The 67,982-nt window shown below is 40.3% G+C and overlaps 3 protein-coding genes and 1 long non-coding RNA gene across 4 annotated transcripts; 2 read left to right on the top strand and 2 right to left on the bottom strand.

The window, feature by feature from the left end:
• Positions 1–692: 692 nt before the first annotated feature.
• Positions 693–3,933, bottom strand: LOC124268266. The gene is made up of 3 exons (XR_006896251.1): positions 3,836–3,933; positions 1,208–1,282; positions 693–797 (listed from the first exon to the last, which is right to left on the bottom strand). It is a non-coding gene; the product is annotated as an uncharacterized LOC124268266 (long non-coding RNA).
• A 9,883-nt stretch (positions 3,934–13,816) lies between these two features.
• On the top strand, positions 13,817–18,755 carry LOC124268265. The gene is made up of 3 exons (XM_046703298.1): positions 13,817–13,984; positions 16,793–17,174; positions 17,738–18,755. Exons 1-3 carry the CDS (start codon positions 13,829–13,831, stop codon positions 18,682–18,684), a joined length of 1,485 nt encoding a protein of 494 aa, XP_046559254.1. The 5' UTR covers positions 13,817–13,828; the 3' UTR covers positions 18,685–18,755.
• Positions 18,756–33,601: 14,846 nt separating this feature from the next.
• On the top strand, positions 33,602–38,582 carry LOC124268263. Its single transcript, XM_046703297.1, has 4 exons — positions 33,602–33,830; positions 34,435–34,623; positions 36,028–36,131; positions 38,397–38,582. The coding sequence occupies exons 1-4, from the start codon at positions 33,632–33,634 to the stop codon at positions 38,430–38,432; spliced, it is 528 nt and encodes a 175-aa protein (XP_046559253.1). The 5' UTR covers positions 33,602–33,631; the 3' UTR covers positions 38,433–38,582.
• An 11,448-nt stretch (positions 38,583–50,030) lies between these two features.
• On the bottom strand, positions 50,031–67,406 carry LOC124268219 (sialin-like). Its single transcript, XM_046703254.1, has 11 exons — positions 67,356–67,406; positions 64,506–64,738; positions 61,079–61,312; positions 60,213–60,300; positions 59,850–59,945; positions 56,798–56,928; positions 55,244–55,393; positions 52,457–52,589; positions 52,044–52,194; positions 51,377–51,467; positions 50,031–50,270 (listed from the first exon to the last, which is right to left on the bottom strand). The coding sequence occupies exons 2-11, from the start codon at positions 64,635–64,637 to the stop codon at positions 50,061–50,063; spliced, it is 1,416 nt and encodes a 471-aa protein (XP_046559210.1). The 5' UTR covers positions 64,638–64,738; positions 67,356–67,406; the 3' UTR covers positions 50,031–50,060.
• Between the last annotated feature and the right edge of the window lie 576 nt (positions 67,407–67,982).

Here is a 67,982-nt window from a genome sequence, read left to right as displayed (position 1 = left end):
ATCGAGATACTCTGTACAATCGGCTCGGCTGTCGCTCTGAATCTATCGAGAAGTGTATACTTTCGGCGTTTTAAAATTTTCACAATAATAATCTCATTACATTCTTTTGTGTAATGTCATTATGGCTAGACTTCGAAAAGGTATACCTCAAACAAAGTGAGGCTTACAGATAAATGCAATGCAGAATGTACATGATCAGTGGTTATGTCCTTGATAAATGCCGATGTCAATTCAAATATTATATTTTGTGCAAATGCAGTGCTTCATATAACGTCTAACTGATTCTACTGGACTAATCCATTGTAAGAAATAGGTATCAGCTTGAGGATTAGTTGTGCATTGCTGTTTTGGGAGGTCACTATTTGAAAGATTCACGGTGATGTTGCTGAATGTAGCGTGAAACTCGCATGGTCAATTGTACAATCGGGTGTTTCTATTCACCATGCCCCGCCGTGATGTTCCTGGAATAATGCTAAAAGCGGCGTAAAACCAAACTCAGTCAGTCAGTATTCACCATGCTCCAAATTAGTATAGATGCTGTAAGGAAAATAAATACGTTTTTCACTAGATTAATTACTATCGTTCCAGGTTTCTTCGAAGCTGGGGCAACGGCAGGCTTGCTCAACTTGACTTTCCTGTTTTGGGAACCGATGACTAGGCAAATGTCGACACGGAATTAAAAAGCACGTAAATAGTTGAGGCAAGAATTTATTGTATGTGGTTTCAGCGGGGATGAGAATTGGACAGATTTTTCTCAAGACTCGTCTGACAGTAGTGCCAAAGGATCTGCGAAACATCTGGAATGAAAAATATTCTTTGGATCAAATCGAAACAGTACATCTATAAATGTGCTTTTCAGATGTAATAAAGCGAACTCTCCATATGTATCTTTTCTGTAATATATGCAAGTCTCAATGTGCAGAATTTATTTGGAACAGACAACTCAACTTCTATTCCCGACATTGTAATATGGAGCTCCCATATGTTCGACTTGTGAAATAAACAATGTTTATTCAGCTAAAAAGTAAGTTACACGGTTTTTAGACTAGGAAGTAAAACACAAGCAGAAATAGGCTCTTCAATACAAAGGAAACCCGAATTACATCAACTGCTCTTAAAAAACACAATATAAAATGTATCCCCCCAAAAAAAATTGTTTTAATGTTTCTATTTTAACATCTACCGATTCAGTGTGATCTTTACTCACTTTCTAGTTATTGTCCGGACGAACACTACTCACTCCTGAAGCCACCTTCTGTGGCGGAAAGACAAACGGGAATTCCTGCAAAATAGACATGAAAGAATCAATCCCTTAGATGTCTGAATAAAACAAAAGAGTTATATTAATTTCTAACTGAAAGAAATTTATCTTTATTTTTAATGGTCTCTCTAACAGATTTAATACAAGCTATTTTTATGATAGAAACTTAACCAAACCTGAAGAGGTTTTCAATTCTTTGAAGAGAGTCGTCCTTGGGGTACATATATGCATTTTCTCCGCTGAAAATGTCCTGTGACAGTTGTATCAATGTTTTTTAATAAAAATATTGTACAATAAATAAAAATCTTTTTATTTATTATACGGCCCCCACCTCGTGGAGTTACCTCCCGTTGCGCATGCGCAGCCAACTGGGTAAGCACCTAGGCCCGTATCATCATTCCTTCTGCTGAATAAATCAGTGAACAGAATTGCGGGGAGGCGGGAGGCCCTACCCCAAGGACGACTCTCTTCAAAGAATTGAAAACCTCTTCAGGTTTGGTTAATTCTTTTTCATAGAGATCGTCCTTGGGGTACATATATGCATAAACACAGACTCCCAAAGACCGGAGGCCAGGGAGGAGGGAATTCTGTCAAAGTACACACAAATAGCGATCGTTAAGAATAATGTAACATACGCCATAATCACTCACCTGTCACATGTCCCGGTTTGAGCTTCCGCGAGAGGCATGATGGGAGGGTAACCGACAGGGAGGAAAGGTACTGAGAGTCGACCTCGCAGGTTAGCATAATGAGAACGCACGTCGTGCGAACGTAAACAAACCCCACCCACCTTATGGTCTATAGAGAGCACCGTAGGGGGGAAAAAACACTCACTACCGACCATAATCTCCGTAGAGAATCGAAAGGAGGTTATACACCCAGCAGCGGACATGTCAGTAAAACACAATATTGAACAGCAGCGTCAACTAAACCAGATAACCAAGACTCACTCGGTCAGGGTGGCAGGACACTGTCCACTGGAGAGAACAGAACGGCCAAAGCTCGCACGATTACGTGAATGTGTATCGAGCTAATAGTGCAGGATAAAAGTGCTAGGCCGGCTCCAAATAGCGGCAGAGCATATCTCTTCAATGGGGAGTGCCGATGCAAAAGTGCCCTTAGCCTGATACGCAGCACAAATGACAGAGACAAGCCAGCGAGACAGGGTCTGTTTGCTCACCGGCACCCCAGCCTTCCCGCCATCGTAACAGCAGAACAGCTGGGTACCCGTACGGATCCCTTGTGTTCGTTTGATATAGACCTTGAGAGTCTTTCGGACATCCATCGGGTGAGTGCTCGTAGGAGAGGTCCCCGATGTGGAAGGCTGGGTAAGAGTAGGAAGTTCGATAGGAGCTGTCACATGGAAAGCGTGATCGACCTTCGGGTGGTAAGTATCCGGGAGGCGAATACTGACACGATCAGTGTGGAACACAGTCAGCGCCTGTCGTCAGGGTCTGACGACATAGCATGTAAGTCGCCAACCCTACGCCCAGATGTTACCGCCACCAGAAATACAGCCTTCCATGTTAACAACTGAATGGAAATAGCCGATAGACGTGAGAACGTAGGACCGGACAGCCAATCTAGCACGATTAACAAATCCCAAGGTGGCCTGGTTCGCCTGACAGCAGGTCGAACCTGATCCGCGGCAGCTAAAAAAGCGCTGTACGAGAGGGTGCTGCCCCAGAAGAGCACCATCGACAGGGGTGTGAAAGGTGGAAATAGCAGTGGAGTAGCCACGAATGGTCGAAGCCACCAGGCCTTCTTCCAAACGAGCTTGCAAAAACTCCAATACTCGGACTAAATCCGCAGAAAAGGGATCTGCAATCCCCCTATCTGAACACCAGCGCGCATAGCGGGACCACCTATCCTCATACTGAACGTTTGTCGAATCCCGCCTCGAAGCCAGAATTGTGTCTGCAACTGCTGCAGTAATTCCGCGTGCTTCGAGGCTAGACCTGACAGAGGCCAAGCCACCCACTGAATCCTTGGATTGGGGTATAGCGCGCCGTTCTGAGTGCGCCGGTCGCAAAGGTAATAGAACAGGAGGCTGAGCCAGAAACCTGAGAATTACCGGGAACCAGCTCTGTGACGGCCAAAGCGGTGCCAGTAGCACAAGCAGCCGAGCTGGCTGGGTGGACAGCTGGGAGAGGACCCGGGGAATGAGTGGTAACGGCGGGAACGCCCAGAGCACTTTGCCCGTCCAATCCAGCAGGAAGGCGTCGGCACTTGTCATGCCTGTCTGCTCGTGGTATACTCTGTCCGCAGACAGTACAACCGGAAAACGCCTGAAAGCAAACACGCAAGCATGTAGCTAACGGCGGAGCCAGCAGCATAAATATACACGTACAAAACATTGAAAATTACGTGAATGCGACCACGGGAAGAAATACTTGGTTAAAACGCAATATTACAACCACGTGGCACGCTAAACTTCCCGCCATGGAATAGCAACACGTGCGTAAACCATGGGAAAGTTAGTGTAAAATAATTTAATACAAAGTCACAATTATGAGACAACCGACCGCAAAGCTTTACTGTTCCATTCAAGGACAAAATAAATACCATACATACAGGTGGGGGAGTCCCAGACATTATTCTCTCTAATTTCTTATAACAGAAAGAGTTCAGCTCTACTCGACACATCCGTTCAGTGGAGTGACAGCAGAAGGAATGATGATACGGGCCTAGGTGCTTACCCAGTTGGCTGCGCATGCGCAACGGGAGGTAACTCCACGAGGTGGGGGCCGTATAATAAATAAAAAGATTTTATTTATTGTACAATATTTTTATTAAAAAACATTGATACAACTGTCACAGGACATTTTCAGCGCAGAAAATGCATATATGTACCCCAAGGACGATCTCTATGAAAAAGAACTCACAATTGATGATTGCTTCATTACCAACGAACAATCATCGAAAACAATTGGTTAGCATCATTTTTCAGATTTTCCTATCCAGGTTGTTATTGCAGATATGTATAAGATGATGCAACTTGCTACTTTAAAGTAATGACTAATATATCATGAACATAAACTTCCTTGAGTCTTCAAGAAATATTCAGTCATGACTTTTCAGTTAGTGAAGTGAGTTTTCTAAGAATTAAACCAGTTTGCAGGCCCCGACAACTTCGAAGATATGTTCCATCGTCAAGTGTTTCAAAGACTAAAACAGCAGTTCCAAAATCGTTTGTGTTCGATTATGAGAAAATGTGATCGATTGCTTGGTCGTTCAGTCACTGCGACCAATCTTCGATTATTTCAATTAATCGAAACACCACTATAAGCTATGGCATGTTTTCGTATATAATGCACATAATAATTAATGAAACAGTAGTAGACCAGCATTTGTGTATGTATTGCTTACTATATTTAAGATTCTTTTTTTTGTCAGATACCCTACAAGGCTAAATATGTTTTGGTATGACATGAAGCAGCATAGTGGCACATGTTACTGATATTGAAATTAGGACAAAACAATGTATAAATATCTTAAGATATTCGGTAAAAGTGTAGGACCTGGATGTGATTTTAATTGTTTCTCTTACACCAAGAACTCTATAAATTGTGAAAGAATAGAAATAATGAGTAGTTTGGACTGTTTGGTATTCTTCAATAAAATATTTGTTATGCAGATCAGGAGCAGGTATGTGGAAGTATATGGGATATTCTTTCTTGGGTTATCGCGCTAACAATCTTTATATTGGCAAAACCCTCAGATTAATGCTGTGACCTTGAAAATTATCTCAAGGTCACTCCATTTCACTTGTGTCGGTGAATCTCGCCAATATACCTTGGTACCAAATCAAGCTTATTTGATGTATGAAATGCAACGAAAAACAAACACCCGAGTATTTACGAGTGATTAAAACTGTTATTACAATTTACGTAAATATTTATTACATTTTACCGCAACGAAAATTATTACAATTTACGTCAATTTTTATTACAATTTGCGTATTACAATTCACGTCAATTTTTATTACAATTTACGTTTTTATTACAATTTACGTCAAGTTTATTACAAGTTGCTGCAAGTATTACAATTTGCGTTTTTATTCCAATTTACGTCGTATCAGGCCTTCTTAATTGGTGAGGGGCTGTGGGGTAGCCTAGTGGTTAAAGCGTTAACTCGTCACGCCAAAGACCGGGAATCGATTCCCCACATGGGTACAATGTGTGAAGCCCATTTCTGGTGTCCCCCGCCGTGATATTGCTGAAATATTGCTAAAAGCGGCATAAAACCAGCCTCACGTGCACTCACTGTTTATTGGTGAATCTTAACTGACTTGACTCCGTCATCAATTACCAAGGGATTAGGTCTTGGGACGTACAAAGAACAATCATTTACCACCACCCAGCAGTTATCTTGGAAATTTTTGTAAATCTCATATTTGTAAATGTCTTGTAAATGTGGACTGTTTTTGCAGTGGGGATTCCAAGCTTTTCAAATCCGGTCATACGTCAGATCTTTGCTGAAGCAGTAATCGGTGTCTATAGACGGTTCGCCAACAACTACCTCTTTCAGAAATTCGACAAGACACTGGTAAATGGATATATTAAATGCACCTATGAAAGTCTTTCAAAACTTTGATGACATTATCTCGTTGTAGCATTATTATAGCATTATTCATGTATGGATGTACTGTGCACCACTGTGAGTGGCTTTGGTGAATAAAACGAAAAACAGAACTTTATTTAAGTGGAGTGAGAAGGTATATTTAATTAGAAAAAACACAAGAGCATCTGTTTAAGTTGCAAATTGTCACCGAACGCTCATACACTAAACCTGAAGTACATTGACAGTAGTCTGTTATTTACTTAACACTCGAGGACTTCTACCAACACTTCAAACTTATCCATTCTGACCATAACGTTAGCAATCTAACAGTGGAGGAATTAAGTGAATATTTACCCAGTGACTGTTACGAAACTCTAAATACACCAATAACACTCGACGGAGTAAAGGCAGCTATAAACAATATAAAGAAAAAGAAATCACCAGGAAAAGATAAATTCTTACTGGAATTTGACCATTTGCTCGAAATAATGGATAATGATAGAGTAAGACTTTTCAACAAAATATTAGATTATATTAGACAATATTAGATGTTTCCCGAACATGTGGTCAGTTGGACTAATAGTACCAATTTACAAGAAAAACTCTATTGATGACGCAAATAACTCTTTTAAGCAGTTATGGTAGATTATTTACTCAAGTTCTAAATGCGAGATTAAGTAATGTTACAGATATGTTTAATATGATTTCTGATGCTCAGTTCGGAATTAACGCAGGTTTTAGTACGATAGATGCTATATTTATTTTAGATAGATTGATAGATCATGTGTTTAAGACAAAGGAGAAACTATTTTGTGCTTTTATTGATTACCAGAAGGCGTTTGATAGTGTCTATCGTAACGGACTGTGGCCTAAATTCATTAAGTTAGGTATAGGGGGAAGTTTCTCAACATATGCAGGGCCATGTATAAGGATGTTAAATCATGTGTTAGATATAATAATGAGCTTAGTGATGTTTTCACATAAGATACTGGTCTACGTCAAGGCGAATTTCTCTCTCCATTATTGTTTTCCTAATTCATAGTAGATCTTGAATAAAAGTTACAGGAAAATGTTACTTCCGGTATCGATATACACGATATAATGCTGTTTATACTTCTTTTCGCAGATGGTATGCTTCTCATAAGTAAATCTGCAACTGGTTTACAATCTAAACTTTATAGTTTAATACAATATTGCAATATTTGGGGCTTTTCTGTAAATATCGACAAGACTAAAGTAGTTACTTTCCAAAAGTAATATATTTTATCAAAGCAGGTTTTCTATTATGGTAATGTACTCCTTGAAAGTGTTGCTGAATTCAATTATTCAGGTTTATTATTTAAATCTAATGGAAAATTGTCACCAGCTATTAACATATTATCGGATAGGGGCCTGAAGGCGTGAAATGCTTTACTCAGAGAAGTTAGGACCAATAAGATAAATGTGAAAGTAGCGTTAGAATTATTTGATGGAAACAGGCAGTATATATTGAAAGAGTTCATCGTAGATTTTGTGAAAATATTCTCGTTGTTAAAAGTAGTACAAGTAATTTATTAGTGTACGGTGAACTCGGAAGATTCCCACTTGGCATACAGCGTGAATTACAGATGGTACAGATTTGGTTTAAGGTTGTACAATCAGAGAATTGCATTATGAGGGAAGTGTATTCTAATTTAGATGAAAGATCTGGCTGATACTGTAAAGAAAAAGATATCTTAATGAGCAACGGTTTTTATTATGCATGGCTGTCCCCCTTAGAGGTAAATGTTCCAGTTTTCATGTCTTTATTAAAACAACGACTACAAGATAAATGTATTACTTATTGGTAACAGGAGATGACTGACTGACTGACTGAGTTTGGTTTTACGCCGCTTTTAGCAATATTCCAGCAATATCACGGCGGGGGAAACCAGAAATGAACTTAACACATTGTGCCCATGTGGGGAATCGAACCCGGGTCTTCGGCGTGACGAGCCAACGCTTTAACCACTAGGATACCCCACCGCCCCTACCAGGAGATGAGGAATTCCACTACTTATATGTTATTTACTCACTGACTGAGTTTGGTTTTACGCCTCTTTTAGCAATATTCCAGCAATATCACGGCGGGGACACCAGAAATGGACTTCACTCATTGTACCCATGTGGGGATTCGAACCCGGGTCTTCGGCGTGACGAGCCAACGCTTTAACCACTAGACTACCCCACCGCCCCTATATGTTATTTAAACAACTTAAGGGCTTTGAAATGTATTTAGTTAATCTTTTAAATTGTAACCACAGGTCTGCATTATGAAAATTAAGATTGTCATCTCATACATCATTAATTGAAACTGGTAGACATGGTAGCAATAAAATCCCAAGAGATGAAAGAATTTGTACTAACTGTAATCTTAATGACATAGAAGACGAAATTCACTTTTTACTCAAGTGTCCATCGTATACTCCTAAGATCTATCTATTTAAAGAAATATTACTGTAAAGATTATTCAGTTTATAAATGTGTACAGTTATTATCATCAGAAAATATTACTACTCAACGCTCAACGTAGATATGTGTATGAAGCATTCCGTGTAAGAAAAACTTTTTACTTATTAATAATGTCATCCTCACCATCCAACATAATTATTATCTACATTGTATTGAGGCCCATATGACTTGCCGCAATAAAATCTGTCTGTCTGTCTATTTAATGTTGAATTATAATGAAGCCACATGTGCCCAAATTATAGAGTGTTCACGCTTATCCTGTTTTCCTTGTAATTTTTGTGAGTCGTGCTATGTTCTTTCAGCCAAAATTGCAAGTAAAGTGAACGCTACGCTCATTCAACCGAGAAGCGTCCCGGCCATGGACCTTCCACCTAAGAGTAACGTTACTTCCCTCTTTAACGGGTTGAATAAGCGGAATTATGGAAAATTAAACTGAGAGTATTTTAATGGCATGGTTATGTTGTTGATCAGCAATGTGTAATGATACCAGTTGTCGAACCAGAGACGAGACGAGGAAACAACTACACAGAAGCCCACGACAACGGAGGAAGCAGCAACAACGGAGGAAGCAACGACAACGGAGGAAGCAACGACAACGGAGGAAGCACCAACAACGGAGGAGCCAAACTAACCTCCAAGAAGACTCTAGATGCTTGTTATGTGCGAAAATAGGACAAACCAATCAGAACGCGCGTAATGATTGTGGTGCTTTGATAAAAATAATCCCGAAGACTTAAATCGCATTATGTCATTGTTTACAAATCTTGAAAAATATGTATCGTCATATTAAAAGTACAAGGAACGTAGCTAACACAATTGTTTTGGCTTGTGTGTAGTTTATAGTTAGGATAATGCCAAATAAGGTGAGAGATTCAAATTCACGCACGTGCGTTTAATTACATAACGGCTCTCATGGGTCCATTTGAGTGTATTTCTGACGATCTTGCGAGCATGTTTTAGGAAATATGATTATTAATCGATAAGAGTTGCAAAACAATATTGTACCTAAATAAAACTAAACAGCTTAAATCTTTTACATTGGGCTTATATTTCTCATTTCTAGGAATATTTTAGTATGACGTTTTTGCGGTCATTCATATTTTGTTCAGCGTATTCAGTGACACGAATGTACAGTTTGAGAAATATTTTTAAGGTAATCTTTGAGTATTTGCTTTGGGATTTGATGTAGTTGAATTTTTAAATTTTTATTTACATATTCAATAAAACAAATCCCATTTGTGATTTTTAAACCCTACATAGACATGTAAATTGGAAATATAAGGTGAACAGCTGGTAAATTAATGTTTGATTGTGTCTTTAACAAATAGTTTTCTCTCCTCCTTTTAGTTGTTTCAAGGGGGTTTAATTCTTTGACATAAAAAATTCCCCAGAAAACAAAAATATTAATACAATGCACGACTGCCACGGTGATATAAAGTACCATTGGAAGCAAACAGGAATAGAGTTATCGTTCTTGTTTAAAGTAGTTCCTATGTTCCATTGGTGACCAACTCGTGTTATTCCGGGACAAGCAAATAGCGACTCGTGCCCATCTGGAAGGATTTCATATTGGCGTAGGAACATCAGAACTACTTCAAACAGGAACGATAACTCTATTCCTGTTTGATTCCAATGGTACTTAAAAAACCCGAAGTGCTCATATATTGTATTGCTGTTTTTGTTTTTGCTTATTCATTTTAAAGAATTAAAGCTCCTTGATACAACTAGTTCAAGGAGAAAAAACATATTTGCTAAAGACATATTCTGACGTAATTATTACTAGATGTTACTATTATTACCTTATATTTCCAATTATATTTCTCAAAAGGGTTTAATAATCACAAATGGGATTTGCATTATTGAATATACAAATAAAATGTATTTTAAAAACCCAGCTACATTAAATCCTTAAGTAGAAACTCAAAAATAACTTCAAAATATTTCTCAAACTGAACATTTGTGTAACCAAGGTGTCATACCTCAAGTAGAATTTTAAATGAATTCGCTGAAAAATATATGAGTGCCCAAAAAGAGTCAGACTAAAATATTCCCAGAGATATGAAATATATGCCCAATGTTAAAGATTAACGTTGATTAGTTACATACAGATTATTGTTCTGAAACACGTAGCGATTTATAATTACATTTCTAATACTGTTGGAAGCGTACATACAATCACAAGCACAAGCCCACAAGATCTTTAGAAATACACTCAGTTGGACCAGTTTAGAGCCGTTATGTCAACAAACGCACGTTCGTGTATTTGAATCTCTCACTGTCAATCGCATGATTCTTATCAAAAACTTCACATTAGACAGCACAATCCTGTTATCTACGTTCTTTGTACTTTCAATATGACGATATATATTTTTCATGATTTTTTAAACAATGCCATAATGCCATAAACGATTTAAGTAGTCGGGATTATTTTTACCAAAGCACCGCCATTTACGCGCGTTCTGATTGGTTTGTCGTATTTTCACACACAACAAGCATCGAGAAGGGGACGAGTCTTCTTGCAGGTTACGGAAAGGGGCGAGTCGTGACGAATGGGCTCTCATGGGTCCAAATGAGTGTATTCCTGACAATCTTGCGGACTTGTTTTTGAGATTGTACGTGCGCTCCCCAACATTTTTAGGAAATATGATTTATATATTTAATAATCGCACACGGGTGTGTGTGTGTGGAAGGTGGAGGTGTTTTCACGTGAGTTTCAATGGTCATTTAATAAACGTTCAGGACAAAGGGAGTAGGGGTAGGGGTCTGGATCCGCCTAAGTGTTGGTTGTTTGGTGTGATTTGACAGGGAATGTGACGAACTTAAACAGGATAAATACAGAAAGTTGAACTTATTTCGCAGATATAATTGTAAGGAAAATCTGCAAACATATGTGGAAGCTAGAAATAAATTTAAATCAACATGTGCTAAGAAAAAGGGAATTCTAGGAAAACAGTTGTCAGATGACTTGTGCCAGGCTGCTAGATCTGGTGACTGCAAGAAATTTTGGAACATTTTAAAACGCTCTCTTCGAAGAAAAAACGAACATTCTCCACTATCAGCTGATGTGTTTATTGACTATTTTAAATCACTTTTAAATCCTAATAAGCCTAAAGAAGATGAAGCATTTGATTCTAACGTTAATAATTTCATAGCTGAACATTCATGTGATGATTGTGTATCCTAAAGTGGCATAGATCAGTTACTGTCTGATCCTATCTCTGATTTAGAAATTACTGAGGTTATTAAGAAGTTGAAAATTGGAAAATCCCCCGGAGATGATGGAATTCCTCCTGAATTCTTCAAGTTAGGACACTCATCATTGTTGCGTTTTCTAAATCCATTGTTTAACTCAATATTGAATACTGGCATATTTCCTGAATCCTGGAACTCTGCATTAATTATGCCATTATTTAAATCAGGACTTACAGCTGATCCCAACAATTATAGGGGTATATCGCTTTTAAATGTATCAGGAAAAATATTCACATCCATCCTAGATAAACGTCTTCGTGCATGGACTGATCTGAATGATATATTAACAGAAGCTCAAGCTGGCTTCAGACCCGGCTATTCCACAGTGGACAATATATTTACTCTGCAAACTCTCTGTTCTAAATATCTCTCAAGACCAAAGGGACGATTTTTGTGTGCCTTTGTTGATTTTAGAAAGGCTTTCGATTATGTAGATCGTTCAAAACTTTTATATATGTTGTTAAAATCAGGTTGCCATGGAAAAATGTACAATCTTCTGCATAATATGTATTCATCTGTTAGATCTTGTGTAAAAATTGGAAATTGCAAAACTGATATGTTTTTCACTAGTTCAGGTGTACGGCAAGGATGCATTTTAAGTCCGCTTCTATTTATTCTTTTCATTAACGAACTTGCCGCAGAAATTCATAATAAATGTAAACATGGTGTTTTATATCTCCAGATATTGAGGATATTATGATGTTATTATTTGCAGATGATGTTAATATGTTCTCTTATACTATCATTGGTCTCCAGCAACAGTTAAATGTTCTTCATGAATTTTGCACGAGATGGGGTTTAAGTGTGAATTTAGAAAAAACAAATGTTATTGTCTTTAGAAATGGCGGTGTTTTAAAAAAGGAAGAAAAATGGTACTATGGAAATGTAAAACTTAATTGTGTTTCATATTATAAAATATCTTGGATTGATATTTTCCTCAAGGTTGAATTGGGCAACAGCGTGTAAAAGTTTGGCAACACAAGCATCTAAGGCAGCCTACTCTGTTTATAATTTATTCAAAACTAACTCTTTTATCTCTTTCCAAAATGCTTGTACCATCTTTGATTGTAAAATAATGCCTATTCTTTTATATGGATCAGAAATTTGGGGTATGGCGTATTTTCACTGTATAGAAAAGGTACAAACTACATTTTTAAAACAATTTCTAAATCTAGGTAAATTTGCTTCTAATAAGGCTATATATGGAGAAACTGGTAGATGTAATATGTTTGTGTTCAGCAGAATAAGAGCAGTTAAATATTGGTTAAAGTTGGTAAAATGCATTATTTAAGGTATCCTAAACAGTGTTATCTTTTTTGGTTGAAAACGTGATCAAATGGTATTTAATTCCTGGAAATTCTCTGCGTATTAATACATACAAAATTACAAGATGATATTGACGTCATTAAAGTTAATTGGGTGTCTAACGTTAGATTATGGGAGACAGCCGAAACTCTTTTCTACTGGATTTTCCTATGTATGGCTTGCCCAATGGGTTGGCAATGATAGACCTGTTTTATATCTCTTTTCAAACAGCGCCTATGTGACTATATTTTCATTCAAGAGTGGTCTATGTCCATTAGTACTTCTAGATATTTAGAATATTATGCCTCTCATAAGTCATAAGTAGTTGCTAGAACAGAATTGTATATTTTAAATTTTCATGATAAATCTTTGATAAGAGCTTTATGTAAGTTAAGAATTGGTTTTCATGATTTCTGTGTAAATAGGGCACGTAAACATGGTATTTCTACAGAATGTAAAAGTGATTTGATCTGTTCTAATTGTAATACAGGCGCTATAGAGGATGAGTTCCATGTCATGTTTGTATGCACCCAGTATCTAAGTTTGCGAAAAAAGTATATGCCATTTCTTTCACACACTGTTATAGATAAACATTCACTGTCAAATTTGTTAAATTCTAAGAATATTATGACCATTAAGTCTGTAGCAATGTATCTCAAACATGTTTTACTGTGCGTAGCCATAAATGTAACCATGTATGAAACCATATGTTCACGTGACTTGCAAAGTATTCTGTAACAACATTAATATTGCTTATCAATGAAAGATTCCTGCGTCGAGTTGACATCATGAAAATCAGTCGGCATTTGGTTATTGAAAGCTTTCAATATACACATACATTTCTGGTAGTTCAGGGTAGGGTCACGATCGCCGATAAACGACCTCGCCAATGGGTTAGATAAGGGGCGTAAAGGACAGGTTTTCAACAGTCTCCCTCGGGACTGACAAGGCTTTACAATGCTGGCAGCTGCTCTCGTGATTCTAGGCGTGGTCGGAGGGGCGTGGGGCCATGGGTATATGTATGACCCCCCGGGACGATCAACGATGTGGAGATGGGGGTTCAAGGTGCCAATCAACTACAACGATAACGCGCTCAACTGTGGTGGATACTCTGTAAGTATTAGTGTGAATGAGTGAAATTGTGTTATTGCCGCTTTTAGCAAAAAAAATCATGGCGGAGGACGTCTAGATTCAGCTGCAAATGTTGTTCTTATGGCAGGATCTAACCGGGGGTTATGGGTTTGAAGCGAGTGCATGCTTTAACCAGTTAGCTAGTCACCGCCACTGTAAATCTCAGTATTTTATGGGGGCGGTGGGGTAGCCTAGTGGTTAAAGCGTCCGCTCGTGATGCCGAAGACCCGGGTTGGATTCCCCGACATGTGTACAATGAGTAAAGCCCATTTCTGGTGTCCCCCACCATATTGCTGGAATATTGCTAAATGCGGCGTAAAACCAAACTCACTCACTCAGTATATATGAGAAGACAATGAGCACTGTACCCCGCTAAAGTTGACATTAGGAACTTCACTCTGACCGTGTGGTTATATATTCAAATTAGCGAGGTTAAAATATCTGCTGATAACCAAGATCTCTACTGAAAACATGGCTTATCTCCTCTATTAATTTGGTGAACCCCCTTGACCGGTTTCGGTCAAGGAACACCAAATATTTATCGCGAGGTATTGAAACAAGGACGAAAAAGTACCGCCCTGTATAACGCACTCGCTTGGTTCGAATAAAAATGTGTTGTAAAATTATATCCCAGACACATTCAAAGGAACCTTTAGTTTTGTTAAGGTTATTAAAGTTTCGAGTGAGTGAGTGAGTGAGTGAGTGAGTGAGTGAGTGAGTTTAGTTATTAACACATTACACAGACAAAAAAAAAGATTTGTGGGGTTATTAAGAAGTTCCAACAGGCAAAATTTGATGGATGGGGCTTTTAAAAGGTTTCACAGGCAAAATGTGATGGACGGAGCTATTAAGAGTGAGAGTTTAGTTTTACGCATCTTTCAGCAATATTCCCGCAATATCACTGCCGGGGACACCAAACATGGGCTTCACACATTGTACCCATTGGGGAAATCGAACCCGGGTCTTCGGCGTGACGAGCGAACGCTTTACCCACTAGGCTACCCCACCGCCCCAGGTATTAAGAGGTTCCACTGGCAAAACGTAATGGATGGGGCTATTAAGAGGCTCCAGAGGCAAAATTTGCTGGGTGGGGCAGTTAAGAAGTTCCACAGGCAAAATTTGATAGGTGGGGGCTATAAAGAAGTTCCACAGGCAAGATTTGATGGGTGGGATTATTAAGAGTTTCAACAGTTTCAAATGTTTGGTTACAAGTATGAAGCTCTGAAGATCTTTAATTAATCACGATTTACATTCGTTTGCGTGTTGTTCAGGAAGTTTCTGTGTTCTGTTACTGATCGAGTCAATCTGACAACCCAGTAAATGACGCCTTGAACATTCATCTTTGCAGATAAATCTACAGACGTATATTTCATTCACGTTTCACCCCAGTAACATCATGCAGCAACAACAACTACTACTACACGCATGCAGACGAACGAGCGCGCGCGCGTACGCACGCACATACGCACACACGCACACACACTAATTACTTTGTACAAAGCCGATAAAGATAGTAACTCGAAGTAAAAATGAAGGTTTATGGCAGCGTCTTGCCTATTACTGTTCATATGTAGTGGGGGAGGCTTTTTTACAATTGTTCTCAAATTGAAACCTGTACAGAGTTGGTTTCATTTCAGCAATAGAATCATGTCTTTTTTATATAACCCGGCAGATGAGTATTGCATAACCTTCGTCCACAAATCGGGTGCAGTGACAATGCCATTCATCAAGCCCCCATCAATCGATGCTGACTACCCGATCAATTTAGCCACCTCTTACGACAAGTGTCATGTACAGTGAAGGTTGTGTGGGACTATTCCTTACACGTCTTTCATGCGATGCATTGAATACCGTTTTCTCCACATCGGACCTATGATGTTTCAGCGTAGCACAAATGAATCAATTCAATTCAAATGAATCACACAACAAACTATTGTTAAGACCGAGCGACCAAATACAACACTGTTCAATGTAAAAAGAGTTGAATGTGGCTTTTTGCCCTTATATTTCAAAATGTCATAAAGTGTTTCGAACTGAAACTAGGTGTTGACATATCTGAGATGTCATGTTATCTGTTTGGCTGAGTGTCCGCCTCTGGGAGGTGTGATAAAAACTGGTTTGTGAGGACTGTTGTTCCTCTCAACCACAGAATGCAGATAGTGCTTAATCCTAAACATAACGGGATCAGTCACACGGAATAATACTCAGATGGAAAAGAAAGATAACTATGTTTGGTTTGGTTTAACTCGGCACTCATGAATCTAACGCGAATGACGCTGTTGCTTTTTATCAACTACAGGCGCAAACAATGAAACAATGAATTTCAATTATCATTTTATTTGCAAGCATTTTATGGGACAATTATTGATATATTTCTATCCGTTAAAACCCGTAAAGACCCGTGATTGTTAACCCGAAGCTGCAACTAACGGGATGGGATGGTCAGACTCTCTGACTTGCATAAAACATATTATCGTATCCCAGTTGCGTAGAACGATGCTTATGCTGTTGATCACTGGATTGTCTGGTCCAGATTCGATTATTTACAGACCGCAACCATATAGCTGGAATATTGCTGAGTGCGGCGTTAAATAACAAACAAACACACCTATCTATCGGTCAAGTCATTTTGTGCAGCAGAGGTTGATGAGACCTAATATCTGTCCTGAACTTCGAAATACCATGGGAATAAAACATCTTAAGTGTAAATACTTCGGGAGATAACTAGGTATCGCCATCATTACTTTGACCTCTATGAAATGTATATGCTAATTCATGAATTACCTCCAGAACCTCTGGTTTGCCGAGCACGGACAATGTGGAGTCTGCGGAGATCCCTATGAACAAGCCCCTCCTCGCGACAACGAAGCTGGCGGAAGATACGGGCTTGGGGTTATAGCCAGAGGGTACAAGACCGGGCAGGATCTCCCTATCACTATTGAGATCACTGCCAACCACGAGGGATACTTCGAGTTCCGGCTTTGCAAGAATGACGACGTCAAGAAGGTTGTCACTCAGGCATGTTTAGACCAGAACCTCCTTCAGCTGAAGAACGCCAACGGCACGAGGTATTATCTCCAAAGATCTCAGTACGGGAAACTTTACCTCACTGCGTCACTTCCGGTCGGATTAACGTGCTCCCAGTGTGTTCTTCAATGGAAATGGGTTGCAGGTAATATATATATGCGACAAAGGAGTGTAGTTTTAAGCTGCTGTCATGATAAGATTTTACTTCACTTGTGCCCATATGTCGAACCAAGCCTTGGCGTTATGTGCCAATGCATAAACCAGAAGAAAATGGTGATTTTGAATTTCAGTCACTGACTGAAAACACGATAGAAGCCTCCTTAAGATATCATTTGGTACTCCATAGGGAGGGTTATTTGAATGTGACACGTGAACATATCTGATTAACTGCTTCAATCCAAATATTATCAAACAATGTTCCCAGGCAACACGAGCATGTTCAACTTCATTTAAAGCTACTATAAATAAGCACACAATTCAACTACGCCAACTGCCATGTAACACCCTTGAAGATCCGGGTTAGAATCCGGGTCTTCAGCAGCCTATGTTTGTCGTTAGAGGCGACTAACGGGATCACAATGCGTGAAGCCCATTTCTGGTGTCCCCTGTCGTGATATTGCTGAAATATTGCTAAAAGCGGCGTAAAACTAAACTCACTCACTCACTCATTATCGTTGTAGGAACGTTGACGGTATCGCTATGTTGTAGGCAACAACGAGGGTCGTGATGGCAGCGGCCACGAGTGCCGGGGATGCGGACCACAGGAAGAGTTCTTCAGCTGCTCCGACATTTGCATCGGCAACTGTGGTGGGTCCGGGACACCCGTCCCCGTGACCATTCGGCCCCAGACACCCGCCAACACCCTCCCTCCACAGACTGTGAGACCCACCCAGTCCCATGTCGACACTTCCAGACCTACCTTCAGGCCCACTGTCGTGACACAGCCACCGACGGTTAATACCCCTAACTATGGCGTCTTCAGGACGTGTCACGGAGTCAACAACTTGGCAGGCCTTGACCAGCTTGACCAATGGTGCAAGTCCAATTGTCAGAAAGGAAACTGCCCAGCAGCCGTATGCGATTGTCCGGACGCATTTGGTCCAAGATCAACAGAGGGTAGGAAGACAACTGCACGCCCCGTCACCACACCGGTACACACGCCACAGGTCACGGTTCCTTCCGTGGGACATATTCCAGCGATATTCCATTCCTGCCACGGTGTCAATCTTTGGGCAGGATTTCCAGCCCTGGATACATGGTGTATGGAGAACTGCGCTAAGGGTAACTGTCCATCTGTCCAGTGCGACTGCCCCGATGCATGGGGACCTCGAACCTTACCTCCTGCAACGGCACGACCACCGGTTAGACCAAACCCGACGTTGTTCACCATGCCCTCAACTCAAAGAACGCCAGCCCCTACCCCCGCCCCGACCCTTAAACCGCTGCTGACTCCAGGGCAACACCCCTTCCTCACTAACAGTCCTTGGGTACCAATCCAGGCTACCCCGTCCCGCCCTCCCGCCACGGCTGGAAACGTCGACTCCAGCAGATGCCACGCCATCAACAACTGGCGGGGGATTCCCCAGCTGAACGACTGGTGCAGGCTCAGCTGCAGGCAGAGTTATTGCCCGGATGTGTATTGTCGATGTTATTAATATAGTCTGTTTCATTGTATGAATCATAGACATCTTACGCCGAGGCCTTTTCAAAGCAAACTGAAATAAAACCTAAGAATAACGGACTTTGAATCGAGCTGTGGTTTTCTATTATTGTACGGTGAAGCGCTTTTCATTTGGACCTCGTTAGCCCAGAAATACCTTTTCCCCTCCAACGCGATTCAACTCTATCTTCAGACATGTTTATCCCTGAAGATAAAATGGAAACGCGAAGGAAGGAAATTCGTGTTTTATTATATTGACATCCGGATTTCTTTATATACTACTGTACACTGCTGAACTTCACTTCTTTATCAATTTATATACATACATAAATATTGTGCATATTCTCACTCACACACATGCTAACATATTACAAAACACACATGGGTCCATTATGTAATTAAGCTTTCTAGCACTATTTCTTTGCCCTTTTTTAACACATTGCTCACACACGCGTCATAGTGAAGCATTATGGTAGCCTTTAAGCTTTGCACTCTCTACAAAGCCGAGCAGGTATTCAGTGTCATACATACATGTTGATCAGCTCAGTTGAGTGCAAATCATGTAAACGTTCCCCCATGACTGAATGAAGCGATCGGGATATAGTTGTGTGACATTTCACCAATAAACAGGAGAATTTACAAGACAACAGACCTCCCATCTTCGTTTTACTCAATAAAATATTTACTCACTTTTTAAAGTTTTAACTCGGAATCACAAAAGGTCAAGGTACAAACTTTGCAAGGAGTATAATCTAGATTGGTCACAATCATAATTTAATCTGTTATGGATCAAATTTGATGTTGATCAAGAATCTAATCCAGACAATAATCATTCTGACAAGGTTGGGAAATTTTAGCGAGAGATGAAAACTTGGGAACCAAGACTGCTAACACCTTTGGGAAGAAATGTTGTGTTGAAATCATTATTACTGTCCAAATTAAATTATCTCTACTCATCTATACCAAGCGCATCTAATGACATGATTACATCTTTTCAGAAGAAATGCTTTCATTTTATTTGTAAGGGCAAGAAGGATAAACTTAAAATAAAGGTTGCTACCACCACTGCTGAATATGTATGTTTCAATATTCCAATAGTAATAAAATATTATAAAATTCCCAAAACCTGCATGGATTAAAAGACTGCTGTGTGACAATTCTACATGGATGGAAAATGCTTCACGGTGTATTCCAAATATTCATAGATTATGGCTTGCTGATGGTGTTTAAATACTCATGCCAATAATGGTTGTCACCCCCTTCAATTTTTTATTGGAGAGGGTGTGTGGGGGTGGGGTGTGGTTTTGGTTGGGGTGGGGAGGGGTGTGACAACCATTATTGGCATGAGTATATTAGATGTATGTTACCCAATGTTTCAAATAGATTCTGGAGGGATGTTGTGGAGGCATTGTCTGACTATCTAAAAAAATTTGCTATCAGAATGAAGCTCATAGTACAGATGTCCTAAATCAATCACTCTGTGGCACAACAACAATATTTTGATTGGCGGCAGAACAGTCTATCACAGAAACCTTGGAGAAAAGGGAATAACACACTTGAGAAATACAGTAAACGATAACGGTAATATATTATCTTTGAAAAAAACTGAATTATAAATATGATATAGATGTTGATTTTCTTTCATGCTTAAAAGAGTAATAATTGAATATATAAAAAGAGAAATTTCACTTTTAAACATGTGCAAAACATACTTACCTGCCCTATTTTACCCTTTAATATTTCCAAAATAGCTAGTAGTAAACATTTTTATAAAACACTATGTCAATTTTGATTTAATAAAACAAATGGCCAATTTCTTTAAATTGGAAGAAATATTTGATAGAGACTTCCAACAGAACGAATGGGAATTATTGATTTGATGGCAAATCGATGTACTCAAAGCGTTAATCTAAAATGGTTTCAGTACAAGTTAATTCAGGATATTTTGACAACGAATAATCACTTGCACAAGATTGGATACATTAATGCATTGTGTGTTCGTTTTGTAAACATGTGCCCGAGACTGTTATACATTTATTATGTGATTGTACTCATCCCAAAAAGTGTGGAAAGAGTTAGCTAAATGATTAGGAAAGTTGGCTGAAGGATACATTGATTTAACACCAGAAGATATTATTTTGGTTTCACGGGGAGAAGTAATAACCCACTTAATGCCATCTGTCTAATGGTGAAACAAAATATCTACAATATGATCAGAAAAGAGAAAAAACAATTTTAAAAGCATCCAAAAAGAAATATGAAGTTACTTTCAGTCATGCAAATGCATTTCTTGTACAAACAATAACCAGTCCAAATTCTTCGCATTTCCACACACTATTTTTAGGTTTGTGAGCTCAATATTCACTTGTAAACTTCAAAGAGTATAATGTAATGTAAGAAATGACTTATGCCTTGCAGGTTATTAGATACAGTCGATACAACATGAACAGTACTTTGTATCTACGTATACCTATGTATATGTAAACATCTGCTGGAAAATAGTGGGTAATGTAAAAATGACTTATGCCCTATGGCTATCAGATATAGTCAAACTGACTGACTGAGTTTTGTTTTACGCCGCTTTTAGCAATATTCCAGCAATATCACGGCGGGGGACACCAGAAATGGGCTTCACTCATTGTACCCATGTGGGGATTCGAACCCGGGGCTTCGGCGCGACGAGCCAACGCTTTAACCACTAGACTACCCCACCGCCCAGATATAGTCAAACCTATATTAGCTGCACTTCATATATAATATGAACAATATTATCAACCTATGCATACTTATGCCCATGTTAACATATGAAAAAAAATAAACATATAATTAAAATACGCACGCACGCACGCACGCACGCACGCACGCACGCACGCACGCACGCACGCACGCACGCACGCACGCACGCACGCACGCACGCACGCACACACACACAAAGAGCCGCAACTAGATGGAACGTCAGCAAGGCTCATCACCTGGTAGGATATCCTCACCAGACAGGGTGGCGGTACAAATGTGGAGTTTCTAATTTTACAACGAAACCCAGCTTTCCGTGCGGTGGACAAAGCTCTTCAAGCGTTCGTAAAAGGACTTAGAATCGTTCGTGTTGATTCTGATTTCATATTTTTGAAAGCAACTAGAAAAATGGATGCATTAGGCAATCTTTCCTAAGGTATGGACCGAACCAGGAACGGGTTATATCCCCGACTACGTCATAGTTGCACCATAGTTCCAAACGACAATCATCAAAGTGAGTGAGTGAGTTTAGTTTTACGCCGCTTTTAGCAATATTCCAGCCATATCACGGCGGGGGACACTAGATATGGGCTTCACACATTGTACCCATGTGAGGAATTGAACCCGTGCGTGACGAGTGAACGATTTAACCACAAGGCTACTCCACCGCCCCTCAATCATCATAGAATAAACATGTGGACATCAGTGTGTTATATACGCTAAACACTCAAATAATGATTCTCCACAATTACCAGTGATTTGTATGAGTACATCATTAAATGCAATCGCCTTATTATTTGAAGTGCATTTATTTGGATACGATGAAATATTAACTTGAAGTTTTAAAGAGAGTGTGCACCTGATATTTCGATTGTATAGACGACACTGTGAATGTTTAGATATATATTTTTTCTCACACACCCTGAACCATATCGTTTCCCTTTCTACCTAGCCTTACTGTAATGCTAAATCCCAAACGAAGCAAGTCCAAAATATTAAACCTCACTGGAACGCCTTTTCAATTTAAATGTGTTTCTTTGTTTTTATCAAAATTATGAATGAATAAATATCCTTTCAGAAAGTATGCGCCAGTCAAGGCTGCAATAATAATGTTTTACATCAACATTTCAACACGAATAGGCTATCATAAACGCCTTAATTATATCAATATACCCCGTGGAATATATACAATGTCATCAATACGTGTTTAATCTTTACTATACGTCACTTGAGATTTACCGCTCAACGCATGAGTAGTTTACAAACCTGCTTCATCACGTTTGAACTCAACGCCGCATGGGGCCAAACACAACGTCATTTGCTCTCAGCGGCGCCACGGCTGACCGATTGAACACCTTTCCAGCACAATATGTTCCCGATTTCATTTGACGTCGATTGTCATACTTCTATCTGTGTTCTCTTAGTGTACAGGTCGTCACGGCTACCGAGTAAATGTTATTCCCGGCACTCTATATGTTGGGTGTGTGTGGAATGTTAAGTGCCCAAATGCGCAGTGACGCATTTTAGTACATAACACAAATGACGAATGCTTGGGTCACGTACAGACAAACGAGATTGACTTCTTTGCGTGACATTCAGAAGTTGATATGATGAACAAGGGAGAGGGTTCTATGGATATGCGGCTTCTGCATGGCAACGTTTCATTGTAGATGTAAACAGCTGTGCTCGTTTGATAACAGTCTTAGCATCTACACCGAAACGTCGCATATATTGTAACAAATCTCCCTTATCGAGTTTGAACATGTCACGCACTCAGTAAATAATTTGTTTTGATTATTTTGAATTATCATACGTTTATTCAGGTTCTATATGGTCTCCGGGGGGAAAAACGCATAGTTCGAATTAACGGTAATCGAATGTCGAATTATCAGTAGTTTGACATTAACGAACAATGAGTGAATTTAGTTATACGCCGCTTTTAGTAATATTCCAGCAAAATCACGGCGGGGCACATCACAAGTTGGTTTCACTATGTGGGGAATCGAACCTGGGTCTTCGGCGTGACGAGCGAAAGCTACGGCTCCTTAACGAAGAGTAGAAATTACGACTTACGACTGTTTCCAGACCGACAGTGAAATCCTTATAAACGATACATCGATACATCGGAATTCGACTTTCGAGATTAAATTTTCTCCTAACACAAAACTGATTTTTATAATTAGAACCATACTAGCCACCCACTTCCAGAAAATAGTTTAGAATTAGTTCATCCACAATAAACAAAGTTGAATTTCAAACAAAACATAGCCAGCAATCAAAAAAAAACATATCTGAATTTCTGGTATTTCCTTTCCTGCGAAATTACAGTTACAATTTCTCTTAACTCGATTTTATTTACATATCGACATAAAGCGTCTAAGTTTTGTGGTCACTCCACTTTTCTTGAAACATTTTTCAACACGCATTTTCGAAAGATTTCGAGTTAACGAAGTTTCCGATGGACGAAGTCTATCACACAGATCCTGAAACAAGTTCGGAAACAGTTCCTGAAACAAGTTCGGGAACAGTTCCTGTAACAAGTTCGGAAACAGATCCTGAAACAAGTTCGGAAACAGATCCTAAAACAGGTTTTTCTAATAATACATAAACACATGTTGATGATGTCCTTTTACTGTACTGTGAGTGAGTGAGTTGAGTTTTACGCCGCTTTTAGAAATAATCCAGCAATGTAATGACGGGGGACACAATAAACGGGCTTCGCAGATTGTACTCATGTGGGGAATTGAACCCGGACCTACGCCACGACGAGCAAACGCTTCTACCACCCCGACTCCCCTATATGTGTTGTTAGTATGGAGATGGCTTTAGTCGTATGTATGTGCATAAAACACTTAGACATACGCCGCGTGTAGCTTTAACATACAGATAACATCGCCTTGCTTTCTATTTCATGCCGGAAATCAAATATCTAACTGACATCCCTTGTCTTGCTCCTTTGAGATGATACTGAGCGTTTGAATGGTTATGTTACAGCATACTGAATACGTGATAAAACCTTTGTGATAAAACCTTTTAATGCCGCACTTAGAATATTCAACCCCGCGAGCTATATGGTGGCGGTCTGTAAATAATCGAGTCTGGGCCACACCAACGCACACACACACATATATATTTTAATTCTTTATACTACCTGGGCAGGTTTTGTATGAATACTACAAACGACCACAGTTACTGTACTAAGACGATTATTACGTTTCTCGTTAGCATAAAACCTAATGTCCGTATATACTTTGACGATTTAACATAATGAACAGAAGGACAAGTCCAGACAGATGACTGTTTGTAGAGAACACCTCCAAGGATTACGTTTATATAATATGACATATATTTACAGTCCAGATTAATGTGGTAGCTCAGGGTATTATCTTTGATGGCAACATTCAAGGACAGACAATGGATTTTAATTGTGCAGTGTAAGATCGAATACTTCAGGTAGAAGGTTAAATTGTGAGTGAGTGAGTGAGTGAGTGAGTATGGTTTTACGCCACCTTTAGCAATATTCCAGCAATATCACGGCGGGGAACATCAATATAACTAGGGGGCACTATACTCATATTTGACGGAATTTGGCGTAATGGCTCCAGGGGTAGTGGCCGCCATATTGCTCATTCCAAATAAAACACCCGCATATCTGGAAACATTCAGAGCAGGATACTAACCGTGAGTGAGTTTGGTTTTACGCCGCTTTTAGCAATATTCCAGTAATATCATGGCGGGGGACACCAGAAATGGGCTTCACACATTGTAACCATGTGGGGAATTGAACCCGGGTCTTTGGCGTGACGAGCGAACGCTTTAACCATCGTGACGTGAGAGTTAAATATCTTTCCTTGATACAACCCATAATTAGATTGACAGTATGTATGTATGGATGTGTTTGTGTGTGTGTGTGTGTGTGCGTGTGTGTGCTTGCGTGCGTTTTCGTGTGTAACATGTTGTTTATCGAGCGTAGTGTGTATATATATAGTGTGCTGGCGAAGTGTTTGGTCGTGAAATGTTGGGTTGGTTTGCTGTTTAACGCCGCATTCAGCAATATTCCAGCTATATGGCGGCTCTGTCTAAATTACACGTATTTAAAAAAATCGGAGAGAAGAGGTTCTTTTAACCAGACTTCGTCATGGGCAGTATAGTCTTGGTGCATATCTAAGTATTATTAATGAAGATATTTTTGAGAATGGTTCCGTGTGCAAACAGCTAGATAATGTGCCGCATTATTTACTCCTTTGCCAAGAATATGTAAATCATCGTAAGAGGATGGTGGAATGTCTTAAGCTCTGTATTGCCATTTCTTTGGCTGGACTACTGTGCTCAAGGATATCGTTCGCGATGTTCAGAATGTCATTCTTGATTGTATTAAAGCGTGTGGCAGCTTTACTACTTTATATAAGTTTAGAAACCTAGCAAACCTTTATGATGGGCAAGGTGTAAATGAGCCTAGTTGTCCGAACACCTATTAAACTATTAATGATCAATCAATCAATCTATATGGCGGCGGTCTGTAAATAATCGAGTCTGGACCAGACAATCCACTGATCAACAGCATGAGCATCGATCTACGCGATTGGGATACGATGACATGTGTTAACCAAGTCAGCAAGCCTGACCACCTGAATCCGTTAGTCGCCTCTTACGACAAGGATGGGTTACAGAAGACCAATTCTAACCCGGATCTTCACTGGTCTGTGACGCCTGGGGGATACGGTACATAGTAGCATACTGGACCATAGTTTATAAGTGTGTATAGTTGGGCTTTGTGGTACTGTGTGGGAGGGTTGATTATTGAGTTATGGGTTGTTATGGGTTGTTGGGCGTAATGTGTAGTGTATAATCAATTTTATTTTGATGAGTGGTTCATTTTACACTCAAGTATCAAAGATCACTACTTAACTACTGTATATGATTACATTACTCCATCACACGACTGGTGTAATCAGGGACTTGCCGGGCGACCCGTGATGCCTTCACATAATGCAAGCCATTAAGACACTTAGTCATAATACACAATAGATCTACACGTGTTGACGTGTTCATATCCATGAGATCGATAATAGTATTACTGTACCGTAAACTGCCTAATGAGGCCCACTCCCCGGCCCCCACTCCCCTCTCCTTTGTTCTGTTCACCTGAACTTTATCACAGAACATCATCATTTTGAATTCCGACTACTACTAACACTACAACCACTACCACTACCACCACAACCACTATTACTACTGCTGCTGCTGCCACTACTACCACCACTACTACTACTACTACTACTACTACTACTACTACTACTACTACTACTAACACTACAACCACTACCACCACCACCACTACTACTACTACTGCTGCTGCTGCTGCTACTACTACTACTACTACTACTACTACTACTACTACTACTACTACTACTACTACTACTACTACTAGGCCATATAGATGGAATATGGCTATGTTATGGAATACTGCGGCGTTAAACAACAAACAAAACCAACTACTACTACTACTACTACTACTACTACTACTACTACTACTACTTCTACCACTCTGCCATATGGCTTGAATATTGCTGCGTGCGGCGTTAAACCAACTATTACTACTAATTGACAAGTTTTATTTGGGCTGGGACCACGGTCTCTGATAAGGGAAGGTACGGTATAAATAATGTTACGGCTCAGTGAATACATCCAAATCCTCCTGTCGGTAAATATCTCCAACGGACAGCTACACGGTCTATTGGCTGTGGTAATACCACATTGTACTGCTCGAACCTGGAGTATAAAACCATGCCCAATCTACCCGGGGACACACAGAGTACAGTTGTCATCGGTTTGAAAGGTAGGTCAGCTCAAACTTTCTGATATATAGATATTGATCCATATAACCTCCACAACTTACACGTATGTTTTTATGTTGACTGGGTTTCTGTTCCTCTCTCAAATGCCCCAGCCCTTTCATATGCAAATAATTGTTCAGCTGGGATTTTAGGTAGTAATAAATCATACTTTTATGGTGTATTTTTGCACATATTTATTTATTGGATAATCCTCTGGTGATGCATGTCAAGAATCATGGTGAAAGCAACTATTTCCACAGCTATTGTAAGCGTGCCAAGGTTGTTCGACAGCATCTGAAATTTGAGGTTGATTTTAGTGATGGCGATGTACTGCTGGACGGTACAGCGATGGGAGTCAACCAGGTGAAGTCCTTCGCCAAGTCTGCCCAGAGTCGGTCATTTGTTGAGAAGCTTTCAGAAGAACCACTGCATCGTGTGTACATGCAGTGTGTGGAACATAATAGCAATCTCACCGACTCCTTTGCCTATATCAGTATGAAATGTCGACTTTGCAATGAATTTACAAAGACCGTATTAAAAGACATGATGGCATGGCTCGTTGTTTCTACTACCGTCTTCGCCCTGCCTGTGGCTTTGACTCCGAGGTCCATCCATGTTTCGACCCTGACCCAGGGCGTCATGGAAAATGATGCTTTTAAACTTCTTTGGAGTAGGCACATACACAGCCTCATATGAATTCCAGTCAACAAATCTGATCTTGTCCTTTTTGAAAAAGCCAATGAATTTATTTATACCATTGAATTTTCGGTCCCTTTTGACAGCAATGTGATTGGCAAGATTTAGGAAAAGCATGCTAAATATGCAGACCTCGCCTTTGAAATGTCTCGCTTGCATCCCAAGTACACTGTCGTCACACTCCCCATTGTTTTCGGTGCCCTTGGTTTGGTACCTCTGATCTCTTGGCGCAGATCTGGAGAGTGTCTGGGTACTCCACCGGGAGCACAGCCCTTCTGACACTCTGGGTAATACAGAAGGCTGCAGTGTTGGGGAGTCTTCATATTCTCCGAAAAGTTCTTGGTGGGTTCGACAAAGCAGTGTTTCCTGGGAGAAGTCCGATTCGCTGTCTGAACTGCGTGTAGAGGGCGCAAGAGCCCTGAGCTGATGATGAGCCTTACCAGCCTGACTGTGCCAGGATCACTCGAACCCTCTCTGCTGCATGTCATCTGTAAAATGATAAGTTGTAATAAAAGTAGGGTAAATTCTTCAAAGGCATTTAGAAGTCGGTGTAGTAATACAAGACAAATCTTATGGATAGCAACTTCTTTGTTTGTACGACGTTTCTGGGCTAGTTCTTGCCCCTTCTCCTGGTGGATAATCCTTGCAACCCAAAGTAGGGTAATAAAAACGTCAAACTGTAAATGGTTTTCGAAACCGGTATTGGAAAATGTTCCCAAAGACCATTACTTCACTGTTCTCTCGTGGATACAGAGTGGGTTCTTCTTTGTTTATACAAAGGTCGGAAAATACAAAATATTCCCCAAAATAGGCACTGACTGACCTCCCTCCCAAGACGCCCTACTATCTGTCACTACAAAATATTCACTGAGTGTCTTACGGATCCTGTGACGTCATACTGCACCTCCAATGATAACATCAACATGGAGCAGAAAGGGATGCTCGGGTTGCAAGGATCAATTGTTGGTTAAAGCCATGCACCATCTTCTTCTCTCAATGTGTTGGACAGACTACAGGAAAGTTTGTGATTCTGAACCTCGCGAAGGGACTTTGAGGTCACTAGAATGCAGTGACCGCCTAAGGTTATTACTTGTTTTACTCAACTTGAGGGTAAGTGCTGGCATCCTTTTCCAGAAACTATTTCCATTAGAAGAGGTCATTAGGAACGATTCATTTTGTCCTTTACGTTTCCGCCTGTCACTAAATCCATTAAGCCTTTTACTTAAAAGAGAAGATCATTATCTTCTCCTCAGCATAGATCCCTTTTATTCACTTCCCTTTACATGGATGACGTCTTACTAAGGGAGACACAGAAAAGACAGGTTCTCCTCTTTGTAACACATATTTGATGCCCTTGGGACTCAACAAATGCAACGTTATTACACGTGGCAAGACAGAAGAGAGAGGTTTAGCCAATTCACATAGGATTGCTGAACTCTCGTAATAAAGTCCAAACCAACAATTCGTATGCTGTGCCCGCCTTTTCATATTCTTTTGGTGTTGTTGATAATGCGAACCAAGATATCTGACATAATCGTCAGACAATATATGTCACCATCCTCGCTCTTAACACAGTCGTTTATACTTATTTGTTATAAAAAGAGTGTGTGGCTTTATTATCGTCGAGGCTATTCATGACACTATTTGCATTTTTGAAACTGGGTTTGTGTTGTTAACAGGATTGTATCCAATCCAAACCATGTCACGGTAGGGGACTGACTCCCAGAGGGAATAATGAGAAATCTGGTAATTGGTGTGACCGAAAAAAACAACATATTTCGACAATAACACTCATGGTCCAAACTTGTTTCGTGTACCGGTCGTGATTGACGGAAGGTTTGAGTTGAATAGCAGTATTACCTTAATGGGGCGGTAGCGCAGCCTAGTGGTTAATACGTTCTCCAGTCACGCCAAAGACATGGGTTCATTTCTCCACGTGGGTACATTGTGTGAAGCCGTTTGCTGGTGTTCCCCGCCGTGATATTGCTGGAATTTTATGAACCCTACCCACTTACTTATTCCTTAGGTCTAGAGCACTCTAACATTTTGCACTGCATGAAGTAACACACAGTTACCCCCTGTCGAAAACGTTACTTGTTTTCTAGTTAAGAGCCTTAATTAAAATATAAGTATGTTCATGTTATACCGATCGAAATGGCTCTGGTCGATTCTCGACTATGTAACGCACAATTACGAATTTCTAACTTCATTTAAAACTGCTTTTAATGTTTTCTCATTTCATAAGCTTTAAAAAGAATTTGTTGTTGTCAGCGCTAAATGTAATTCTCCCACGGAGAGAGGGTTTCCGGGTGTATAACGGGTGTTTCACGAGAACATAAAACGTGCATTCTTCACGGGAAATTACATTAAGGTGTTTAGCAGAGCAGAAGATTTGTGCAGATGTGCAGGAATATAAGTGGTTAGGTATTTCTACTCGACAGCAGTGACTCAATTAGGATACCGTGCTCAACTGGAAAGGGATCGTGAATAGCTGCACGGAGTTGTGTCCGTTATATCCGTACCATTCGTCATTACTCGCCCCTTTCCGTAACCTCCAAGAACATTCGTAACCACTCGTCCCATTCCGTAACCAGAGGTGAGGTGAGGTGAAATTGGGTTTTACGTCGTACTTGAGAATATTTCGCTCATATGACGACGTGCATGCGTGTGTATGTGTATGTGCGGCTGCTTGTACTAGCCCAGACTTAAGCTGGTTTTATAGTGCTAGCTCACTGAGATACCATGCCGCAGTTAAGCATGAATACCCCACTCAGACACATTATACTGACTCCGAGCCGACCAGTCCTTGTTGTACCCATAAATGCCGAGCGCCAGACAGAGACCAACAAGCACCATATTTTAACGTCTTTTGGTATGACGCGATCGGGGATCGAACCCGCGACCTTCCGCTCTCCGGGCGGACGCTCTAACCACTACACCACGGAGGCGGTCCCGTAACCAGAAAGAAGACTCGTACCCCTCTCGTAGCCATGTCCGGGAAAAATATTCCCCCAGCCAATCAGAATTCGCGTATGTAGAGAAGAAATTGGGTCAAAATAGTTTGTTGGAATAATTTTCATTTCGGTTTGCATAATTTTTCCCCAGAAACTTCCAGTATATTTAATTATTGCATAGTCCTCCTGGGTTTCCTGAATTTTCATAACCGGGATGTATTAACATTATGGCGTAGGAAAGTATTCACCGTTCACTCGGAAGAATTTCCTTGGCATGGATGCCATCTTTGTTTTCTATGGAATCCGAGAAGGGACATTGTTGCGTTGTCGCATTGTCGCCCTCTCAAAAACAAGTAAAATGAGGCAAAATAAACCAAATAGCGACAAGTAAAATGAGGCAAAATAAACCAAATAGCGACACGCGACATCGCGACATTTCGCCCATTTGTCGCATTGTCGCGATGTCGCTTGTCGCGTTTTGACAATTTTCAAGGTCAAAATATGTCGCATTGTCGCCCTATCTAAGATGTGGAAAAAGAAGCCTAAAAATTGATTAAAACGCGACAATGCGACATATTCAATATGTCGCATTGTCGCGTGTCGCGTTGTCGCCCTTTTCGATTACCGGTGCGCATGCGTAGAAAGTCAATTAGTCTACGCATGCGCAGGAAAAGTTATACTCTATTTCACACTTCAGTGGTCTTTTGTTACCTCCAATGGTTTTTACAATGAAGTAGTACACGTAATGATAATGGGGCTGCTTTTCGTGAACTTAATGCAAATCTTTCATTGTTGCTTTGAATATTATTGCATCTATTGTAAATGTATTTGTCCAATCAAGTGTGTTTTAGCAGCAACACAAATCATTGGCGCTACTATTCATTGTAATGACGGCACACGGTGGCCCTGTCATTCAAGGCGAGGCAATTTGCTATGCAGGGTTGTGTCTCTTAGTCACACTAGATAACTATGATCATAGGTTCTAATCCCAGCACCATACACACTCATCACTTTGAACATTTCACCCATGACAACGCGACATATTTTGACCTTGAAAATTGTCGCTATGTCGCGTGTCGCCCTTTGGAGGAATAAAAAAAAACATTATTCAAAACGCGACACGCGACATCGCGACAATGCGACAAATGGGCGAAATGTCGCGTTGTCGCGATGTTGCGTGTCGCGTTTTGGTTAATTTTGCCTCATTTTGCTTGTATTTGAGAGAGCGACAACGCGACAATGCGACAACGCGACAATGTCCCTTCCAGGATTCCATAGTTTTCCAAGTAAACTAGAATTACAAGCCCCTGAAAATGCTTCGGCGACTAGACTATTGTTTTCTCTCTGCGCTTTTGCACTCAGACAGAGCCACGTTCAATAAAATGGCTACGAGAGGGGTACGAGTTTTCTTTCTGGTTACGGAAAGGGACGAGTTGTTTTGAATGCTCCAAGAAGACACGAGTCGCAAGTCGGTTTGTCCCGGAATAACACGAGTTGGTCACGAACGATATCCGTACAAGGAGTGACGTATTTCAACTATCGGTTTTACCATGCATTCATCCCACTGACACACCAGATGTAACATGGATTCCCGCAAAATATTTGGGGTCATTTACAACCCATGTATATAAATTATATTTTGGCACCGAGTTTTACAAATACTCACGGTGTCTCATTTTCAGCAGACTAGACCGTGTGTTATCCATATTGTGCCGAACACCAGGCAGTTTAAAAACAAGTACCATCTTTTGAGTGAGTGAGTGAGTGAATGAGTGAGTTTAGGTTTACGCCGCACTAAGCAATATTCCAGCTATATGGCGGCGGTCTGTAAAAAATCGAGTCTGGACCAGACAATCCAGTGATCAACAGCATGAGCATCGATCTGCGCAATTGGAAACCGATGACTACCATCTTTTGATGTCTGTTGGTTTGATGCATCCGGGGATCGAACCACCTGTCTGTTACGCTCCGTCCACTAGATCACATACGCGGTGTGTAACATATGGAATACAGTTGGAAGAGGCGTTCACCCAACCCACTGTAAATAACGATACGGACATGTTACTGTTGCAATGACTAAGTCGTGGCCACAATGCAAAACATCTTTTTTTTTAGAGTAAAATGTGAAATATATCTTGATTTGTTTGGGATGAAATAACGATTAATGGGTTAGAAAACCACATTAAATGTTCGTTAGACTTGCATAAGTATCTAATGTAATAATTATTAGTTTAAAGGATAGTTTCTAGGGTAATAATTATCAGTTTAAAGGATAATTTCTAAGAAATGTAAATAACAGACTAGTTTAAATGATAATTTCTAAAAATTATAAATAACTGACTGGCGCCATGTCTCGCTCATCTAGACTTGTCTCTTCAAAGGACCGCCGCCATATAGCTGGGATATTGCGGAGTGCGGCGTAAAACTAAACTCACTCACTCACACTCTTCAAAGGATAGAATTGCTATATCCATGGGCTTAGCATTCAGTACAGTCTTGGATCAAGGCTACATGTTTGTGTAGATATCTCTGTATTGGACAGTCGTAACTATTCATCAACTGTTGGCATCGTTGATTCAGTGACATCAGCCTTACTTCATTTGCCCCTTGTTTTTCAGAAGTATGCGGACATTGCTGTGTTTAAGTTTATCGATTGCACCAAATCATAGATGAATTATTTTTCTTCAGATTAAGGGTGAATCGCAGTAGATCTGAGGACAGTATGCGGGTATTGCTGTGTTTCTGTTTATTGATGGCGTGCTTTGGGACGCCAGGAGCACGGCCTAGGACGGTTCGTCGAAATATAGACCTGCAGGACGATGAAAAGAAATTCATCAAGGAATTTGATACGTTCTTGGACGAATCTGAAGGAATAGCTTCAAAAGATCATTGGACGTCAAGCGATGTCAAACCATTGGAAAGTAAGTAGCTCACAGAACAAGTACGATGTTTTGAATCATCTGCAATAGCCATACCCTCTTTAACGGGTTGAATAAGCGAAATTATGGGAAATTATATTATTGAGAGATGGTTCATAAATCCTGCACATTACTGGAGACACAATATCCATTGGGCCCTACATTGGCAATACAGTGAATTGATCACTAAAAAGGAGAGGAACAGTCGGGTAGCCTGATAGTTAAAGCGTTCGCTTGTCACGCTGAAGAACTGGGTTCAATTCCCTGCATACGTACAAGGTGTGAAGGTCAATTCTGATATCCCCCTTTGAAATTTTGCTTAAACCTTACGTAAAAACATACTCACTCACTGGAAATGAGTATTGACACCAGGGCCCACATGCACAAAGCGATCTTAGCGCTACGACTATTTTAAGCCTAGGTTAGACTATGGGAGTTACAATCATTGTACAATGCATTGTGCAAGTGAACCCAGGTTTTAGCGAAAAGGACGCCATGCCCTGCTCTAACAGCAGGTCCCGCAACTAAAGAGAAAGTAAGTATATATTTGTTTAAATATTGTTATTGGTTATGAGAAGTATAAAGGTTTAATCGAATTTCTTTCCAGCATTCGGTTTGATGCAGAAGGCGTTCATCTCCGACATGGTTCTCCAAACCTGTATTGTGTCTGGGGTGTACCTTCGCCAAGAGAAAGGACACACACCAACAACCACGCGAACGGAGAAGCTGGTAAGCCGGCTGTTGAATCTGTTGAGGACCAAGAGGTCAACAGATGCCCCTATGACGACTGGAATGGGTCAGTACATATTAAGTGTTGTATTTTCCAGACTTGGTATAACGCTGACTATAAACAGTGGGATCTGTCAAATCCGGATTCCTTGTAAACCGGTTTTCTCCATAATCCGAACTACTCTCTGAGTCCAGGCTAAATTGTTCTTAATTTATTACACAAGCTTGCTTTACAATCCGGACGTAGCTGACTTAAATAACAGTCGCTGAATAAACATATCCGTTACTTCTGTTCTCAATGGTTAATTAATTCTATAAACACATACCCGTGAAGGTTCGGGTTAGAATATTGATCTTCAGTAAGCCATGCTTGACTAACGGGATCAGGTGGTCAGGCCCGCTGACTTGGTTGACACATGTCATCGGTTCCCAATTGCGCAGATCGATGTTCATGCTGTTGATCACTGGATTGTCTGATTATTTACAGACCGCCGCCATATAGCTGGAATATTTCTGAGTGCGGCGTAAATCTAAACTCACTTACTCACTCTTTAAACACACCTTATTTAATGTGATAAGATTAACTCAGAGTCAGTTTGAAGTCCTATAAATGACAGCTTACATGAATGTTTCACATTCACTTCAGCGAAACGTAGGCGGTCTGATTTGTCACAAAGTGAAACTTATTGACATTAACGGACACAAGTTGACTAATCCCGACTGCTTTATAATCCGGGCAAATTAGTCGGTCCCAGGCAGTCCGTAATGGACAGATTCCATATATTGTAATTTCGTGATTACGGGTATCGTGCTGACAAACTCTGGTTTTTATTCGGGAATCGAACCCGTGACAACGGATCCTGGAATGTGTGAACTATACACAGCAAACGTATGTGCCTTCGATCACTGAGCGGTTTGGTTCCCCATTACTGCATCAGTAGAACATGTTCTCATTGTAGACAAACAGACCCAATATGGTATAGTACTTTATTCTCAGTATGGTAGAGCCCCGTATGGTACAGCCCATATGGTACAGCCCGTACGGTAATCCCCATATAGTAGAGCCCTGGATGGTACAGCGTCGTGGCTTTGCCCCGCAACCCCAGTATGATATAGCTCCGTGTCGTACAACCTCCATATAGTACAGTTTCGTACGGTATATCCTTGTATAGTAGAATCCAGTATGGTACACCCTCGTATGGTATCGCCCTGTATGGTATATCCCCGTATGGTACAGCCCCGTATGCTACAGCTCCGTATGGTACAGGCCCGTATAGTACAGCCCCGTATAGTATAGACTCGTACCATATTCCTTCATTGCGTAGATTCTGATGATAATAAAAATGTTTTTTCACTCCTATTCATAAACCACTGGTATAGCACAAACTCCCCTATTTAGAGGCGACCGCGATAGTACTGGATTATCACTGACAACACCATGCAGTATTAACTGACTCACGCATTCTTACAGACTGGGAGAAGGACCCCTTAAATCTGCTGGAAGATGCTGAAAGTCAGTTCCGGAACCTCTGCTTCACACTCTTCGACCTGAGGAGACTGAACAGGAAACTAGCGGTAAGCCATGCTCACATGTAATGTTCCCCTATGGAGTGTGTGTGTGTGTGCGCGCGCGTGCGTGCGTGGGTTGTTTTTTTTCCCCCGGGGTTTTCAACTTGTCCGTCCCCAGCTACTCTTACTTGTAATATGCGATGCTGATTGATCCAGCCGTAAGGCTCGGTAACTTTAACTTTCTATTGTAATACTATACTCTTAAAAAAAGTAGTGGAACTTCATTTTTAATTTACGATTGAAAAAATTGGGAGCTATATTGGAGTCAATCAATGTTGAGAGATGTTTTGAGAGTACATCACCACTTGCACATCCTTATGACCATAGTTGTTTGTACAGTAATCGCTTATACTTCTTATCCAAATTGAAAGTGCAGGTTCCTCTACTTTTTAATATAATAATAAGAGTATATAATAAACTCTCTCAGGTTCCGGGTTAGAATTTGTCATGCAGTGGTAAATCTGGAATATTGCAGAATATGCTCTTAAAACAACATTCTCCCTCTGACGTCATGGTGGCTCGTTATTTGTCAACACTGAGATGTAATTTATTTTAACAATTAATCATCATTGACTTATTAATAATATATAAGAATATGTTAATCGTGTAGAGTTCTTTTTCTATTAATATCAATAAGAGCATTTTAGTCGAATGTCAATCATATGTTAAGACAATCCAACACATTTACAATTGAAGACAAGGCCTCATGAACTTCATCCTTCATTCAGTGTTAAAGCTGATTGTATTTGATGGTGTGTTAGTGAATACGAAATGTAAATATACAGGAGGCAAAATAATGGTTATGACTTGGAAAGAATATAACTTGTTACTTCCTTTGATAATAAGGTGAGGTTACGTGAGATGAGGTGAAATGGGGTTTAACGTCGTACTTAAGAATATTTCGCTTATATGATGACGTGCGTGCGTGTGTTTGTGTGGCTGCTTGTACTAGCCCAGACTTAAGCTGGTTTTATAATGCTAGCTCACTGGAGATACCATTCCACAGTTAAGCATGAATACCCCACTCAGACACATTATACTGACTCCGAGCCAACCAGTCCTTGTTGTACCCATTAATGCCGAGCGCCAGGCAGGGACCAACAAGTACCATACTTTAACGTATTTTTGCATGGCGCGGCTGGGGATCGAACGTTCTAACCACTACACCAAGGACGATAAGAAGATACATGACACGATATTTAACTGAAGTTCCCACTTATATAGGAAGCACATGGTCACAAACCACGCTTGTTGTCCTATTCAGAAAACTACGGTTATAACGAACTCGCAGGGACCACTAATCGTAGTTCGTTTTAATCGTAGTTCGTTTTATGCATTTCTACTAAATATATAGCAAGTGGCCTGGACTACTAAAAGAGGAGACTGTCAACTGTTGTCTATGCTACACCAGTTGCTGATGTGGTCGCCAGTGGCACGTTGGTTCATACAAACACAACAATCATTATTTGAGACCTGAACGACAATCCGATTGGTGGTCTAGTCATGGTGAACATTCTTTCCGGCATTGGGGATGTTCTCGTTTATGTTATTCCTCTCAGGTTGCAAGTAAACTGTTACCGTTAGATCGATAGAAGCGCGTTCGTTATATACGTAATTTACAAGTTCTTCTATAACCAAATCAACTGTCGTACCACTGGGTTCCATTGAAATGGGTCCCGGGATAAGAAAACTATAGGTGAAATAATAAAACATTTGTGTCTGTGTATCGGAAGAGTTAGCAAAATGAGTATGGTTTTACGACGCTTTAAGCAATATTGCAGCATTGTCGCGGCCGGGGACATTGGAAAAGGGCTTCACACATTGTACCAATGTAGGGAATAAAAACTCGGGTCTTCAGCGTTTCGAGCCAACGCTTTAACTATTAGGCTACCCCACCACCCCTCCAACCTGATTTGTATAGTACTTCAAAATATATGACATAATTTTCCAATTTGGAATGGGTAGATTAATAAGTAACAAATTGAATATTTAATCATTTTAATACTCAACCATTTCTACAAAGTGGAGTGGAACACTTTTTATGGAGAGACAGCTTCTTTGTTGCAGTAGTTGCGACGTTTCGGTGTAGATCCTAACACCGTTATAAAGCAAATGATAACGGTGTTAGGATCTACACCGAAACGTCGCAACTACTGCAACAAAGAAGCTGTCTCTCCATAAAAAGTGTTCCACTTCATCATACCAGCTTCTAAATGCCACTTAAGGAAGGCATTTCTACAAAGCACAATGTATTATCATTGTATATTTCAGGCCGCGGGGCAAGAAAGTACTACACAAATGGTCTAGGGGCACATGTTACCACAGAAACAACGATAACAACCAAATAACTGTAAATTGTAATACAAATGCTGCTCATTGCATTTTTAACACAGCAAATGCGATGATCATACATGCATTATCATTAGATGTAAACAAAAATAAATAAAGTTTTTGTTATTTTTTGTTTGTATTTTTTATGGAGTTTTGCGTTACACATTTGTAATACTTGAACCGTTTGAATACTCTGTGTTCACTAACAGCTGGAGTCACAGTTTAATAATGGTTCATAAACACATGTCATATTGGTTTGAATCGAACAATTGACTCTGCTTTCAGTGGACTCGTATAATAATAGTTTTAAATTCTTTATAAACACATGATATTATGGTTTGAATCGAACAGTTGACTCTGCCTTCAGTGGTTTAAAACGTTTTAGTGTTTACTTTCTTGTATTTCTAATTACAATTTTAATGTGATCTTTTACAGAAAAATATCATTCGCGTCCGTTTAGCGATGAAAATCATCGCGGAAGGTACAGTGCACGGATATATGAAGAAGTCACGTGATAACGCTCAAATGAAACTCAATGACACACGCCCCACGTAGAAACTCTAGTTTCTTCGGATGAGAGTTTGACACATATAGCACGGTGGACGTGTTGTTAGGCCTGCCATCATTGGTCGGCATATATAACCAGGAGACATTGCTAATCCTGTGATTTGGTTCTCACTGAATGGTGAGTGAGTGAGTGAGTTAAGAGTTTAGCAATATTCCAGCAATAACACCAGAAATGTTTGTTTGGTGTTTAACGCCCTCAGCAATATTCCAGCTATATGACTGTGATCTGTAAATTATCGATTCGGCAAAAGACAATCCAGTGACTGCCATCACAAACATCCATCTACGCAATTGGAATACGATGCCATTTGTGTGGTCAACCAAGTCAGCGAGTCTGAACATCTGATTCAGTCAGTCGCCTTTAACGACAAGCATGGGTTGCTGAAGACCAAATGCAACCCGATCTTCACGGGTTAAGAGGACAATATTGAGGAATCGTTGAGTGCCAAATGATGCTCATTTTTAGTTGGGTGAGTTGGATTGGGACGTCGCCGTGTTGCGCTCATTGACATGCAGAAAACTTACGATGGTTTGTTCCTGCCACTGATTAGACCTGATCATGATCCTAGATTCCTCAGCCCATGTCCGAGATTTGTCACCCCATGCCCGAGATTTGTCACCAAATGTCATAGATTCCTCAGCCCATGTCTTAATTTGCCACCCCATGTTGTAGATTCCTCAGCCCATGCCCTAGATTTGTCACATCATGTCGTAGAATCTTCAGGTCATGCAGTAGATTTGCCACGCCATATTGTAGATTCCTCAGTCTATGTCCGAGATTTGTCACCCAATGTTGTAGATTCCTCAGTCTATGCCCGAGATTTGTCACCCCATGTTGTAGATTCGTCAACCAATGCCCGACATTTGTCACCTCATGTCGTAGATTCTTCAGCTCATGCAGTAGATTTGCCACGCCATATTGTAGATTCCTCAGTCTATGTCCGAGATTTGTCACCCAATGTTGTAGATTCCTCAGTCTATGCCCGAGATTTGTCACCCCATGTTGTAGATTCGTCCACCCATGCCCGACATTTGTCACCTCATGTCGTAGATTCTTCAGCTCATGCAGTATATTTGTCACCCCATGTTGTAGATTCCTCAGTCTATGCCCGAGATTTGTCACCCCATGTTGTAGATTCGTCCACCCATGCCCGACATTTGTCACCTCATGTCGTAGATTCTTCAGCTCATGCAGTAGATTTGCCACGCCATGTTGTAGATTCCTCAGTCTATGCCCGAGATTTGTCACCTAATGTTGTAGATTCGTCAACCCATGCCCGAGATTTGTTACCCCATGTTGTAGATTCGTCAACCCATGCCCGAGATTTGTCACACTATGACTTAGATTTGTCACATCATGTTGTAGATTCCTCATCCCATATCTGTCACCCTTATGACAGATTTAATCACCCAATGTCCTAGATTCCTCAGCCCATGTACTAAATATGTCAGTCTCTTACGATAAGCATGGGTTGCTGAGTCCGGCCCTTCAGGGTTCAACTAGTAATTCGATTGTGATATATTTAACACAGGTACACGATGATGGTGTATATCAAACGGGTAATATACACAGTGGTTCAGGACGGGTTTCAGTCTTGCAAGATTAACATAACGTTTGTATATGTTTTGTCAAGCCGGTCTTCAAGTCTTCTGGTCGGCAGTTCAGAAGGAGGGTCTGACTGACATAACGAATCTACGCGTGTTAGAGCAATAGGTTCCACTGTACATAAACTGTTAATGACAATCAGATGAATAAATTCATATACATATGTTTCTTATTACCAATCGTTCGGTACTCGTTTCTTCAGGCTGGTTCTGCTACGGATCTATTGAACGGATTGTTGTTGGAATATCAAAGGATATGGTAACCGATATACGGAACAACGTATGCAAGTTTTGTACTAATCTATTATTTGTTCGCGTTTGTTTATAGGCCCATAAGAAACTGAAGTTATATTTCAGAACTGCGTTCCGTTCCACAAAGCGGTCGTACCGCTGTATATAAACAAGTGAGTGAGTGTGGTTTTACCAATCTTTTAGCAATATTCCAGCAATATCGTGGCGAGGGACACCAGAAATGGGCTTCACATATTGTACCCATGTTGGGACTCGAACCCGGGTCTTTGGACTGACGAGCGAACGCTTTAACTACTAGGCTACCCGACCGCCCCGATATGAATACAAAACACACTGATATGCTGAGGGGGCTCCGACCATCAGGCCTACGAGAAACTATTTATTCATAAAACTATTATTGAGTTAAAATAACGTACAAATTAAAAAGTATATTTAGATAAAGTTGTCGCTCACATAAATCCACATATACCAAGTGCATTTACACATATACGTACATGCACATTCACACCAAAGGTTTCTGCCATCACATACGTCACATACTGCCCAATCACACAAAACATATATGCAAATAGTTACAGGTGTAATCGAACACATGTACCTTCTATCATACATAGTTATATTCAAAGAGGAACACCCGCAGACACAGACCGCACACACAGCCACAGGCCATCTTTGCAGCTTTCAAATGGGTGATGTCATCAGTTCCCAATTGCGCAGATTGATGCTCATGCTGTTGATCACTGGATTGTCTGGTCCAGACTCGATTATTTACAAACCGCCGCCATATAGCTGGAATAGTGCTGAGTGCGCCGTAAAACTAAACTCACTCATTCAAATGGGTGAACACTTTTCAACCGAAGCGTACGTGTAAAAGCATCAAACCACTATCCAACACACGTGCATCAAGACACACGGCATGCAATCCGACATACCCGCCCACCCACCTTCTCACCTGCCCACCCAACCAGACACAAGCACATAGGCTAACGACAGCCTTAGTGCTCACTAAATACTCTTTGTGAAACAGGCCATGGTCTTCATTATCTTCAAGCAGAACGAATGCTTTGAGTGACGTTGTAGTAAATCATGACGTCACCAAATCAAACGTCATAGTGATTGTGACGTACCGCCGTATCTTTACTTACGTTATGGGGCTGCTGCAAGAAATAACATTCATCAAATTGAACAAGACTTATGTTACAAGACTACATGCTTATTTAAGCCCATACAGTGTAGAAACCGAAATTGGCCTTTGATGTACGGCATACATATTCCAAGCGAACCCTTACCAGAATGACCCTTCTCTGAGATTCAACAATGAACCGCTTAAAGATGGACATTTGATGCTTCATAGAGGATTTCATATCACGAGCGAGCAAGTGGGTTTGGATAAACGCCGCTTCATCATTATATGGCATTTAAATTTGGGGGAAAGTCCGAAGAAATGAAGGTATCAGACGTTTGCCGTGTTGGCGTAACACACGAGCATCACAGGCCCTCGTGTCTTTGCGTGGATTAAAGATAAAAAAATAAATAATCAAGATGACCTCTGACTCGAAATGCTTCACAGTACAATAAATCATTACGAGCATGGGTATGGCGCTAACAAACGTTGAAACATAATCGAGACAAACAGGTTTTCGAATCTACGATAACAGGTTTCTAGTTTGTCCAAATGACGAACATCTCCACAGCGATTTTCACTGCCAATAATAAAATGACAAACAACGAGAAGGCTCTTTTGATGACATATTTATTTGTTTTAACATATAATATTCCAATATTTGGGTACATATCATCCTACACAGAATACCATCTAGATCACATTCACAACAAATACATGATTGAAACAACAGCACAAATTGTGTCAATTCAAGGATGTGTCCACACAAATCTGAGTGAGTTTAGTTTTACGCCGCACTCAGCAATATTCAGCTATATGGCGGTGGTCTGTAAATAATCGAGTCTGGACCAGACAACCCAGTGATCAAATAGCAAGAACATTGATCTGCGCAACTGGAACAAGATGACATGTGTCAACCAAGTCAGCGAGGCTGACCACCCGATCCCGCCAGTAGCCTCTTACGACAAGCATGGGTTGCTGAAGATCAATTCTAACCAGTGTCAACCAGTGTCAATAATCTGCCGAAATGGTTCTCATGATCGTTGTACAGCGATGAAATTTTCATATCCATTCCGAAACATCTGTAATACGTCATACCATTACACGTATTCTTCACATAGTTGTGACATTCTGTAATTTGTTTATAATCAGTGAATGCCTATTCCAAACCCTTTTTTCGTTACATCACAAATGGGGGCTTCAAAATTAGGCCCCGCACATTTTACCACGGAATGGAACAGATCTCGTTGTTACGACTGAACGCTGTACCCACCAACCTGCCCACTGTCCTGTTTCTGCTACGATTCTCTCTACTTTCATCATGTCATCTAGCCAAAAACTTCACGTACACCAACGTTATGATTTTACACTGGAAATGGTGGGTGCTACTCGTAGACCGGTCATGCAAGTCCTTTTTCGCTAGCCACGGACAGCTGCAATATTGCTTAAAGCAACTTTTACTCATTTCCATATTTTCGCGACCACCTGTTAAATTAAATACGTGACGTCAAGGCCAGAGATTTATTTGTCCTGAATGTCTGCCGAAACAAACTCAATTGGACCTAAATGAATAACAACAATGACATTATATGAATGGATCACTGAAAATATGTGATGATACCATATATTTGCATAAGCATGTCTCTCGCTATTCACTCAATTTACATAGTAAAGTGAGTGTTTATTTGTTATTTCTGAAAACCCAATAACGTTATCATGTCTCTGTTAAGCTACATACTGGAACTCTCTGCCACGGCAGAGTCATTTGATTTCTCGTCCTTGATGACGTCACGCCCGTCGCCATTGGCGTTCCATGGCTGTGTCTCGCCACTTGCAGGGAAAATATCAGCGTACCAACCACGAGGAACCAAGCACATACGTACAACACTTGACGTCATTCCTCAGCAGTGTTCTGAAGATTAGTCACACAATGATTTCATTAAAATCTTCACAATTGGATAATCATTCAAAGATAAAGAGGTCAACGCCAGTGAATGACCCTGACTCTCCCGTTGGCCTGTCCTCATTTCGCCTACACCCGTATCAAAACAAATTTACACGTGACTGCACATCAATCAAGTGCTGTGTTACCTCTAAAATAATGAGTTGACTCAAAAGAACGTTAAACACACAAGATAATCTTGAAGCTTCATACATTGTTTAATAGCTGACATTTACATCATATTACAATGATGGCATTGCTTTGTTTAATATTACTGAAGCTTTAGTACCTGTCCAAAGGCGTCAATTACTTACATCAGGTGATTCGGTGGGTGAAAATTGGCGGTTATATCGTACTCTATGCATATGTTTGTCACGTAAATGATGACTACATTTAGCAGTAAGCCAACAGCTCTATCTCATGCACAACCAACGAAACAGAATGGTCTCAGATTTCACTTGCCCGGTTATAACGCCAACGTTATAACCAGGATGAAGTTATATCCAGGATAACTTCATAACCAGTGTGACGTCATATCCAGGGCGACGTTATAACCAGGATGGCGTTATAATCAGGTTGACGTCATAACCAGGGTGACGTTATAACCAGGATGGCGTTATAACCAGGGTGACGTTATATCCAGGATGTCGATATAACCAGGGTGACGTTATAACCAAGATGGCGGTATAACCAAGATGGCATTATAACAAGGTAACTATAACCAGGGGCCCGTTCCTCAAAGCGATCATAGCGCTAAGATGATCGTAACTCCCATACTTTAACATAGACTTACGACTGTCGTAGCGCTACGATCGCTTTGAGGAACGGGGCACAGGTAATGTTATATCCAGGGTGACGTGATAACCAGGCTGGCGTTATAACCAGGATGACGTCATAACCAGGGTGACGTTATAACCAGGATGGCGTTATAACCAGGTCTAAGCCCATTCTTAACACATTGGCTACGATCAAAGTTAAGAATTCTTAGGGCTACAAACGTTTCGAGAATAAGGGCCCAGGGAAGCTAAATGCGTCAGTCATAATCACCTCAAACATCATAAAACCTATAATAAAACCACAATTAGACAGTGTAATTTGAAGATGTATCTTTTTTTAATTTAGTCATCAGGTAAAGTGTAAACAACACATAAATATCATCAATACAATAATCTGACCCAAGAAGTCACAGACTCTCAAACCTTGTCATCTTTCAAATCCCTACTATAAACTTTCCTCTTCCGCCAAGCTTTCCTGACTGTTAATATTCAACCATATTGTGCGCTTGGAGCATCCTTGTTTGGAAATAGCGCCATATAAATGCAAATATTTTTATCAATAAAATCCAAATCAGGTATTTTTACAATATGCATTGAGTTTCATGAATTATCTTGATTTATGCCAATCAGGTTTAACACACTGTCCGTGAGAAGACCCATCACATTAACTATTGATAAGCTTATTCGATGATAAAAAGCCTCATTTACCTATGTACATACTTTAGCGATTCATCTGATCAAAGCAGCTGATTTGCCATGTCGACCTTTTGGCTTAAAAATTGTCATTATAACCAGAGAATGTGATCTTTTTTTTTCGAAAATACACTGGCGGTGCCTTTATAGCTGGTTTGGCGTGTTGTATAGGGAATTTCAGTGGGTGGAAATCCGTTTAGGTAGGTAATGGCACTATAAACAGGTTGGCGTTATGACAAGGGGTAATATAGCTAGGGGGCACTGGACATACTGACATTTGGTGTGATGGCTCCAGCCACGAGAGGGCAATCATCCCAGGGATAGTGGCCGCTATATTGCTCATTCCAAATAAAACACCCGCATATCTGGAAACAGACAGAGCAGGATACTAACAGTGAGTGAGTTTGGTTTTACGCCGCTTTTAGCAATGTTCCAGTAATATCATGGCGGGGGACACCAGAAATGGGCTTCACATATTGTACCCATGTGGGGAATCGAACCCGGATCTTTCACATGATGAGCGAACGCTTTAACCACTAGGCTACCCCCACCACCCACATTGATAAAGATATACGTCAGTGCAAAATAATGCACCGTTTGGATGATCCTCAGACATATATTCAATTTGACGTAAAGGGTAATACATCCGTAAACTCATATTAATGGATCACGAAATTCGGCGATGACATCGGCGAAACTGAAATGACTTGTTTATTGCATCATTGCTACTAGTGAACTTATAAACTGATGTTGTGAGTTCGGTTTCAGACATCTTTGATTTGATAAAGGAGTGCCAGCTTGTTTGATAAGTAAAACAGGTCTGTGGTGAAAGCATGTATAGGATGCTGACGAACGTGGGGACACATTCAGTGCTAATCTGACATCACAACATTCTGACACGCCCAAGGGACGCAACTCTACACATCGAATTTCAGGCAATTTTTGCCTTAAGTAAATTAAGTAATACCTTAATGCAACATTTCATGCCTGGGTAAAACGCTGCAATGTATGATAAGAAAGGTATGATATTGTAAGGATAACAACTTCCGTATTATTTTGTGATGCGATGTTTCGGTATAGATTCTTTTCCGTTGTCAAGCAACTTCTAAAATGCCAATCAAGCTGATCAGTGTTATGTATGGTTAAACATCACTGTATCAGATACCGTAGCAACTCACCAAAATAGTGCCACGTATGAGTGAGTGAGTTAATTTTTCTTTACCCCGCTTGTAGCTATATTCCTAGACTAACATCCATTCTCTGAAATGAACATATTTTACTGAAAAAAAAGTTCATAGTTAAAAAAAATATATAATGAAAAGGAGCCCTGAGACTTCCCCTTAACCCTGAAAAACTGCAAGCCCTAAGGACCCAGAACCATAAAGGTCCTGATCAGAATGTGTAGACCCTAAATTTTAACAACTATACAATATAAGTAATGTGACAAACTGAGTTAAAGAGTTTTAGTTAACTCTAGTGACTCACTTGTCTTCATTTACAACAAAATCAACATCCATGTCAAGATCCAAGTCTTCTGGACGTAGGAGTCGGGAACACATCGATATCAGCTTATATTAGTAATATTTGTAAAAATCTTATTTCGGTAACACTAGTCAGTTTTCGTTTATTCTGGACAAGTAACTGAAATCGAAAGACGCAACATTTTGTGTTTGAATTTTCAACTAAAGCCTTATAATGCCCAAATGCAGTATTGACTGACTGACTGACCGCTTTTAGCAATATTCCAGCAACATCACGGCGGGGGACACCAGAAATGGGCTTCACACATTCGTTTCGAACCCGGGTCTTCGGCGTGACGAGCCAACGCTTTAACCATTAGGCTACTCCACCGCCCCCAAATGCAGTATTGAAAATACAACTGATGCATATATATGACAGTAGTGTGTCATATTTCTACGTTTAGTGAACTTAGTGCTACAAGCTCAAATTATACAAGGGGCGATTGAGTAGCCTACTGGTTAAAGCGTTCGCTCGTCTCGCCGAAGGCCCGGGTTCGATTCCCCACATGGGTACAATGTGTGAAGCCCTTTTCTGGTGTTCCTCGCCGTGATATTGCTGGAATATTGCCAAAAGCGGCGTAAAATCCGCCTCACTCACTGAAATTATACAATGTGTAAATTAGGATTGTCCTTACAGTGAAAGTATTTTGGGTTCTGAAACTGGACATATTAGCATGAAGAATTTTACACGCATTTCGAGTTGTAATGTTTCGTCAGAATGTCTACTATTTGAGCGGAGTAAGTGCTGATTATTTGTGTATTCATATGGGCTAACTTGTACATAATATAGGATACATATTTCCTGTTACGAATGGGATTATTATACAAGCATGTGTGTCATGCTGATTTTGACGAAACAAACTCTTGTATAAACGAGAGCGTTTCGTAACCAGTGTGACATACATTCTTGTATAGCCCTACTGGAGTTGTTTGATTTATTGTTATTATTATTATGTTTTACAGATTAAGATAAATATGCAGCAGAGAGGGTTCGGGTGATCCTGGCACAGTCAGGCGGTTAAGGCTCATCAGCAGCCCCCTCTACACGCAGCCCAGACAGCGAATAGGACTTCTTCCCAGGAAGCGCTGACTAGTCGAACCCACCAAGAACTTTCCGGAGAATATGTAGACTCCCTAACACTGCAGCCTTCTGCATTACCCAGAGTGTCAGGGCTGTGCTCCCGGTGGAGAACCCCACTCAGGCAATCTCCTGATCTGACTCAAGAAATTCAGGGTTCAGGGTCGTACCATCGATAGACCTCAGAGTCAAAGCCTCATGCATGGCGAAGACGATAGTAGAAGCAGCGAGCCATGCCATCATGTCTTTTAAGATAATAGCTGTTTGTGACAAGGAAGGGCATCCACTGACATGGTGTTGAACAGTCTCTGTAAATTCACTGCACAATCGACATTTCATGCAAATATTTTCTTTAATTATTATCATTATTACGCCGTTTTTGGTTCCAATAATAACTCAAGTACCAATGACCAGAATATCTTTGGTAATATCTTGCTTTGGACTTACTTAGTCAAGTTCAGTTGACACAGTAACAGAGACAAAGTAATGCATATTGATGCTATTATCCAGATGGCATCTGTTTGTGTGAAATCTTGGTTCTTCTCATTAAATAGCATTTATGTTTACTATGTTGACGGAATTTATGATCAATAATTTCCCAACAGAATTATGATTTCTAGCACCCTTCCTATATTTTCGTGATTATGCTTTAGAAATGGAAACGCTAAATATTGTCATTCGAGTGAGTGAGGAGAGTTTAGTTTACGCTGCACTCATCAATATTCCAGCTACATGAAGGCGGTCTGTAAATATTCGAATCTTGACCAGACAAGCCAGTGATCAACTATTGTCATTCGAACACCAATATGTATTATACGTACTTTTTTGGGTTAAAGATAAAATTACGCATAAATCCATACGAAGTAAATTACAATGAACCCTTACCTTATTCAGCTGAGGTCACCAAATTTTACTGACAGTTTCAAAAACGCGTTTATCTCGTTTCAGGTTAAGTTTTCCTGAGACAACAAAATATATTCCTAAATCCAGCAATATCCGCTTTGTAATAAATTGATACAAACTTATAACATTTCCAAATTTAAACGTTTTACACAAGCACAGTAAATATGTCAAAACCGGAGGTGATTTCGTCCATTCAGTCAGAACAAACAACATTGTTTCAATAAAACCAAGAACCATGATACTCGTTCCTTTAAAGTTTTAATAAAGTCAGCATCGGTTTCAATAGCCACAAGTGTCATACTCCAAACCAGAGTACACAACACTAAGATTATGACACTGTAAGTGACATAATTCATACCTATGTTATCAGAACCAGGTGACTTACAGATTTCAGGCTGCAATGCATTCCAAACTATTTCTCAAATAGAAATTAACCCATTCAAACAATAATCACGAGCTTGATTGCAAAAAAGCCTATAGGTTGCAATGCATTCTAAAAGATTTCTCAAATAGAAATTAAACCATTCAACAATAATCATTTGATTGCAAAAATGGCAAAAGGCAAATTGAATGAGGTCTGGAAGGATAAACTAGTAGAATGGGGCATAAAGAACATGGAGACCGACATCGCTATATTTGTCTCTATTAATCTTATAATATTTTCATTTTTTTGAGCTCCCATTTGGAGTAAGTGAGTTTTGTTTTACGTCGCATTTAGCAATATCCCAGCAATATCACGGCACTTAACACCAGAAATGGGCTTCACACATTGTACCCATGAATCGAAACCGGGTCTTCGGTGTGAGGAGTGAACGCTTTAACCACTTGGCCACTGCACCGTCCCGCTCCTATTTGGAAATTGCACCGATCACACCCAGCGTATAAAACGTTCTCAATGGCCGGATACCGTCAACAATCTTCAACTTCTATGTCGTTTCTCGTGAGATGTCATTTCGAACGTCAAAATTTAAATTTTAAGACTGATGTATATCACGAATTATTACATACGATTTGAGTTGACATTGTCGATGTCGTTTATTCTTCAAAACAATGATTAGACAAAGAATCAAGTACAAGACCAAACAACATATTTTTGTCATAAATATAGAATAGAAGTTCTTGTTGTAGTGGCAAAGTCGTTGGCGCTACATCCGAGGGTCCTCTCCTGTTTCCTTTATGGTGTCCACGGCGATATATTTATGTGATTTCTTGTCCTTTGCTACGTCCAGCTCCACCTCGCCATGGTTGTTCCATGGTTGTGCCTCACCACTGGCGAGGAAAGCGAAGATAAGCGCACCTGCCACCAGAAATCCCGCACATATGTACAGCACGAGACGCCATTCCTCGGCAGTTTTCTGAGAAAAGAAGGTGTAAAATATTAATCATAGTTAATATGGAAGGTGGCTAACATGACAGTAAAGACGGAATTCTTAATATGTTGTCTTGTTTAAGGATTTAATTTCACGCAATTATTTTGTATTTGGTCGTTTTATCACAAAAAATAATATTCCAAACACTTCATGGTGCTCTGTAAATGTTTGGGGTGGCATTCTGGGCGTTGTGATGGCTGTGAACTTGAATGGAGGGTAGATATTTTGTCAGCTACGATGGCGTACATATCAATAAAAACGATGAACATTAATATTCGTGTTTGAAAATCGTCATGCAACAGGGTATTTACTGGGGCTTACAATTCCTCTCTTTTAAACAGTATTTCTTATGCTAAAATCCCATCACTCCCAACCCTGCCAGAATATCAAGTGGTCAGTACTGGTTACAATATGCTCCCAGTAAAAACCGAGACTGGATCAGATAATCCAATGACCAACAGCATGAGCCCTGATCTATGAAACTGGGATGCGATGACATGTGTCAACCAAGTCAGTGAGCCTCACCACCCGATGCCGTCAGTCGCCTGTTAAGGTGAGATGAGGTGAAATTGGGTTTTACGTCGTGCTTGAGAATATTTCGCTCATATGACGACGTGCATGCGTGTGTACTAGCCCAGACTGAAGCTGGTTTTATAGTGCTAGCCCACTGAGATACCATGCCGCAGTTAGGCATGAATACCCCACTCAGACACATACTGACTCCGAGCCGACCAGTCCTTGTTGTACCCATTAATGCCGAGCCTCAGGCAGGGACCAACAAGTACCATATTTTAACGTCTTTTGGTATGACGCGATCGGGGATCGAACCCGCGACCTTCCGCTCTCCGGGCGGACGCTCTAACCACTACACCACGGAGGCGGTCTGTACAAAACAAGGACAAGCATGGGTTGCTGAATACCAATTCCATCCCGGATCTTCACGGTTGAAAATACATATGTATTCATTGTGGTCAATATGATAGGTTCCCAATAGGAATCAGTGTATTGTTTGATCAAAGCTACAATATTTTACAGTTCGACACATATCTGGAATATTGTGGGGCGTTCAACAACAAAACAACCATACTTACGTTTGGTGTGAGAGCCCCAGCTACAAGAGGGGCTATCATCCCGGGTATAGTAGCAATTGTGTTGGTAAAACCAAATAGTAAACCAGAATAGCTGCAAGACAATGAAGACATTGTTGAAACTAGATTTAGTTATAGCCACAATCATATGGGAATGGTTATATTACTGCAAAATGTTGTGTCACGATCATGTTTTAGTTTTTCTTTCAATTACTTTTTGAAATATAAACCACAGTTACTCATTCTATTTATTGTTAAGATTTTCACATTTTGAACACATATCCGTATCCAGGGGTTTGTAGCTTATTAATCAATATTATGCAAGTGGTAGTGTTCGAGAAAAGGGTAAGCTTGTCCTGCCGTTAGCACACTACTCACGCATTTGAGTGAGCGAGTTTAGTTTTCACGCCGCTTTTTGCAATATTCCAGCAAATTCACGGCAGGGGACACCAGAAAAGGGATTCACACAATGTACCCATGTGGGAAATCGAACCCGGGTCTTCGGCGTGACGAGCGAACGCTTCAACCACTAGGCTAGTCCGCCGCCTCCAACCCACGCATTCGTTTGAAAATGTATTTGTTGCCTGACATCGCACAGAACGACGTTGTTTTCAAAACATAAAGTAAGGGGCACGCAACCATCCAAGATTTTATGCAAGTGTTAACATACTTGGGGGCAATGTCGACGTGGTTCACCATGTATCCTGCTTTGCTTATTCCCAGGCAGCCTACAGCGGCGCATAGCAAGACGACTGCGATCATCCTGTTTTCACACTTCACAAAGCCTGTTGCCACAAGGAAAACGGCAACCGAGAGAAACGCTGAAGATGGAGAGTCTTTATGTAATTAAAATTCTCCCGTGAAAGGGCGAGAAAGTAAATTAGTCATGGCACTAACTTATGCCTTAAATGGCACTGAAACAGCTTCAATTTACTGTGGTTTTTCTTCAAATACCTGAATGTACAAACACAAAGATGATGATCCATTTATTGAGTACCTTTCCTATACATTCAGGTAAAATCAAGGTGACATGGTCGCAATTACTTTCGCCCTTGAGTATATTCTGAAAGCACACACAAATACCTGTGTTCTGGCAGATCTTCCTGACCTTTGTGGTGCCGAGTTTGGTTCTGGCTCTCACGAAGTCAGCCAACTGACCAGCCAGCACTGCCGCCACAGAATGACAGACATAGGGTAAGGAGGATATCACTCCGTTCTGTAACAACATAATGTACATTTATTCCATTAGATATGCTGAGGGACGTTCTTAGTTTGCAAGGTGATTTCGCCACCTGTGTCATCCAAACGGATTCCACAACCTACTGAAAGGACAAGCTATTAATGGCTAACGGTTTACTAATCTGCTAACTGTGATGACATCAACACCAAACGTCGTAGAAAATTCACCAAGGGTGTGTTCTTTCACCTGATGAGCACAAGTCTGGGGCTTTGTGCGCATTGAACACCTTCCGTATTCACCAGGTTTTGCTGAATCAGAATTTCACCCGTTTCCAACATGAAGAAAAAACTGCCTTGCAAGCTTAAAGTAAGTAATGCTGATGTAGTTTCTGCTGTGGAGGCCAGGAAGAAACTTTCAACAGTAAGGATCAAAGCATTCCAGGAAGAAGCGCTTATCACTGGCATCAAGCATTCCAGGAAAAAACCTTTACCACTGGGATTCAAACATTTTAGCATCGTTGGAAGCAATGTGTTGACTTTATCGAAGGGACAAGTTTAAAGAATAACAGCAAACCCTATCAATGCAAGTCAACAAAGATGGAAACTCTTCAGCTTTCCCTCGTTTATGCAGAAGGCAGCGACATCTGCTTTGCTTGTTCATGGGCTGAACAATCAAACCCTCACTGCGAATTACGATTTCGCACAACATCGAATCAAGATTATACCATCCCTATTTACCGTTATATACTACTACTACTACTACTACTAATAATAATAATAATAATAAATGGATATATCTTGTTCCCCATAGTCCATCCAGAGCAGGCTCAAAGCGCTACATATAAAAAGAGTCACTAGAGTTCACGAGGAAGATATGACAGTTCGTTTAATGACTATGAGAATATTTCGCAGTTATAGGTTGTAGACTTTTTTGAAGGGAAGGTTTTGAGTCCCGATTTGAATGCTTCTAAGGATGAAGCATTTTGGGGAGTAGAAACACTGTTCCACAGGGTTGGTGCTGCAAATGTGAATGACCTATGGCCAAAGTGTTTGATATGAATTTGGGGAGCTGAGAGAAGATCTTGATTCTGGGAGTGGAGAGAACGGGCAGGCACATATGTTGACAACATCTCAGAGAGGTATAGAGGAGCTAGGCCGTGTCTGCAGTGGAAAACAAGAGTGAGGATCTTGAGCTGAATTCTGGCTTCAACCGGCAGCCAATGCAGACTCTGGAGGACTGGGGTTATGTGAGACCATTTGGATGTTTTTGTGACAACTCTGGCGGCAGCATTTTGAAGTTTTTGAAGTCTGAAGAGAAGATCATTAGAGATTCCAAGCTGTAGGCTATTGCAATAGTCAATCCTGGAGAGAACAAGTGACTGAGTGAGAACTTTAGCTGCATCTGTGGTTACAAGATAGCGGATGTTACCAATAGAGTGGAGATGGAAGTAGCCTACTCTACAGAGATGGTTGACATGTTGCTCCATGGTGAGACAAGGATCAAGATAAACACCTAGGTTCTTTACACTGGATGAAAGTGGGATATCTGAGTTGGCTACTGTGATGTCCGTAGAGTTTATCCTTTTCAGACGTTGCGATGTGCCAATCAACATAGCCTCAGTCTTGTCATCATTGAGCTTCAGCCCATTTGTCATCATCCATGAACTAATTGCCTTCGTGCACTGACTCACTCTTGATCTGGCAATTTGTACATCCTCTGGTTTGAAGGAATGAATCCATCAATTGAAGGTCGTCTGCAAATGCGTGATGATTCACATCAAAGTTATCAATGACCTTCTCCAAGGGGTTTGTGTATAACACAAAGAGAAGTGTCCCAAGGACTGAGCCCTGGGATACACCATACTCTAGGATCGTTGATTCAGACATGCTTTCAGAGACAAGAACTGACTGACTCCTCGTGCTCAGATAGGAATGGAACCAGGCCAATGCATCTCCTTGTATGTTATAATCGTCCTGAAGATTGCTGATGAGCTTCTGATGGTTGACCGTGTCTAACGCCTCTGAGAGATCGAGCAAGAGGAGAAGAGACACATTACCCAAGTCCGCATGGCATCTCCGGTCATCCAGAATTTGTAGTAAGGCGGTCTCAGTACTCTAAGATTATTCAGATGGTGAAGTAGTTCAGAGTTCGGTCCCTTGGCAGTTGCTCCAAGATGTGCACTTGAACACTTTTCACCAATGGCAAGCAGAGTCTCCCTGCTGTAGGCAAATGTTGACTGATTGGTCATTGTTACACTGGCTGAGTCAGCTTGGGTTTTGAAGGCCTCAGCTACACCCTTGATTGGTGGTGAACTCAAGTTGACAATAAAATCAACCTTTATGAATGAGAAAATTATGCACAAAATCCACATTTCAGTCCCCAAAGTCTCAAAATTGCACCAATATGTGAAGGAAATGATCATGTACAATATGATCAACTTTGCAGAATCAAATTTGTACAATAATCCAGTGAAAAGTCCAAGTTTGTGAAAGCACAAAAGAAATGCTGCTTCTACCAAGCGCAGACAATTTATTTCTAATTCAAAACCTATTCTATGCGTGAAAGACAACTGGATAGAACTTGGTTGACATGTCGATTGTCTGCTGCTGCTCAATATACCAGTAACTTGGGTGTCTGATCCAGACTCGATAGAGGTGACGTTAATAGAACTGAAACTGCGTTAAACAAACCTGGCGGATGTTAAACTTAAGAACTTCCTTCATGAAAGTAGGGAGCACAGTGATGAGAGTATAATTAGTCCAGTTGTTGCACATATGGGCCAGAATGATGGCCCAGAGAGGTCCGGACTTGGCCATAGCCAACCATGGGGTCGAACGAGTCTGAAATAGAGAGAAGGCATACTTTTTACTTAACATGCATGTGGCACATGTGAAGGTCAATGTCAGACAAAACAAGAATTCACTTGAGTCGTTCCTTTAAATTATTAGACAACAGAACACAGCACTTTATGATACAAAACAATTTAGCCTAACTCCAGTGAGTTCTTGTATGAGGTTCGGTACATTCGGGAAGTAGGTCACATCGAAAAAGGAATTTATTGAACGGAATGTAAAAGTAGTGTGACAGTCACGAATACGCCAAGATAACTGCAATGCTAGATTGTGTTACTCTGTTGCAGTATCATTACCTGCCAGCAATACCCAAGTCCTTTCATTTATCGGAATTAAATCAATTCAAACACTTCTGCGTTTTCCCGGGTGACAAGACGACTGTCTGAGGTAAAATTAAACGTACATATCGGTTCTAGGTAAAACAAGAGTGAAATATGAACCTGATGCTTCCAGATGGTATTACAGGTATGGTTTACATTATCTATGGATATTGAAGCATTGTATTGATTCCAGTGTCTGAAAGTTGTCATCCATGTGTTGTTATAGCCTATGGGGCGGTGGGGTAGCCTAATGATTAGACTCGATTAGGTTCGATTCCCCACATGGGTACAATGTGTGAAGCCCATTGCTTGTGTCCACCGCTGTGATATTGCTGGAATATTGCTAAAAGCGGCGTAAAACTAAACTCACTCACTGTTATAGCCTATAGACAACTGCTTTGTTTCGATCAATCATTACATACCGAATATTATGTTATTATTCACGAATTTCCGAATTTGATAGTGATATGAAGGAATCACTGAAACCCAGTGGAGATACAAGGTCATCGTAAAGAGGGTAGAGCCACACTCCATCGGTAACAATCGCTCAAAATGTTTTGTCGTTGGGGTGAATGGGGTGAGGTGAGGTGAAATTGGGATTAACGTCGCACTTAAGAATATTTCGCTCATATCACGACGTGCATGCGTGTGTATGTGTATGTGCGGCTGCTTGCCCAGACTGAAGCTGGTTTTATAGTGCTAGCCCACTGAGATACCATGCCGCAGTGAAGCATGAATACCCCACTCAGACACAGTATACCGACTCTGAGCCGACCGGTCCTTGTTGTACCCATTAATGCCGAGCGCCAGGGTGGGACCAACAAGTAGGCCTACCATATTTTAACGTCTTTTGGTATGACGCGGCCAGGGATCGAGCCTGCGAACTTTCGCTCTCCGGGCGGACGCTCTGACCACTACACCACGGAGGCGGTCTCATTGGATCGGAACTTGAGATAACTGCATGTAAGGGGTTGTATCGCTCATCATCTAGTTGGTAGACGTATCATATTTGCCTTGTGAGTTCCAGAGTGCCATTGTTCATCTTACGTAAAAAGTCAGACATACATCCTACCTTAACGTTCGTCTTGTAGCCTATCTTGTTCTCGATGTAAGCAATCTCCTTCTCAGATATGAATTTATGTTTTCGGGGATTGTCAGCTGACAGCACCATCCACAGACCGAACCACAGCAAGTTTCCAGCACCTAAGAGCAACGTGGAACATACATCATTTTATATTATATATGAGATGCAGTTGGTAATAATGATGAGAGAGGTTATTTTATTATTGTGTCACGCAAATGTTTACATAATATTTAAATCTTCAATATCACATATAAAACACCTGTCCGGCCTTTACAGGCCTACGAGACACATAAAATCCATAAAAAAAATTCCTTGACAATAACATCTGGGTTTTTGGATGACAAAGGGGCATATTATGCAGAAATGGTACTCTGTTTCAATACAGGGTACAATGCACAGAGTACAAAATCGTTGCTCTTTATCAATAGGAAGTTTTCTACCTTGGTCTATCATTAATCTGTGATTTAAACACCAAAATTTAGTAAGGGCTATTCTATATGAGTTACATTCACACCTGAATGTTTGACATATTAATCCAAACCATGTTTGTTGATCTAGTGATACACACCTTTCTTTAAAACCAAATAAGAACTTATTATATAACCATCTCGATTGTGCCACACATAACTAAAACCATATTTATTTAACAATTGCTTTACATTATGGGCCCATTATGAGTAGAGATAGTGAACGAGTTAAAATTTAGTCACATCGGCAGTATTTCTGCCATATCGTGACTAGAAACGTTTTGCATACATAATGAACGCATGTTGTTAATTGAAAATACTGTCATCAAAGGGCGGCAAAATAACAAGACCTTCACAGATGTTGTTTAAAATTAGCAAGTAAACATATACATATATCTTCATACATCCCGTTTGAGTCCAAATCTCACCAATAAATTGCACTCTAACTCAAAATCAAATAATCACAAATGACTCAAACCAGCGCCAAAGTAAATAGGAAAAACACAAACTCTGCAGAAATATGTCATAATTTTTGTCTACAAAATAAACAATTGTTTAACAAACCAGCGACAGCTCAGGTAACGGCCAGGCGAGCGAGAGGCACGTGTGATGTTGATTTCATCGGTAGGGGATGGTATCAAAAGTCATCACACTGATTATGAATTGGACATGGACTCACTGCTGTCAGTCAATGTCAGAGTCATCAGAATGCACTCGTATGATAACAGGACTGATAGTCACCTGTTGTAAACCGCTTTGAAGCCAGTACTGATGCTCCACAACATTTTCAACTTTCTCATCTGATTTTTGCCATGTATCATGGATTCGTGGACTAGATTTTAAACGTCTGTCATATTAAACGTTGTGTTATTCAGGGCAATGTCAGATTTGATGATACCCCAGATGAGTTCAATCGGGGTGATAAGGAGGCAAACGTAAGAAATTATGACCTTGTGATTTCAGATACTGGTCAATTCTATACACATGTGCTCTTTTGTTGATTTTAATGATTTCATAAAGTTTTGGTTTTGTTGTGTTTTGTGGAAACGGTATATAATGGTTTTCTAACCACGCTATCATGTCTCCCTCCCTTCCTTGAATTTGAAGTTGGGGCTTTCATATCAGGATCCTGGACACTATGATATGGAGCACCGTCCATGACAATCAAGCTCGTTGATGGCAACGCCGTTATCAGTTGTTTTTTTACCCATTCCATAAAAACATGTCCAATCATCTCGGTGTGATAATCTCTGTTGTCTTTGGCATTCGCCTTAAACACAAGAGAACACCCAGGTAAAATGAGTCGCTCTCCTTTGTTTAAAGGCAGTCTTCTGGAACATGTCTCTTCAGTGCTAGCAACCCATTCTGTTTCTGCAGTGTGGCTTGCATTCAACAAGTCTCATCAAGATAAACAGGCTCAAACCCCTCTTCCCTCTTTTGACGTATGGTGCGTAAATATTTATTTCTCATTCGCACAATATCTGATCTTCCAAAAAGAACACGTCTCACTTCCCCACTACCTTTGGTGTACCGAAATCCGAACTTATGAAGCAATTTCCAAAGTTGGTACTTAGATATTGAGAGGGAATGTTCAATTCCCTTTCTTTTTGCAGTATCCGTAAGGATAAATGTCTATTCTTGCTGTTCAAACATCGGATTGTGTTCTTGACTAGTTGTTTTTGAAACGAATCAATGTTTTAAAAAGTTGCTAAGGCATTTAATACGACCCCCTCCTGGACGCTACTGTTTGAAGATGGAGTTTGTCGTTGTTTTAATAATGCTTTCAGCTGCGGCTCTGTGAACCCCAACAGCACAAGATGTACGTTTAAGAAACTTGTTAAGTGCATAAAATGGTCTGCCCCGTTGAGTATCAGACTTGAAGAAGTCGTAGACCTTGTAAATTACAGCTTTAACATCACCAGTAAACTTTATTGTGTGAGATGAATCAATCGCTCAATCAGTAGGATAAACAGTCACGTGACGAATTTGCACGTGCCTCTCGCTTACCTGGCTGTTACCTGAGCTGTCGCTACACCCTTGTCACAAATCGTGATATAGCTAATGAAACAATAACGGTTTGTTAAAGAACTTTTTCATTTTGTAGACAAAAGTATGACAAAATTCTGCAGAGTTGGTGTGTTTTTCCTATTTACTTTAACGTAGGTTTGAGTCATTTACGATTATTTGTTTTTGAGTTAGAGTGCAATTCATTGGGGAGATTTTTCCTTAAACGGACTATACTGAGTGAAACTTATGGACTCACACCTGGTGACTCTGGATTCGCATGTAAGAGCATTTTTTCACATCCATTGATCAAAACTGACAGAATATTAGTGCAGAAATAACAGAGAATAATTTCTAAATTTGTCCATTTCTACTGAAAACAATGACGATGCATGTATATAGTGATGGTAATGATTGCCTTGACAACACTCTTATATAAGCAGCTTTCAAATTGTCATTGTCAAGTATACTGAATTCAGTATTATACCATGTAACATTATCAACATCACATCTAATTGTAGTTGTTTTCTTAAGTTATAATTCTGTTGATTAGGTAAAACTATACAAACCAAACACGTAGAATATGGATCCCCAACCGTTGTCAAACCCGTTGGCACAGAGGTACCCAGACAGTGCGAATGCGACGATAGTGCCCGCGTGAGATCCTGCAGATGATGCAAGTATCGCCATTGTTATATGAGTTTCCACCTGAATAGTCACGTGTCTGTATCTCTCAGATTTTGTTTCATCACAACTCAGACAGTTAAAATGTGAAGCACCTTCCTATTTTGGGGTTTTAATTAGGGGAAATGTTTATGCTGCAATTCAGGCAGTTTACATGGAAACAAGTTAACTGCAGTCTGTTTTAGTCAAGAATTTCAGGAACAGTTGATATTTGTTACGTTACAGTACTTTACTTTACGTTACGTTACCTGCATAGCAAACCGACATGAGTTTGCTTCTCTCGAGGGGAGGCGCCCATCTCCCCCATAGTGAATGTGTAGCAGGAAATGACACGCCCTGAGACATCCCCAAAAAGATAAGCATCCGTTACGAAAAAAATCATTTCATCAGATTGCATATAAAATGTTTATGGGAAAGTGATAAAATACTTCAGTTATATCGACCCACATTTACTTCATTACAATATATACGGCCTGGACCCGAACGGTGATTCCGAGTTAGAACAGGTGTCTAACATGAAGAAATCGGGTGATCAGGCTTGGTGAATGTTGATCGATTAGTTGGGTGGAAGAACTAAAATGGAATCGGGCTTTGACAATGATCCAACTTCAAACAACAACAACAACAACAACAACAACAACCACAAATCAAAACAAACAAAAACAGGTACTTTGAGTGTTCAATTCCTGAGGGATGGATTCAGAGTTTTAAGGAAACAACAGTCAGGCATTTACAGTGTTGAATGACATGCTCGACTTTCAGGCAGTTTTCAGGCAGCTCCAGCATTTCTTTCCTTTAAGAAGTACAATCATGGTTTCACTTTTTGCGAAAATCGATTCTCGTATTTTAGTTTCATTAAAGGTTGCTTGGTCAGATCTATTGTACTCCATGCCGTAATAAAGCTTACAACATGTTTTATGAAAGACGTGGAAGACAATTTGACAAATCACTGACAATACTGATGTCTGATGCATATCCCTATTATAGCTTGTACAATATGTTTCCAATATCAGTTTGAAAAATTGCCTTGCCTTTGTAAGTGTTTGTGACAAAGGCGCAATCTTTTACCAACATCTGGTGTTAAAACAAACAAGTTCGAGTTGCTGAAACTCACCGCTGCAAATCCTATGATGAATCTCACTGCATACAAAACATACAGATTCAGGCGAGCACTGACAGGGGTGAGAATGGTCCCAAGTCCGTTCACGAACATCCCAAGTCCCCACACCCGGCGAGCCCCGTATCGTCCTGCCAGCCACCCTCCGGGTATTTGTGTGAAAATGTAGCCATAGAAATACATAGCGAGAATACGAGACCTGGTGGGCTTGTCCCAGTCAAACTCTCCTCTCTGGAACACAACCAATAAGAACTCAAGAGCTGGTATTTTGTGTAAAGAACCGGTGTAAGAATTCACTGAAAGTCTAGTCAGCTACAATTCCACAAGACTAGTAAAACATATAATGCTCTTTAACACTTTGCGGGGACGACTATATAGTATTCTATGGAGCTTATGAGTAACTTTAGAAAAATAATTCAATAATTCACTTGGGGTAAGCCCTGTCTATGCTCAACCGGAAGTTGACCGTCATCCAGTACCAATTCCCCGATAGACGGTAGATCTATCCCGGTTGAGAGTCAGTCCCAAACTTTGTAAGATTTTGATATTTCCAAGTAGTAAATGTTTATGAAATCGACTTATCGTATAAGCTGAATGGTCATGGATTATAACCCCTATATCATTTGGTCATGGCACATTATGTTTTATTCGCATTTAAAGCATTTCTTGACACGTCTTTCGGCGCTAATCGGAAAAGCCGGGAAATCGACCACTTTCGACGGCGTTCGACAACATTTATTTATCAATTGAATTCATTTCACGTATTGTGCATTTTTAGGTTAAATGAGGCTATGTAGCCGCTGTGTTAAGATTTTTGACTCTGTCAATACATATAAACTGCGATATTACAGAAAACAATAACTGTACGCATCGATGGTAGTTGCTGTATGGGCTGTTGGTTTCTTCTGACACAATACTGTCTTGGTAGTTGCAGCTATCTGATTTGTTCCCTTTTCCTCCATTATAGGTCACTATTACAACGAAAGGATATACGGAGATGATCTGTTTATTTGCTTTCAATCATGGATGGAAGTTTCCATTGTTATTATTGCGCAGAGAAATCAGACTTTTGTAACATTATTAAATATTTGTGTAAGCACCATCCACATAATGTCATCAAGGTTCGCCAAAGGATATCTCATATTGCCAGCAACAAAAAGAAAACTTCAAACCAAAACAATTTGAAAGTATAATTCCCTTGGAAATAAAAAAATGTGGCAAGTCGTGTACACCAGACCCATTACATTGACATTGAGGGTTGAAGATATAGGGCCCCCGTCAAAAAAGAAACAGAATGTTGATGGAAATATTACAGGTAATTATGACCCGACCTTTGGCACAAAAATGAAAAACTGTTCATAAAATAAAATGCACTCGGATTGACCATTATGGTCATTTGATAAAGGTTATCAATGTGCGTGATCACTGTGCCATTTCAGAGATGTGCGCCATTTGTAAGTTTATAAGATTGGGGGCACCGAAACATTGTCATCTTGTGTTGACTTCGATATGCTCTTTCAGATATAATTTTGAAACTGTGACTTTGCAAGTATTACATTCAACACGACTTTCTCTCTTGTAACCACCTTTACCCTCACATGATTGATGGTGACGTTGGAGATCCTTTCTATTTCCATATTTGGCATTACACCAAGTGCTTTGCTCAGGTTTCCAGTCGTGATGGCTGTTTATTTGGCTTTTGGAGTTCCACAGCTGTTTAAACTTCTTTTCACATACGTTACACGTGAATTCAAATGGATGTGTTCAATGTGCAATGAAAGTCCATATTTGATTTTAAAATGCTTCGCGCATGATTCACATATTAGATTCTACTTGTTTGTTTAATGGGTGTGCTTGTTGTAAGGTTGGTTGTGTGAAATGAGATGCACGACTCGTCAATTGCTTCAGCGTCTATTATTCTGTAAGGTAAAAATGTACTGTAATGTTCTATATACAATGTTGGTGTATTAAAGAAGCTTTGATATAATATTCACTTACAAAACATATTTAAGATTTTAGCAGATTAAAGAGGGGGGAAAGAAACATTAGACCAAATATGTCATTCAATACACAGCTGCACGCTTCAACCCAAGGTCCCATTCCTACTTGATAAATAACACGAAACCAACTAACTGTACAGTACCTTTCCAACAACCCGTACAGTTAATTTCTTTACATGAGCAACTACCATCGTCGCGTACAGTTATTGTTTTCGTTAATATCGCTGTTTGTATGTACTGACAGAAGCTAAATTCTTGACACAGCGACTACATAACCTCATTGTTCAGACAGTTTTGGTCTTCAAAGTTTTAATACTTTGCTAACATCATTTGACCCGTCTGTGAAAATGGATCTGTCAGAATTATAATTTGCTCAGAACTGCTTTTACTTCTGCCCATACACCAAATTTGTATTAAAATGAGATCAACTTCTAACTTCATGGAATGTCATTGAAAAGAAGTCGACGTAAAAGTCAGGCCTATAGGTACTAATGGATGCAGATTGAAGACAGATTCCATATTGAAGGAATTTTATACTTGGGCAGAATACAAAAGTATAGTATTACTCACATGGTGAAAATGTGGAGTTGAGTGTGCCTGTCCTTTCATATTTTTTGGATGAAACAAGAAACTCAGACGATGATTCATATACTAGTAATTCAATATATTTAACCACCCTTGCTCTTCCCTCAATTGCTTATAGTTATCATTTATATTGCCAGGACGTGGGTTGATTAAAATGGAGGCTCTTCATGACAGATATTTATTATGCACACAGGGTTAAAATTCATGATGAAAGCAAGGTATGAGTTGTGTGTTTTTTTAAAGTCGACACGTCTGAAAACTGAAACAGAAGGCTTTCTGTTCGATGATCAGGGCCAGGCACTTCCCATTCGTAACCTTCAATGAAACCACTGACAATTATTTATATCGATGAACTTTCAGTCCAATTCGACACAAATGTAATTGACAAGATTTAGGAAAAACATGGCAAATATGCAGACCTTACATTCGAAATGTAAGGCTTGCATCCCATGTATCATTTTGGCCGACTCCCCTTTCTTCTTGGTGCTTTGGTTTGTTACCTTCCAATCTCTTGAATGACATTGGTGAAGTATCCGCGGTTACTTCCAGGAACACAGCTCTTCTGACACCCTGGGTAATGCAGAAGGTTGTTGTGTCTCCACATTCTCCCAAAAGTTCTTGATGGGTTCGAATCGGAGTCCTTCTTGAGAGGAGTCCCATTCGGTGGCTGGGCTGGGAGGGAACGGGACAAGGGTCTGAGCATAACCAGCCAGACTGTGAAAGGTTCAACAGAATCCTCTTTACTGCATTCATTCATTCATTCATCATTCATCGTAATCTGTAAATATCAATAGTATGGCTTCATGCCATTGTGTCATTAAGATAAAATAATTGCTTACCTGAGTCGTTGTTGAGATAGCTTGTTCCAATATCTCACATGCATCATCAACAACATCTGGAGACCTCGACGTCACGTTGAGTGCAGTGCTGTTGTCATTGGATGTGAAGTTGGACGTCGCCGACCGCACCATGCAGATGATGGCCACGCTGATGTTGACACGGGTGGCGTACAGAAACACGAAACCAAAGAAGGACACGTAGGCCAGGATCCATCGTCTGGCGAAGGGGCTAACTGCAAGGAAATATCAATCATGGTGAACAATAATGATGGCGTCGACTCAGTGAGGTATCAATACAAGGACTCTTATGTCATATTCTTTCTGTGAAATTTCACTACACATCTTATCAGTTGGTTTTCGTTTGTTTGTTTAACGCCGCAATGTTCCAGCCATAACACGACTGTCTGTCTGGAGCAGAAAGTCCAGTGCTGAACAGCATGAACATCGAATAACGCAACTGGGATACGATGACATGTGTCAACCAAGTCAGCGAGCCTGACCACCCGATCCTGTCAGTCACTTCTTAGGACAAGCAGGGGTTGTTTGAAGACTATTATTCCCCGGGTCTTTACGGGTACGATGGGAGGAGAGTGTTATGAGGCGTCCAAACGAAATGACATTTGCTGAAAGGAGATGCTTGAAACTAAGTCATCAAACTTTGAAAGTGTACACATATCTGTTTGGTCAAGGGTAGTATGTGTGGGTACTGGTTAACAAATGGTGCTGAATATATGAGTATTTGTTAACTCACAGATACGGACTCACGTCATATAACTGTACATGTAGGAATTTTATCATTCTTGCGTCCATAATGTGCCATGATATAGAGAAACCGTTTGATTGGCTAAATCATGGGTTTATGTTCAATGCTTTATATCAGAGCGGGTGTGGTCATGATTTTATCAATCTGCACAACCTGTCATATAATACTGTCAATGGTATCGTGATAGTGTTTATCTTTTATATAAATAACAGTTGTACTCCTGATGATAAGTGGACAAAACCCATAACACACGCACGCACGCACGCACGCACGCACATGAGGGAAAAACAATACAAAAAAAACAAAACAAAACAAATTACAAAACAAAGAAACTACACGATTAACAAAAAGAAGAAGAATTTGGAAAGGGATTTAACATAGAGTACAGAGATGTTGATCATTCGGTTGTGTGCTTTTCACCTCACCGGTACCGCCTCCGTGGCGTTGTGGTTAGAGCGTTAAATTATGGTACTTGTTGGTCCCTGCCTGGCGCTCGGCATTAATGGGTACAACAAGGACTGGTCGGCTCGGAGTCAGTATAATGTGTCTGAGTGGGGTATTCATGCTTCACTGCGGCATGGTATCTCAGTGAGTAAGCACTATAAAACCAGCTGAAGTTGGGCTAATACAAGCAACCACACATACACACGCATGCACGTTGTCATATGTACGACGTTAAACCCCATTTCACCTCACCTCACCTCACCTGACTTCACTTCACCTCACCTCACTGGTGTTGGATCACCTGGAGTTTGGTGATCTACGTATACATTGATTGTGTGGGAATAGAACACCTATAATATGATTCTTATTAATAACCTCTACCGTCATATGTGAGTGAGTGAACAATACTGCAGCTATTTGGCCCAAGAACAACAAATAACAATTTCTATAAAAAAAATAAAAACGATGGCAAAGATCACTAAAACAACCGTCCATTATCACATCAAACATAAAAAACACGACATTAAAATCCACATGTATTGCATTCAGTTAAATCACCCTCAAATATAATAAAATCAAGTATTCGGACACGGTGTTATAACATTCAAAAACATATTGATCAGTTTAAAGATCGTTTACAAATAGTGCTTAATCTTAACAATCCAGCAAAAGGTACGTAACAGACTTTGACAAGAAAAACTTTGACAGTCATGTGTGGACCTATATTCCTTCGTTATTGCTGAGTGAGTGAGTTTAGTTTTACGCCGCTTTTATCAATATTCCAGCAATATCACGGCGGGGGACACCAGAAATGGGCTTCACACATTGTACATATGTGGGGAATCGAACCCGGGTCTTCGGCGTGACGATCGAACGAACCACTAAGCTACCCCACCGCCCTCATTATTGCTGACGTAACACGTGATCATTTTATTTATTCATTTTTCAGTAATATATCAATCAGTATCCGAAGATTACAACATCACCTGATGTTGCTGGATTTGTGTGTTGTGTTAATGTTTACCGTTTATCTCGAAATGAGAACGATGAATTGAAAAATATCGCAAAATCTGGAATAGTCTATTACATGGCGGTACCGTGCTATGCTATGAATACCATGTACCCTGTTGTTTGTTATTTTAATACCCATTACAAGAAAATGTTGTTGAACAAACTAAACAAACTGTTGCTCTTATGTGTACAGACCCGAGAAAATCCGAGTTAGAATTGATTTTCAGTTACCCATGTTTGTCGTAGGAGACGACTAACGGGATCGGACGGTCAGGCTCGCTGACTTGGTTGACACATGCCATCGTATCCCAATTGCGTAGATCGATACATTCTCATCGAGATCGATGCTCATGCTGTTGATCACTGGATTGTCTGGTCGAGACACAATTAGTTACAGGCCGCCGACATATAGCTGGAATATTGCTGTGTGCGGCGTAAAACAACAAATAAACAAACTTACTCGTATGTGTACAAGTTGACATATTTTACGGACTGGGGTACAACGGTATGAGGAGCTTTCTTGATCTGCACGTGATGTCCATGTTAAAGCTGCGTCCAGCATCTGATACTCTTTCTACACTTTGTTGTATTTCACTGATACCTCGCCATATTGTAGGTAACACAGTACTCACCACTTCACCGAAACCTTCGTCAAACATATACCCTGCCTTCCAGGTCCGTCCTTTGTACAACAACACACAAGCGATATCCATTCACTCTTGTCACCACATCACGTGTGATCGTTTCTTGTGTTACATAATCAGAGCTTCCATTTACAACTGTTAATCAGCACGGTTTCCATAACATGCGCGGGACTTTCGTGCCTATCCTGTTTAGTATCGCGTTTAACAATATTCTATTGACGCTCTGATATACTTTTTTTTTGTCGTGTATTTATACATCAGATCAAATTGAAAATGTGGTTAAAATCATTTTGGCGAGCTCTATTTTAACGTTGGGAATGATGTTATGTATAATTAAATTTAGAATATAGACGTTTATATCAATTCACAAACTGTTTATTCTGGAGCGGTATTTGTAATATTCTAAATATTTACCAATCCGGATTTCATGTATGAAACTATATATCAACGTCGGAATCCGTGTTTGGACCTTCTGGAAGCCCAGTCACAGCAAGCATGATACTGATCAGAACAGAGTTAAGCTGTATGGTTTCATGAAGGACAAACTTCTGCTCCCGTTACAGAAGTGTGTAAGGTCGATTCCCTTCACATCAGAATTGTAGTTATCAACGCGAA

The sequence above is a fragment of the Haliotis rubra genome, unplaced genomic scaffold (assembly GCF_003918875.1).
Source record: "Haliotis rubra isolate DU_JTF1 unplaced genomic scaffold, ASM391887v1 Scf137, whole genome shotgun sequence".
Taxonomy (NCBI): domain Eukaryota; kingdom Metazoa; phylum Mollusca; class Gastropoda; order Lepetellida; family Haliotidae; genus Haliotis; species Haliotis rubra.
Note: the sequence above shows the minus strand (reverse complement) of the source record. Positions and strands in the feature narration are given on the sequence as shown.

Coding starts and splice junctions, on each gene's coding strand:
- LOC124268219 (XM_046703254.1), bottom strand. CDS start 64,637: ATGGTGCGGTCGGCGACGTCCAACTTCACATCCAATGACAACAGCACT. Junction 56,929..59,849: donor ATCCATATTCTACGTGTTTG/GTTTGTATAGTT, acceptor CGTTGCTCTTAG/GTGCTGGAAACTTGCTGTGG. Junction 52,590..55,243: donor TTAAGTTTAACATCCGCCAG/GTTTGTTTAACG, acceptor ATGTTGTTACAG/AACGGAGTGATATCCTCCTT.
- LOC124268263 (XM_046703297.1), top strand. CDS start 33,632: ATGCGGGTATTGCTGTGTTTCTGTTTATTGATGGCGTGCTTTGGGACG. Junction 33,831..34,434: donor CGATGTCAAACCATTGGAAA/GTAAGTAGCTCA, acceptor ATTTCTTTCCAG/CATTCGGTTTGATGCAGAAG. Junction 36,132..38,396: donor GACTGAACAGGAAACTAGCG/GTAAGCCATGCT, acceptor TGTATATTTCAG/GCCGCGGGGCAAGAAAGTAC.
- LOC124268265 (XM_046703298.1), top strand. CDS start 13,829: ATGCTGGCAGCTGCTCTCGTGATTCTAGGCGTGGTCGGAGGGGCGTGG. Junction 13,985..16,792: donor TCAACTGTGGTGGATACTCT/GTAAGTATTAGT, acceptor AATTACCTCCAG/AACCTCTGGTTTGCCGAGCA. Junction 17,175..17,737: donor TCAATGGAAATGGGTTGCAG/GTAATATATATA, acceptor GCTATGTTGTAG/GCAACAACGAGGGTCGTGAT.